General features: G+C 39.1%; 1 protein-coding gene and 1 long non-coding RNA gene across 2 annotated transcripts; one reads left to right on the top strand and one right to left on the bottom strand.

Annotated features, from left to right (window-relative positions):
* The first annotated feature begins 36,211 nt into the window (after window positions 1-36,211).
* Window positions 36,212-41,399, top strand: LOC149783090 (uncharacterized). Its single transcript, XM_089933066.1, has 3 exons — window positions 36,212-36,332; window positions 39,727-39,867; window positions 41,137-41,399. The coding sequence occupies exons 1-3, from the start codon at window positions 36,290-36,292 to the stop codon at window positions 41,265-41,267; spliced, it is 315 nt and encodes a 104-aa protein (XP_089789192.1). The 5' UTR covers window positions 36,212-36,289; the 3' UTR covers window positions 41,268-41,399.
* Window positions 41,400-53,331: 11,932 nt separating this feature from the next.
* On the bottom strand, window positions 53,332-61,791 carry LOC149783089 (uncharacterized). The gene is made up of 2 exons (XR_016413989.1): window positions 61,572-61,791; window positions 53,332-54,179 (listed from the first exon to the last, which is right to left on the bottom strand). It is a non-coding gene; the product is annotated as an uncharacterized LOC149783089 (long non-coding RNA).
* Window positions 61,792-72,089: the final 10,298 nt, after the last annotated feature.

The following is a 72,089-nucleotide window of genomic DNA, read 5'->3' as shown; positions in this document are numbered from 1 at the left end:
CAAGTGCAGTTTAAAGATTCGATGAGCTATTTGGCCATGCCTTTGAGTCGAATGCCTAAAACGTTTGGAATGACAGAAATGGCTAAAGGGTACTTTCCACACTTTTTCAATACGAAAGCCAATCAACACGCCGTTCTACCCCATTTGCCTGAGGCTCACTATTACGACCCCGACAACATGCGTACCGAACAACGAGAAGCTTTCTACGCTTGGTACCAGGCTCACGCCTCGGACCCTTTTGACTTTCAGGAAGAAATGTTAAAGTATTGTCGTTCCGGCGTGGACATTTTACGGCGTTGCTGTGGAAAATTTCGAGAACTGTTCATGGAACACGGAGGGGTCGATCCTTTGAAAGAAGCTTGCACCATTGCCAAAGCGTGTTCCTTAGTGTATCGACAACGATTCATGTCTGAAAACACCGTGGCTGTCATCAGTCCTCAAACAACCCACTATGTCAAACGTCAATACTCGGTCAAAGCCCTACGTTGGTTACATTACTTGTGCGACAAGGAAGACAAATGGATTCAGCATGCCCGCAACGAAGGGGGTGAAAAGACCATCGGAACGTATTCGGTCGATGGCTGGGACTTAGAAAACCCCAAGATCGTGTACGAGTTTAACGGTTGCTTATTTCACGGATGTCCCGTCTGTTACCCTGACCGTAGCACTAAAAATCAGTTTTTACAACGAACCATGGAAGACTTGTACCAGGACACTTGTCAGCGGCGCCTAAAGTTGGAACAGGAAGGATACCAAGTGGGGGAAATGTGGGAACACGAGTACGATCACCGCATGAAAACCGATCCTGAGTTTAAACGTGTCGTGGAAAGTTACAAGCTGATGGACCCCCTGAACCCGAGGGATAGTTTGTACGGAGGAAGGACCAATGCCACCTGTTTGCTGTACCAAGCCGACGAAGAGAAAGGAGAATAAATCAAATACTTGGACGTGTGTTAGCTGTATCCTTACGTGTGCAAATATTGTTACTTTCCTCCAGGGCACTCGCAATTGCTGACGGAACACATTGACCTGAAAAACATTCGACAATACGAAGGCTTGATCAAGTGCAAAGTTTTGCCTCCCACGAACCTATACCATCCCATCTTACCTCACCATTGCCAAGGCAAACTGATGTTTCCTTTGTGCCGTACTTGTGCCGAAACGTGCAACCAAGACCAACCTTGTCAGCACACGCAGGAAGAACGGGCCTTGACGGGAACCTAGGTCAGCGTAGAATTGTTTAAAGCTCTGGACATGGGATACCAACTGTTAGAAGTGTACGAAATTTGCCACTTTCCCAAGACACAACAATACCACAAGGGTGACCCCACGCAGAAAGGCATTTTCGCCGACTACGTGGATGCCTTTTTGAAACTGAAACAAGAAGCCAGTGGCTATCCGTCCTGGTGTCATACTCCCGAAAACCAAATAAAATTCAAAGAGAAATACTATGAACAAGAAGGCATCTCTTTAGACAACATCGAGAAAAACGAAGGCAGGTGATCATTTGCCAAAGTGATGTTAAATTGCTTGTGGGGTAAAATGGCACAACGACCGTGTTTACCCAAGACGGAATATTTGACAGAACCTTCCCGCTACTTCCAGATGATTCACGACAAAACCAAATACATGAAACACGTGGACGTCATTCGAGAGAATTTGATCTTGGTCAATTACGAAGAAGATCTGGACTTTGTACAAGACGACACCTTTGGAAATGTCATCATTGCGGCTTATGTGACAGCCCATGCTCGCATAAAATTGTACGAAGCTTTAGAACTGTTAGGGGAACGCGTCCTGTACTTTGACACGGACAGTTGCATTTACATCCATCACCCGAGTCGACAGCACCCTGACATCGAATGAGACCGTTTAGGAGCCTGGACAGACATCCCGACGACAAGATTCCAAGTTTCGTCAGTGGCGGTCCCAAAAATTACGGCTACGAATACCGGGACCCACAAGGAGAAGTGCACACGACGTGTAAAGTGAAAGGATTGACTCTGCATTATCGTACCAGTCGAGTGGTGAACTTTGGGGTATTGAAAGAAGCCTTGCAATCGGGAGAGGATGGACACTTTAAAGTGACCACTCAACCGAACAAGAATGTACGTTTACCCACTCACCACATCGTCAGTCGACCCTTGAAAAAAGTCTATCAAATCGTGTACCAGAAGAGAGTGAGACTTCCCAATCACTTTACGTTGCCGTACGGTCACATCGATATTGGTCTGTATATAAAAAGGAACCCTAGGCAAGATCGATAGTTCATTGGGACTATCAAGACCGAGCGAACAAGATGAATACTTTCAGAGAAACACAAAACAAGTTTAGACAGGCACAATTCAAGTGTGGGGCTTCTGAAGTGGAATGCAATTGTGAGCCTTGCGACTTTTCAACCTGTGTTAGTGACAGTACCAGAAGAACCCGTCACCCAGGACACGACTGTCGTGGACAGGCCTGAAAGACCCTTTCGGGAGGACACTTGTGTGACCTTACCCCCTATAGAACTGGTCAGAACTTTACCCAAAACATGTTGTACAGACACTTGTGTTTATTCCACGTTGATGGTTATCATGTGCCTTTTATCGTTGTACTTAAGTCTTTGGCTTTTATGTGTTTTTGTCTTTCGTATTCATGTTTAAAACATTCCATAAACGTGTTCTGAAAAAAAGTATATAAACTCTCGTCTTGTTTGTTTTCGTGTCACAAGTGACATTCCTGACACTATGGCTACCTCTGCTCCCTCTTCCTCCACTGTCAAAGTCATTGACGAACACTTAGATCGTGCCAGTTGGGAGGCTTTGTATCTTCGCCATCCCTTTAACATGCTCATTGCTGGACCTAGCGGTTCAGGCAAAACCGAATTCGTCAAACGTTTGATCGAACATAAACATCATTTGATCGATCGACCACCTCAACGGATCGTGTGGTGTTACAAAGAGTGGCAATGGGCGTACAGCCTCTTGCGAGAAAGTCAAGGCGATTCCATCGTGTTTGTGGAAGGCATTCCTAAAGAAGACGACGGCATCGTCTCTGACTCCCGTCAAACCCATTTGGTCATTTTTCACGACATGTTAGGAGAAGACGAAGAAGAAATCAAACTGTGGTTCACGCGCAAAGGGCATTACCGTAATGCCAGTGTCGTTTACATCACCCAAAATTTGTTTCAACAAAGTAAAGCCCATCGCACCATCAATCTCAATGCGCATTACGTGGTCTTGTTTAAAAGCCCTCGAGATAAATCGCAAGTGCAAGTCTTACCCAAACAGTTAGGAACGCCTTGGCTGACTCAGGCGTACGACGATGCCACACGCCTCTTTACTCGTCGATTTGAAACTTACGACCCCCGAGGATTTGCGATTTCGTACCCACTTGTTTCACCACTGGGGGAAAGACGGAGGGCCTGTCCTGTACACGTCTCCGTCCTCGACTTAATTTCACTCCACAAAAAAAATCTATAAAAACCTCAGACCCTTTTCGTCTGTCTCACACACATTTTGAACATGACGTCCCTTCAGTCGCATCTTCCCGTCAAATTGATTCGTGCCTTGTATGGCATCAGTCGAGAAAAAAATCCACAAACACGAGCTCATGTCTTAGAAGCTAGTCTCAAAGAAGTCTTACGATGGTTCACGGTGACGGCACGTCAGTTACTCCAAGGAATCATTCAGATTCCTCATCAAACCAAATGCTTTTTTGATCGAAACAAAGTTGCTTTGACCCAACTGGCCGATCCCCGCATCGACACTCAAACCAAAAAACAAATCATTTTGAAACCTGGAGGGAGCGGTGCTCTAGGAGGGGTCATCATTCGCTCTCACTTAAGATGGGATCCTAATGCCCCCAAACTTCTCCCCAAGAAAAAAGTCAAACGAAGCTCCAAGAAGAAGAAAAAGACCAGGTCCCCAAGGACAACTTCTCCAGTGGCGGGACCCTCCTCTTACCAGACACCACCCCGGAAAAAGAAAAGAAGCCCCCAGAAAAATAAAAGTCCACAGAAGAAAACTAGTCGCAAGAGAGGCACTTCGGCCAGGACGCAACTTTACCCTCGCAAACCACGACCTGCCACGGCGGTGACCGTGTCTCCGGCAGCCTCAAGTTCATCCACTTCTCCGTTGATGACACCAAGAACTGAAGAGTACTTGGAGACGTTGATCACACCAAGAACGTCTCCGTTGATGACCCCAAGAAGAACTTCCCCAGTGGCAAGACCCTCCAATTTAGTGGCAGTGGCTGCTGCTCACAAAGTACCTTCTCCCAAAATCAAAGTCCAAGAAAGATCGGGCATGTAACAAAGTTTATTGGATTTGTCCAAGCATGAACTGGCTCGATTTAGTCCGTTACGTACCCCTGCACGACGTGTCATGCCTGCCCTGATGGAACACCATCGTTGGCAAGAACAACGCACCCCTCAATTACCTCCCAATCCCCATTTGAGCGAGATGTCCCAGTTACAACACGAATTGCAGTCCTTGATGGATCGCCAAGATTTGTCCGAAACAGAAAAATCGCAAAAGTATGGTCAACTCTTGCAATGACTGCAACTCTTTCACCAGAAAGCTTTAGACGAAACAGCTCTACCCACTCTGAAAGATTTTAAGACCTTAATGAAAAGTCCAGCACCATCATCACTACCACCACCACCACCACCACTACTACCATCCCCGGGGGTCACCAGAGATGCTACCCCACGAAGACCTGAGGAAGAGGAGATGCGAGAAGTGTTTCAAACACCGTCAGCAGCTCCCATTTCAAGTAAGATTACAGCATCCTTGTTGACCCCGTCCCCCACACCCCAACGAGAAGAAAAGAAAGCTTGGGTTAAAAAGATGATGTCCACTCCTCCTTCGACAGAAGTGAAACAGAAAGAAGGGAAACCAGAAGTGAATAAAGAAAAGAAGACCAAAGCCATTCCATTGCCACCTCCACCACCACTACCTTCGACTTCTACTCCCTTAGCCCATCGGACACGTAAATCCGTTTCTAGACCACCCTTTCGACCCACCCAAAGTAGTATCACCGAAGAGTGGGTGACTTATTAACACACCAGAAAAAAATGGAAAAAGTTTTAGGCAGCATTTACTACGATCCCTCTTATCCTGCAGGTTACACAGGAGTTGAAAAATTGTATCGTACTGCCAAAATGCGACTGAAAAGTCTCCGTTTACCTCAAGTGCAACGATGGTTACAAGAACAAGCTACCTACACTTTACACAAACCCATTCGACGCAAGTTTGCCAGAAGTCGCACCCGAGTGGAAGGCATCGATCATCAATGGCAAGCCGATTTAGCCGATGTCTCTCATTTGGCCAGCTACAATAGTGGCTACAAATATTTGTTCTGTGTCATCGACGTCTTTTCCAAATTTGCCTGGGTCGTACCCTTGACTTCCAAATCGAGCAGCGAGTTAGTGCGACCCCTGCAACGAGTGTTGAAACAAAGTGGCCGTCACCCTCTTCGATGGCAAACGGACAAAGGCACCGAATTTCTGAACCAAGCTTTCCGAAAAGAATTAAAGAAACGTGACATTCATTTTTTTTACCACCGAGAATCCCGAAACCAAAACCAGCATCGTGGAACGTTTTCAACGCACTTTGAAAGAACGCATGTGGAAATATTTTACGCATCACCACACTTTGAAGTACATCGACATCTTACCGCACCTGGTGCAAGCGTACAACCAATCTTACCATCGAAGCATCGGACGTGCCCCGCAAGAAGTGACTCCCGAGAACGAAGTGTTGATGTTTGAGCGCCTGTTTGGTACATCCCCGACGAGGGCTGTCCCCAAGAAAAGTGGAATGTTGGCCGTAGAAGATTGGGTGCGCATTGGCAAAACCAAACGCACTTTCGACAAAGGTTACTTACCTAACTGGACGACCGAATTGTTTCGTGTCACTGGACGAGTGCATGGCCGTCATCCTGCCATCTATAAATTGGAAGACATGAACGGAGAAGTGCTCAAAGGAACGTTTTATTTGCCCGAGTTACAACGTGTCACCAAAAAAGAAGACGACGTGTACGACATCGAAAGCATTCTCGAACGCAGAACCCGTAAAGTGGGCAAACGACGTGTCAAAGAAGTCAAAGTACGTTGGAAAGGATATCCACCCAGTTTTGATTCTTGGATCGACGCTTCGCAAGTCATCGACTATAAAAAGAAGTGACCATCATGCCCTTGCACACAGACGCAGCTAGGGCGACCACTCCTTCACCCAGTTCTTCTGTGCAAGATTTACAAAAACAACCCTTGTGGGTGTGGTGCGGAGAACGTGTACCTAAAACGCAAATCGTCTTTTTCTGCCAAATCTTCGTGGTGTATTGTGTCATCGGGGCAGCCATTGCCAATTTTAGTTTGCAACAAGGAGACAAACAATTGTGGACCATTTTATTGAGCAGTTGCATCGGTTACCTGCTTCCCAATCCCTCCATGAAATTCTCTTCCAACGGGAACCACGGGAACCTTGTGTCCAGTGTCAGTGCCAGTCACCACTCCAACAACAACCAGAACCCCATTTTGGGCGGAGACACGCCTCTGACGTCCAGTAACCCCTCGGACAGCCACAGAACTCTGGAATTATGAGTCACCAAAACCAATTTTACTTAACCTTACCCAGTGACAGTTCCATGGAGGTGTTTCCCAACAACACGTTGTGCTGTTACACGGCCAAGTTACCTCAGACCATCCCCTTAGATCACGAAGCCCATTGGGAAGTGGCTTTAGTAGAAATCATTCACCCGACCCAAGTCCTCAATGTCCTTCCCAATCAAAATGTTTTTGATGTAGAAGTTCATGACGAACAATTGCAACAGTACTTGGATACCTATGGCAAATATGACAAGAAAACCCCTGGCGCAAAAAATCAAAAGTACACCACCTATCACTTGTTCATTCCTCCAGGCTATTATTTTAGTGGTCAACATTTGGTTAGCACCATAACCTCCAGATTTAATGTCGTGTTTCTGAAAGCTTTGGAGAGTGTCAAAAAAAGTGTCACCATGGAATACCACAAAGTAGCTCGTCGCTTTCTTGATGAAATTTGATGGGAGTAAAATCGTGTCCATTTTATGTTGTCCTGAATTGTTTGACATGTTGGGCGGAGACATGGACATGAGAATGGCCATGCTCAAGAAAAACAAATTACCAATCGTTTACGACAACGAGTCTTTTGGCAAGTTATTTCGTGCCCCGGTAGAACTGAACCAAGGACTGAATTTGATGTTCGTGTACTCCGATGTGGTGGAGTACAACGTGGTGGGACACACCTCTGTGCCGTTACTGCGTGTCATTCCTTTCAAAGTGGATTCTGCCATGGTCACTGACGAGGAAGGTGGAAACACTTATCACGTTCACCGCGAATTTGTCCATCCGCACTATTTGCCTGTCAGCAAGTCGTATTTGGACACGGTCAACATTGCTATAAAAGGAGATCTGGGACAAAATATTCCATTCACCAAAGGAAAAGTCACCGTGAAACTCCATTTTCGAAAACGGTTCTTTCACGACTCGTAAGTCATGTATCCAGTGTACCGAGGGGTTGCTCGACAGCGAGGACACGGTTTAGGAGATATGTTAAAATCGGCTTTTCGTTCGGTGGCCCCGGTGTTGAAACCGATGGTGACACGCGGATTGCACGCCTTGAAAGATGCGGCACTGACGCAAGGCAAATAATTTCTCCAAAATGTCATCATCGACAAACAAAACCCTAAAGAAGCCTTCATGAGGGCAGGCAAAAATGTCTTGCTGCAAACGGGTAAAGACCTTTTGGACCGACGCGAAACACCTATAAATGCCCTGCACGCTACCGAGTCAATCATTCAGCAAGGACAAGGCAGAAAGAGACAACGAAGAAAACACCCTTTCACCAGACTTCACACGTCTAAAGTGAGAAAGACAAAGAAAGGAAGAACCGTTCGAGACTTAGAAGTTTTCGATTATTGAGACACAGAACAAAATGATGCACCGAGAGTCTTGTGCTTGTTCCATGTCGGAACTGGATCTCTTTGCCATGCCCCCTACCATGATGACGATGCAAGAATCCCAATGGGTGGAATTTCATCCCGTCTCCTCTTTGACGGATTCCGCTCCCATCGAGTTTGAAATCAAAGGACAACCCGAAGATTACATCGATCTGAATAGCAGTTACCTGTATTTGAAAGTGAAAGTGATCAAAACGGACAAGACCAATCCAGGAGGCGATGCTAGAGTAGCTCCTGTCAACAATTTCATGCATTCCTTGTTCAGCGAAGAGGATTTGTACTTGAATAACAAACTGGTGAGCAGCAGCATGGATACTTACCCATATCGTGCCTACTTGGAAAATCTCTTGACGTACGGAAAAGAAGCCAAGAATACTCATCTGGATGCTTGCGTGGTATGGAAACCTGACACGGCAGGTGTAGGCACGTTTAGCGACACAGTCCTCACAGAAGATGACAATCCTCACAATGTGGGGTTTAACGACCGTCGTAAGAAAATTCTGCAAGGGCGAAGTTTAGAACTGATGGATCGTTTGCATTTGGACATGTGGTTACAAGAAAAGTATTTGCTGAACGGGGTGGATATCCGTCTGAGACTGAATCGTAGCAGTGCCGCTTTCCATTTGATGGCCCATGCCAACGAATACAAAACTATCATTCAAGAAGCCCGACTTTACGTGCGTCGTGTGGAAGTGTTACCTAAAGTGGGAAACGACGTCAGTCAGACGTTGAGCAGAACGACCTCCAAGTATCCGATACGACGCGTAGAAGTGAAAACGTTCACCATTCCCACTGGACAGCTATCTATGATCGAAGATCATCTGTTCCAAGGACAGTTACCCAAGCGTTTGATTGTTGGTATCGTCAGGAATTCAGCCTTCAACGGAACCCACGATCAAAATCCTTTTGAGTTTCAACATTACAATGTGTCCAAGATCGAAGTCAGTCGCGACGGCAAGACCTTGTGTACCCGGCCCTTTGAGCCCAACTTTGGTGTCGCAAAGAATTATTTGAGATCGTACTTGTCCCTGTACGAAGCCACGGGACAGTTAGGAACCAACACCAGTCACGGTATTTCGTACGACGATTATACAGGAGGCTATGCTTTGTGGGGTTTTGATTTCACTCCAGACCAAGGCAGCGACGAGGGACATTTCCACCCTATAAAATCGGGTCAGATTCGTGTGGAACTTCAGTTTGCAAATCCACCTCCAGATCACACAGTGAACGTCCTCCTGTATGCAGAATTCGACAATACCATAGAAATCAACAGTTTGAGAGAAGTCATTCTAGACTATTAGAAGCCAAGGAAGACTGTTATCCCTCTTTGCCTAGTGGAGAAACTTTAGACATGAAATGTGAGGAGACTGTGGAAGAAGTTATCATGATGAAGTCGAGATGGCCAGAACAAGAAGCCCATTTAGTCTCCTGTTTTGGCAAATATTTGGCCGAAAAAATAAATAACGGAATTGATCAAGAAAAATTGCTAAGTGATGTCAAAACGATCATCCCAGTCAAATTCAACACGATAAATGCCTGATGCTGAGTCAAGAAGAAAAATTGGACGAGTATCTGGACGAAGCTTGGAGTCTCATCTCGGACAAAGTCGTGTGGCATCAGTGGTATAAAGACTTGCGTGAACATTCTTGTCCACCATTAACCACTCAAGAGATCCATCGTATCGAAGCTCTCCTGAATCAGTGTGAGGAAACGAAACGAAGAAACGGTTATTTGTCAGACATTTTCAAGCAAAAAGTCAGGATCGAATTGATGACTTATTATTACCTGTGAAGAAGAAAAAAACATGGATACCTGGGAACTTTATTATCTTTTGAACCACAGTTCGTACACGGCTTCATGGAATCCTGTCGTCTGTGCTAAAGATGAACTCCCTCATCGTAAACCTCAAGACCATCAAGCTTATGTCATCAACACGGACGACAGTCATCTCCCAGGAACCCACTGGGTAGCAGTCTACTTTCCTCAAGAAGGATGTGTGGAATATTTTGATTCGTATGGATTGCCCCCTTTGGAAGACGATATCATCGACTTTATGAGAAGAAATGCTCAGACCACCCGATTCAATAATGTGAAATTACAAGGCACAGATTCATTGGTGTGTGGACAATATTGTGTGTATTTTCTGCATCACCGCAGCCTGGGCTATTCCTTAGAACATTTAGTAACTCATTTTGATCCTCGTTCATCTTCAAGAAACGATGTGAAAGTAGATCGATGGTTTTGTGACCATTATGCTTATCTTTTGTCTCAAGCTAGGAAACGTAGTGTCCATCAATGGCCTAATGACTTCCAACAGTGGAAATCGCAATTTCATTCACAACGTTGTCAGCCCTGTTTAAAGTAGAGTGTGAATTGAAAAAGAAATGTTTGTGATTTGAAAAAATTGTTTGAGATTTGAAAAAATTGTTTGATGTTATATTGTTGGATTATTGTTAAAAAATGTTAGAGTTGTTGGTTAGTGTTAAGTGATTTTGAATAAAAAATGTTGTGTTTTGAAAAAAAAATGCCTTTGTGGTTTGTTTGGCTATAAGAATGTTGATTTATGCTCTTTGACTTCTTACTATCCCTCTCATGACACTCATTGAACGTTGCGGCTCGAAGAAACCGTGGAGGAATGTATTCCTTCACTTCCGCGCTTTGACTTTAAGAACCGGGGTAGTTTCCAGTCAAACCATCCATTGTCGACTCATCCTCCTACGAAGATGTGCTCCAAACTAGCTAAGCTAAACGAAGCCTACGTGAATTTGCACACTGTCAGACACAGTCTGATACCGAAGCCAGAAGAGATAGAGAATGTGAGAATGCTAAAAGTCACTGAAGACCTGATAGAAGAGCTCTTCAGAGAAGAAGTGAACAGGGAGAAAGAAGAATGGACAGAGAAGTACAGACTTCAGAGACAGCAGCAACAGCAACAACAACAACAGCTGCAGCAGCAGCAGGAACCTGAACCTGAGAGGGGCTTTGTCGATTGTCGTATCGACACCAAAGAGTTCTTCTTCTCTTTCCGAAGAAGCAGACCTATCGTCAGAAAGTCTATCCTCAGAGGACGTCGCATTCTTAGAAACTAAAAGATTGCCATAGCAAACAAAAAACCCCCCCCAAAAAACCAGCCCTTTTCAGGGCTACCCCAATACTCTAGAAAAGAAATAACAATCGATTTGCCAATGCGTGTAGGTAGAGTAGTGTGAATATAAACACTGACTCTTTTTTCATAGTGTGAGTGTATGTATTTGTGTGTTTGTGTTTGTAACCGCTCACGTACGATTGTGTGGATAGTAGATTATGGATTTGTTTATTGTTTCTTTGCGTATGTGGAGAGTATAGTTTGGGTTTTGTAACCGCTCACGTACGATTGTGTGGATAGTAGATTGTGGATTTAGTTTTAATGATTTGCGTGTGTATATAGTAGATTTGGGGTTTGTTAAATGTTGCTTCACTTATGTGGATAGTATATTATATGAAATGAGAAAAGTAGGGGATGTTTTCCTTCACGTCCGCGCTTTCACTATAAGAACCCACAAGGTTTGATGTTCAAACCATTCTACAAAGAATAAAAAAAAAGATGGAAGTGCCCAACTGTTCAATGATTTAAGGCATGTTTATTTTTGGATGGTGGATGGTGAATATGGAGTTGAAAGGATTGAAAGAGATTGGAGGTTAAGAACCAGTGTGCACTATGTGAACAAACTAAAATTAGACAAGGAGATGATAGAAGGATTAATTGAAGAAGAAGTGAAGAGACTGAGAGGGCTAATAAATCCCCCTTATGTCAGAGTGGGAACATTAAAAGAGGCCCTGGAGAAGGTAGAAGAAGTAAGAAGGTTTTTGGAAGAGATAGAAAAAAGGTCAGAGTGGCCCTTTGTCAAAAGGAGTGTTGAAAGATTGAAAAAAGGGGAAGAAAAGATGAGAAAGGTGATAGATGAAGAAGTGGAGAAAATAAAGGACAGGTGGGCAAAATATAGAAAAGAAGAAGAAAATAGAAAGAAAAAGGAAGAACTAAAGAAACTGAACTCTAACTGGATAAAAATCCAACAGAAGTTCCGAGCCATGGGTCACCCGGACTGGATACCGGAAACAGAAAAGAAGAAGAAAGGAATGATGGAAAAAATAAGAGGATGGCTACAGAAGTGGAGGAAATAGAAGAAGAAGATGATGATGCGGCGGGGGGGGGGGGCGGGTGCTCTTTTGCACTCCCCAGGTTGATGATGGGGAGGGTGTGCAGAAATATGTTGAACCTGATCAAGGGTTGCTTATTTGGATAAGTAACCTTGGGGCTCGTCCTGTGTCTTACTCAAAGTAGATCTTCTATAAAATATATACCATTGTATATGCACTAAGACCTGTTTAAAATTACGGTGGACGGCTATGCCGTCTGGTGGCATACTCGTGCACGACTTTATTAGGCGGTATCAGCGACATTGACACAAAGTCGAGTGTAAAAAGCAATCCTAAATCTGATCTGGAATGATACAAGATAACCTAGTAATGGTTGTGTATAATCATTTGTCCATGAAAAAGCACAATTCGAAATGCTGCTCTTCTCCGAAGATGGAGGGTGATTGTTTATATGAAACTTGAAACAAATCGTTAATAAAGAGACTAGATTTCAATCAAACATTCTTGTGATAGCTGCTGCTAATTTACCAGTGAATTTATTGTAAAAAGTCTTTCTCAAATAAAAACTTACACGCCAATTTTCCAGCAGTGGTTGAATACATTAGAATTACAAATGGAAAATCGGCAGGGGTTGAATATAATAAAAAGGCAAAGGGAAAATCGGCTGAGGGTGAGTACATTACAAATACAAATGAAAAATCGGCAGGGGGTGAGTACATTAGAAATACAAATAGAAAATCGTCAGGATGTGAGTACATCAGTTTTACGAATGGTAAATCGACAGGGGTTGAATACATTAGATATATGAGTGGAAAATCGGCGTGGGTGGGAACACATTAGAAATACGAATTGAAAATCGGCAGAAGGTGAGTACATTAGAAATACGAATGGAAAATCGGCAGTGGGTGAGAAAATTAGAAATATGGATGGAAAATCGGTAGGGATTGAATACATCAGAAATACGAATGGAAAATCGGTAGAAGGTGAATGTATTAGAAATGCGTATGGAAAATCAACAGGTGGTAAATTTATTAGAAATACCTATGGAAAATCGGCAGGGGTTGAATACATTAGAAATACGAATGGGAAATCGGCAGGAGTTGAATACATTAGATATACCATTGGAAAATCGGCAGGGGTTGAAAATACGAAATACGAATGGAAAGTCAGCAGGGGTTCAATACATAAGAAATATCAATGGAAAATTGCCAGAAGTTGAATACATTAGAAATACGAATGGAAAATCGGCAGTAGGTGAATACATTAGAAATGAATGAAAACTTGGCAGGGGTTGAATACATTCGAAATACGAATGGACAGGGGTTGAATACATTCGAAATACGAATGGAAAATTGGCAAGGGTTGAATGCTTTAGAAATACGAATGGAAACGTGGCAGGGGTGGAATACATTATAAATACGAATGAAAAATTGGCATTTAGGTACTTTTTTGAGGTAGAGCTAGTGGAATAGCTAGTGAAATGTTCATTATATCACTAACATGAGGATATTGTTGGTATTATGTCCCACAAGGATATAAGAAAAAATAGTGAAGATAATTTCATTTTGCTTTTTCTGTCACTTACTGTTCTATTTCATCAAAACCTTTTAAATGTACTTATTTAAGGGGAAACACAATTTTAATACCCTACCGCCCCACTTTCTGACAAAGATCACTGCACGTTTGAATGTCGTGATATTTTTCAGTATGATAAGAAAAGTTCTACCGCATGTAGTCAAATTAGGAAATGAGATCTTGATAATGCTCAGAAAATTCTATAAATAGTTTAGTGTTTACGTTCGCAAACTTGTGGACTCAGTGATCTTTGCATACCGTGGGCTACCGGTTTATAACCAAATCTAACAACTGATATCAAGTTGGTTACTTATTACTTATTACCGAGCAATAAAGAACAAGTATCCATTGACTTGACCTTAAACTGTCAAACATGGCTTGAAATGATTTGTTTTTAAGAAGTTCAGTTACTGTAAAATTTGGATGTAGTCGATCGTCCACGTCATTATGTCGCTTTTATATTGTCGGTATTCTGAAATTCTGTTCTGTTTCCGATATCTCTTGAGGAATGTTGTCACTACCTTTCTCTTGGTAAAACATAGCCATACATACCAAACCTCAAAGAATGATAAATTTCAAAATGATTTGTGGGGAGGTCCAATAGTAGACTTAAAATTTGATACCCTTGTGGCATTTGTAATGGGTTCTATTTTATTAAGCCCCCTTTCTATAGAGACATTACCCCTTTCTATAGACACTTTACCCCTTTCTATAGAGACATTACCCCTTTCTATAGAGACTTTACCCCTTTCTATAGACACTTTACCCCTTTCTATAGACACTTTACCCCTTTCTATAGATACTTTACCTGTTGTTGGGGCAGAAGCTAACTAATTATCAAGGAAAAGTTAAAAATCAAAATCCTCTACGTAAGGGTTTAACTGGTGCAAATTGTTGATATAACCAGCTCATATCCACTTCCAATCCGCGACACCAGCACATAGTCTTTTATTATCACATGAATCAATGTGAAAGCATCAACACGCGACACCAGCACATAGTCTTTTATTATCACATAAATCAATGTGAAAGCATCAACACACGACACCAGCACATAGTCTTTTATTATCACATAAATCAATGTAAAAGCATCAACACGCGACACCAACACATAGTCTTTTATTATCACATAAATCAATGTGAAAGCATCACACGCGACACCATCACATAGTCTTTTATTATCACATGAATCAATGTGAAAGCATCAACACGCGACACCAGCACATAGTCTTTTATTATCACATAAATCAATGTGAAAGCATCAACACACGACACCAGCACATAGTCTTTTATTATCACATAAATCAATGTGAAAGCATCAACACGCGACACCAGCACATAGTCTTTTATTTCACATAAATCAATGTGAAAGCATCAACACGCGACACCAGCACATAGTCTTTTATTTCACATAAATCAATGTGAAAGCATCAACACGCGACACCAGGACATAGTCTTTTATTATCACATCAATCAATGTGAAAGCATCAACACGCGACACCATCACATAGTCTTTTATTATCACATCAATCAATGTGAAAGCATGGTAGTAAGGGGGGGGGGGGCACCCTACGTACAATGGGAATTAGCATTACAGAGACCCCTGGGTCACTCTACGTACAAGGGAAATTTAACATGGGAATAAATCGTGGGTCACTCTACGTACAAGGGGAATTGAATATGGCGAAAAATCGTGGGTCACTCTACGTATAAGGGGAATTTAACATGGGGAATAGAGTTTGGGCTTGTTTAGGGACAAGGGGAATTGAACATGGGATTTTTTTTTTAAAAAAAAGGGGTAGGCAATTGAAAGGCTATCTCTTTTCGAGAAATATGGCTGGCCCTGAAAAGGGCCTTTGGGTTTATGTTAATGTATTCATTAACATAAATGGCACCGCATTGGTCTTCTTCTTGTCCTTAGGCTGCGTCTCACTGTTGGCCCGTAAATTAGCACTCTTTTCAGGCATCCTTGTCTTTCAACGTAGATCCTACGTATCCACAGGCTGGTGTTTGTCCTGTGGACAATGGTCCACTTCGATCGGACATACATGAGCATGTCCGTCCTGAACATCATCGTTGACACAAGCGTTGAAGAGTGCACATCGGTCCACATGTTGAGGCGCCGAGAACAGGTGAATCAATGCAGTGAACTGCGCTTATTTATAGGTACAGGAAGGATTGAAACGGATTGAGTTCATTCACCAATCCTAACACGCGTTACAAAATTCAGTCAGCCCGCATCCAATCCGAAGAGAGCAGTCTGTGACGTCACGTAGTCTATATAGATTCGCTAGCGCTTGTGTGCAGTCAATCTATGCGACAGTGATTCAACATGACGGAAATTCAGAAAACGATCCATTGGGGTGCACCAACAGGGGAGACTGCCCAAGGGAACTCGGACTTACTTTCAGAAGAGGTGAATTGGGATTTTGTGGATTTTCTCTCCTCGCAAGAATTTGTTCCGGAACCTTCGTTACCTTCTTCATTACCGCAAGTGGAGAATTTTAGACAGAGACAGAAAGAAGAATTGGAGAAATTTATACAACGACAAAAGGAATCAAAACTCAAAGACACTTACCTTGTATCATTCATTTATTCTTTTCTCCATTTTTTTTACAATCCAATTCACAATTCATAACAGAACACTTTAATTAAAAGTTCATTGATTTCTTCTTTTCTCCTTGTTTAGTCTCTCTGTTTTCTGAATTTCTTCACCGTCTTTTCCTCTTCTTTCTCCTCATTTTCTTCCCTTCTTCTTTTCTTCTCCTGTTTCTTTGCCTCATTTAAATAGAATTGTCTTCTTTCTTCCTCTTCTTCCTCTGAAGAATCCCTCTCTTCCTCTGAAGAATCCCTCTCTTCTTCTGAAGAATTCCTCTTTTTCTGATTCCTCTTGTTTCTTTTTTGGGCAATCTGGAGACCAATGTCCTTTTTCTTTACAATAATAACAGGTATCTTTACTTTTGTCCTTTTTAGCCCCTGTTTTTTTTTTCTTTTTTGACGGTCTGGACACTCTGAAGACCAATGCCCTTTCTTCTGACAGATATAGCAAGTATCTTGACTTTTATCTCGAAAGGAAAGAGAGTAGTCCGTCGGCTGGTCCGAAGAGAATTTTCTAATGACCCCTCGCAAAGCTCTGACGAAACGTTCGATTTGGTTAGTCTCTTCCATCGTTGTGCTCGGCTTGAGAGTGAAATGAATAGTGAAAGGACAAGACACGCACCCTTTTATATACGCTGGTCTGCCATGACTATAAATTAGTTTATGGTGTTTACACTTGAGTCATTTGACGTTTTTTACTGAAGATGAAACGATCCCATTCATTCGAGAAGAAAGAAGAAGAAGAAGAAAGTAAGAGGCAGAAACGTGATCTATCGCCTCGTACCAGAGCTGAAATCCTAGCACAAATTCATGCCAGTGATTTTGAAGAGGACATGAGTGAACCAGAATTTGAAACCTCTAAACCAAGTTCGTCACCCTTAGTCAACCCTGAAAAATACTATTCCATTCGAGAGACGGAAAAGCGCTCCTCTAGAAAATTTAGAACCACGGCTTACACCTACACGGTGAAGTTTAAAGATTTCAAGGCCGACGTACCCTTGGAGAAAGCAGAAGGGTTTATCACCGAGATGTGGGATTCTTTGCTCACCGCACTCAAGCGACAATGTCAACCCAAAGAAGACGATCGCTTGACACTATCCATAGATCACGACGGTTTGAAATCCCCTGTTTGGATCGAGTTTAGCAGACCCGCAGAACTAACTCCTTCCAAAATCATGGACAAGATTCAACACGTACAACAATCTAATGGCCAGTTTGACATCACCGATGGTAAAGCCACACTGAAAATGGCTCACGTCTCTCTTCCTCAAGGGACAGGACGCAAAAAGATGTTATTGGTGGACGACCTTCGCAACACCAAAACAAGTCTCGTCCGAATTAACAACCCTCAAGACCAGATGTGTTTAGCCCGAGCCATCGTGGTGGGACGAACCTATGCCAACAAGAACGACACGGTAGAATGGAAAAGAACCTGGAACACTATTCAACGAAGCAGAACTCCTGTTGCAACAAGCCGGACTGTCCAAAGACACACCCTGTGGCATTCCTGAGATGCAAAAATTGCAAGATGTCCTAGCTCCACGATACACCTTGAAAGTGCACCCTCAAGAAATGCGCGGGTCTCTGTTGTTTCGAGGCCAAGACTTTAAGGACGGAAAATACATTCATGTCTGTTATCACGATGAACATTTCGATACCATTACCAGTATCACTGGATTCCTGGGATATGCTTATTATTGTGAGAAATGTGATTATGGTTATAACAATCGAGAGCAACACAAGCATTGTGGATGGAAATGCCCTGGATGTTTGGCCTCTCCACCCTGTCTGAGCGAAAAACCAGTGCCTTGTTCAACTTGTCAGCGGACGTTTGTCAGTCCTACCTGTTACCAACAACATCTGAAAACACAAGGTTCACGGAAGAAATGTGCATGTCAACTCCTGAGATTGTGCTCTACGTGTGAACAAGTCATACGTACCAATAAGGTCAAGGCACACGTATGTCGAGGAAAGAAAAAATGTCACATTTGTCACCACATCGTGGACTTGGAACACCAATGCTACATGCAAAAATACCAACCCCCACCAGAGAAAGAGGACGGTCACAAGAAGAAAGGCAATTTCATCTTTTTCGATTTCGAATGCATGCAAGAGACCGGCATTCACATTCCTAATTTTTGCGTGGCTCATTGAGCGTGCGAGAAGTGCATTCAAGAACCTATCTTCAGTCATTGCCCTCACTGCAGCAAGATTCCTGGAGGGCGTGAAAAAATCTTTCGGGGACCAAACACGTTAGCCGATTTTGCCCAATGGGTTTTAGACCCCATCGACAAGACGTGGAGCCAAGAGGACATCGAACGTTACGGAGGTTGTCATCGTCATGCCACGGTGATGGCTCACAATTTCTCCGGATACGATGGACAGTTTCTTTTGAGATACTATACGGAACAAGGCACCGAAACTCCTAAAGTGACTTTGAACGGAGCCAAAATCATTTTCATGCAAGTGGGACAAGTACAGTTTAAAGATTCGATGAGCTATTTGGCCATGCCTTTGAGTCGAATGCCTAAAACGTTTGGAATGACAGAAATGGCTAAAAGGGTACTTTCCACACTTTTCCAATACGGAAGCCAATCAACACGTCGTTCTACCCCATTTGCCTGAGGCTCACTATTACGACCCCGACAACATGCGTACCGAACAACGAGAAGCTTTCTACGTTTGGTACCAGGCTCACGCCTCGGACCCTTTCGACTTTCAGGAAGAAATGTTAAAGTATTGTCGTTCCGACGTGGACATTTTACGACGTTGCTGTGGAAAATTTCGAGAACTGTTCATGGAACACGGAGGGGTCGATCCTTTGAAAGAACCTTGCACCATTGCCAAAGCGTGTTCCTTAGTGTATCGACAACGATTCATGCCTGAATACACCGTGGCTGTCATCAGTCCTCAAACGACCCACTATGTCAAACGTCAATACTCGGTCAAAGCCCTACGTTGGTTACATTACTTGTGCGACAAGGAAGACAAATGGATTCAGCATGCCCGCAACGGAGGAGGCGAAAAGACCATCGGAACGTATTCGGTCGATGGCTGGGACTTAGAAAACCCCAAGATCGTGTACGAGTTTAATGGTTGCTTATTTCACGGATGTCCCGTCTGTTACCCTGACCGTGACACTAAAAATCAGTTTTTACAACGGACCATGGAAGACCTGTACCAGGCCACTTGTCAGCGGCGCCTAAAGTTGGAACAGGAAGGATACCAAGTGGTGGAAATGTGGGAACACGAGTACGATCACCGTATGAAAACCGCTCCCGAGTTTAAACGCCTCGTGGAAAGTTACCAGTTCATGGACCCGCTGAACCCGAGGGATAGTTTGTACGGAGGAAGGACCAATGCCACCTGTTTGCTGTACCAAGCCGACGAGGAGAAAGGAGAAGAAATCAAATACTTGGACGTGTGTTCGCTGTATCCCTACGTGTGCAAATATTGTCGCTTTCCTGTAGGGCACCCTCAATTGCTGACGGAACACATCGACCTGAAAAACATTCGACAATACGAAGGCTTGATCAAGTGTAAAGTTTTGCCTCCCACGAACCTATACCATCCCGTCTTACCTCACCATTGTCAAGGCAAACTGATGTTTCCCTTGTGCCGTACTTGTGCCGAAACGTGCAACCAAGACCAACCTTGTCAGCACAGCCAGAAAGAACGTGCCTTGACGGGAACCTGGGTCAGCGTAGAATTGTTCAAAGCTCTGGACATGGGATACGAACTGTTAGAAGTGTACGAAATTTGTCACTTTCCCAAGACACAACAATACCACAAGGGTGACCCTACTCAGAAAGGCTTTTTCGCCGACTACGTGGATGCCTTTTTGAAACTGAAGCAAGAAGCCAGCGGCTATCCGTCCTGGTGTCACACTCCCGAAGACCAAATACAATTCAAAGAGAAATACTATGCACAAGAAGGCATCACTTTAGACCACATCGAGAAAAACGAAGGCAGGCGATCGTTTGCCAAAGTGATGTTAAATTGCTTGTGGGGTAAAATGGCACAACGCCCGTGTTTACCCAAGACGGAATGTTTGACAGAACCTTCCCGCTACTTCCAGATGATTCACGACAAAACCAAATACATGAAACACGTGGACGTCGTTCGAGAGGATTTGATCTTGGTCAATTACGAAGAAGATCTGGACTTTGTACAAGACGACCCTTTTGGAAATGTCATCATTGCGGCTTACGTGACAGCTCATGCTCGCTTAAAATTGTACGAAGCTTTAGAACTGTTAGGGGAACGCGTCCTGTACTTTGACAGGGACAGTTGCATTTACATCCATCACCCGATTCAACATCACCCTGACATCGAAGGAGACCGTTTAGGAGCCTGGACATACGAGCATCCCGACGACAAGATTCTAAGTTTCGTCAGTGGCGGTCCCAAAAATTACGGCTACGAATACCGTGACAAACAAGGAGAAGTGCACACGACGTGCAAAGTGAAAGGACTGACTCTGAATCATCGTACCAGTCGAGTGGTCAACTTTGGGGTATTGAAAGAAGCCTTGCAATCGGGAGAGGATGCAAACTTTAAAGTGACCACTTACCAACCGAGCAAAATTGTACGTTTACCCACTCACCACATCGTCAGTCGGCCCTTGGAAAAAGTCTATCAAATCGTGTACCAGAAGCGAGTGCGACTTCCCAATCATTTCACCTTACCTTATGGACACGTCGGTATTGGTCTGTATATAAAAAAGGAACCTTAGGCAAGATCGATAGTTCATTGTGACTATCACGACCGAGCGAACAAGATGAATACTTTCAGAGAAACACAAAACAAGTTCTTTAGAAAGGCACAATTCAAGTGTGGGGCTTCGGAAGTGGAATGCGATTGTGAGCCTTGGGATGGATACGATGCTGTACCTTGTGACCTGAGCGATGGCGTAAAGCATCATGGGAACTTTAGTGTCACTACCCCTATCATGGAAAGTGATGCTGTGCGTGTCAAACCTGAGGGATGCGAAAGGGATGCCGCTCGTCCTCTTGGACATTTTACTGGGTTTCGTTTTAAAGGGGAATGTTCACCTTCACGTCTACCCCCTTACGGATGTCATCCAGCCCTGAGCAAACTCCTGTTCCTGTCACCCAATCCTCATCGAAACGAACTTGTGAAAGACGAATATTCGTTCCCTGTGCGTTTGTCGGAATACTGCGACTTTGAAAATCGTCTTCAATCGTTCAAAGGAAAATGGCCTAAGTATCTGGGAGGACCGACCCCCGAAGAATTAGCCAGAGCCGGATTTTTCTACTTGGGCGAAGGAGATAAAGTCAGGTCCTTCAGTTGCGGTGTGACACTTCACCACTGGGAACCGCAAGATTCGGCCTACGTAGAACATGCTCGATGGTCACCGAATTGTCATTACTTACCCTTAGTGGGACCGAGACATTGAAGTAACTTCTTACCATCATCTGTTCATGGATACTTTACAAGAGAACATTCGTGCTTTGCCTGTGCAGTTGAGAGAACGCATTTACCGAGAGCTGGTCAAAATACAAGTAAAACGTAAAGAACAATTGCATCCGTTACGTCACCGGTGTTTGAACCACTGGTACCTGAAGGCTATACATGGATTGATTCAAATGAAAGTGTTCCATCGGACAGACATTGATCAACGATCCTCTAGTTTTAAAAAGGATTGGTTTGGTATGGGCGATTCTACCTACATCATTGTAAACGTACTGCATCGAATTCCAGAGGAAGAGTTAACGAATTACCAACATCTTGAACACAATGTCAACTTAGTGAAAGAGGAAACTTCTGAACGAATTGTAATGTGCAAATTAGTGACTGAACGATTTAAATTCGACACTGAAGTAAAACCATGTATGTGCCAAGAGTACATTTCTTGTGTCAGACCAAAGAGGATTTAGTATGACCTATTCATGGATACTTTGCTAGAGAACATTCGTGCTTTGCCTGTGGAGTTGAGAGAACGCATTTACCGAGAGTTGATCAAAATACAAGTGAAACGCAAACTCAAAGTGATTCGTCCGTTTTTAAATTATGCTATGTTCCAAAGTACAAGAAGACTGATTATGAGTGGATATTACATTAGGCACAAAGTTAAACGAGGCTATTGGTCACCACCTAACGATTCCAAAAACAGTGTATATACTTATGGATACTTTACAAGAGAACATTTTCGGCTTGCCTGAGGAGTTGAGAGAAAGGATTTACCGAGGGCTGGTGAAAATACAAGTCAAACGTAAAGAACAATTGCATCCGTTACGTCACCAGATCTTTAACCACTGGTACCTTAATGGTATAAGAGGCCTGGTTCGTCAGAAACTTTTTCAGTGGTCAGACCTTGTTGAACACTTTCAGTTTATGAATGAGGATGGACCAGACGTTCGTAATTTTGGTTACTTCGAGATTCACTTACTGCAACGTATTGAGGAAGACGAGTTAAAGGATTACCAACATGTGTTACATGGAATCTGCTTAGAAAAAGACGAAACACCTAGACAAACTCGGACGTTTCAGTTACAGTATGTAACATTTAAATTCCCTACTGGAGAACGAACGTGTTTGGTTAGAAATTACCTTTATTGCTTCCGAAACAAAGACACTATAAAATCAAGTTGCCATGTCACGGATTATGTCACAGATCATTCAACAGATTCCGTGGAAGGAACTCAATGACCATATTCAAACCGTGGATCATTACCATCAATTATTACAAGAACTTTATCCATTCAATTTGGGACGACAAGTGGTTTGTGTCTTAGTGACTTGTTTTCTGGGATTTCGTTTACCAGCCGATTCTTTGTGGACTCTTTACGATCAGTACTTACCACCTCAATGGCCTTAAATGGTCACGAAAAACTCCTTTTGCTCAAAGCCTTGCGTTTTCATCTGGATACTTCTCGACCTCAACAGGAAAAAAGATTCGTCAACTTTTAGCTACCCAAGACGTGTATGACGATGTGTGTGTAGCTTGTGACTTACATCCCCATTGGACAGATGTCCGTGCCTGGAAAGAATGGGGTTTTGAGGCTTGGACCCAAGAAGTGGCCCAGTATGCACGAGAGTTGTTCAAGGAAAAAAGTTACTTTTCAACCCGTGTTAGTGACGGTGCCAGAAGAACCCGTCACCCAGGACGGGACTGTCGTGGACAGGCCTGAAAGACCCTTTCGGGAGGACACTTGTGTGACCTTACCCCCTACTATAGAACTGGTTAGAACATTACCCAAAACATGTTGTACAGACACTTGTGTTTATTCCACGTTCATAGTTATCATGTGCCTTTTATCCTTGTACTTAAGCCTTTGGCTTTTATGTATTTTTGTCTTTCGTATTCATGTTTGAAACATTCAATAAACGAGTTCTGAAAAAAGTATATAAACTCTTGTCTTGTTTGTTTTCGCGTCACAAGTGACATTTCTCACACCATGGCTACCTCTGCTGTCTCTGCTCCCTCTTCCTCTACTGTCAAAGTCATCGACGAACACTTAGATCGTGCCAGTTGGGAGGCTTTGTATCTTCGCCATCCCTTTAACATGCTCATTGCTGGACCTAGCGGTTCAGGCAAAACCGAATTCGTCAAACGTTTGATCGAACATAAACATCATTTGATCGATCGACCACCTCAACGGATCGTGTGGTGTTACAAAGAGTGGCAATCGGCGTACAACCTCTTGCGAGAAAGTCAAGGCGATTCCATCGTGTTTGTGGAAGGCATTCCTAAAGAAGACGACGGCATCGTCTCTGACTCCCGTCAAACCCATTTGGTCATTTTCGACGACATGTTAGGAGAAGACGAAGAAGAAATTAAATTGTGGTTCACGCGCAAAGGACATCACCGTAATGCCAGTGTCGTTTACATCACCCAAAATTTGTTTCAACAAAGTAAAGCCCATCGCACCATCAGTCTCAATGCGCATTACGTGGTCTTGTTTAAAAGCCCTCGAGATAAATCGCAAGTGCAAGTCTTAGCCAAACAGTTAGGAACGCCTTGGCTGACTCAGGCGTACGACGATGCCACTCAAACTCCACACGCCTATTTACTCGTCGATTTGAAACCTACGACTCCCGAGGATTTGCGATTTCGTACCCACTTGTTTCACCACTGGTGCCAAGACGGAGGGCCTGTCCTGTACACGTCTCCGTCCTCGACTTCATTTCACTCCCCATAAAAAAATCGATAAAAACCTCAGACCCTTTTCGTCTGTCTCACACACAGTGTGAACATGACGTCCCTTCAGTCGCATCTTCCCGTCAAATTGATTCGTGCCTTGTATGGCATCAGTCGAGAAAAAAATCCATAAATACGAGCCCGTGTCTTAGAAGCTAGTCTCAAAGAAGTCTTACGATGGTTCACGGTGACGGCACGTCAATTACTCCAAGGAATCATTCAGATTCCTCATCAAACCAAACGCTTTTTCGATCGAAACAAAGTCGCTTTGGTCCAACTGGCCGATCCCCGCATCGACACTCAAAACAAAAAACAAATCATTTTGAAACCTGGATGGAGCGGTACTCTTGGAGGGGTCATCATTCGCTCACTCTTAAGATGGGATCCTAATGCCCCCAAAGTTATACCCAAGACAAAAGTCCAACGAAGCCCCAAGAAGAAAAAGATAAAGACCAAGTCCCTAAAGAGAAGAACTTCTCCAGTGCCGGGACCCTCCTCTTACCAGACACCACCCCGGAAAAAGAAAAGAAGCCCCAAGAAAAAGAAAAGTCCACAGAAGAAAACTAGTCGCAAGAGAGGCATTGCGGCTAGGACGCAACCTTACACTCGTAAACCACGACCTGCCACGGCAGTGACTGCGTTTCCGGCATCCTCACGTTTATCCACTTCTCCGTTGATGTCACCAGGAACTGAAGAGTACTTGGAGACGTTAATCACACCAAGAACTTCTCCGTTGATGACCCCCAAAAGAACTTCCCCAGTGGCAGGACCCTCCAATTTAGTGGCAGTGGCTGCTGCTCACAAAGTACCTTCTCCCAAAATCAAAGTCCATGAAAGATCGGGCATGTTACAAAGTTTACTGGATTTGTCCAAGCAAGAACTGGCTCGATTTAGTCCGTTGCGTACCCCTGCACGACGTGTCATGCCTGTCCTCAAACTAATACGACGTAAAGACAATCAGTGGCGATGCGTTCCAGTATAAAAAAGGCCTGTGAACACGTAGGGTATCAGTGTTTTTTGGTGCTCCTGAAGACTCAAAGATGTCACCCTCCAGAAAACCCCAAGGAAAGAAAAGGAAAGGACTGCCACCACGTTTAGCCAAACATGGGGACATGTTATCTGTCCTGTCCAAAGCTTCTCCACCCCTACGAAAAAAACTCATTCAAACGACCTCCAAAGAGGTCATCGATACCGTGTGCGAATGTTGTTTGAACGTTTTGAAAGGCACGATTCCTTTGTCCAAACACCAGAAACAATGCTTAAGCAAGCATCGTCACGTTCTTCGCCAAATGGTTCGAAAGAAAATTCCCATTCGTCAAAAAAAGAAGATTTTGGTCCAACGTGGAGGCATTTTGCCTCTCTTGTTAGGCCCCATACTGAAAGGAGTCTTGGGAACCATGTTGGAAGGACTGGTGGGAGCAAGATAAAAAGGCCTTCGGAAGTCCCAACATCTCAGAATTGACCCCTGACAACCCCATGGAAGGACGAAAACTAGCTTTAGTGCCTTACAAACGATGGATGGAATACCATCGGTGGCAAGAACAACGCACCCCGCATTTACCTCCCAATCCCCATTTGAGCGAGGTGTCCCAGTTACAACACGAATTGCAGTCCTTGATGGATCGCCAAGATTTGTCCGAAACAGAAAAATCGCAAAAGTACGGTCAACTCTTGCAACGACTGCAACTCTTTCACCAGAAAGCTTTAGACGAAACAGCTCTACCCACTCTGAAAGATTTTAAGACCTTGATGAAAAGTCCAGCACCATCACCAGTACCAGTACCAGTACCAGTTCCACCACTACGAGTGACCAAGACAGAAAAAGGAAAAGAAGAAGAAGAAGAAGGGTTTCAAACTCCACCAGAAAAAGTACGCAAGTTAACAACACCACCTACCTCCAGAATTGGATGGATTAAAAAGATGATGGCCACCCCTTCTTCATCACAAGAGAAAAAGAAAGTGAAGACAGAAGTGAAGACAGAAGTGAAACAAGAACCGATATCCCCCGCTCAGACATCCTCCTCCTCCTTCTCTTCAACACCTATTGCCGGTCGCACACGCAACGCATTGCAATCCAAGAAAATACCCCAAGAGAAAAAGAGTAGCCTCTTCCAAGAGTGGGTGCCTTATTAACACACCAGCCAACACAAAAAATTAAAAAAAAATGGAAAAAGTCTTAAGCAGGAGTTCAAAAATTGTATCGTGCTGCCAAAAGTCGACTGAAAAGTCTCCGTTTACCTCAAGTGCAACGATGGTTACAAGAACAAGCTACCTACACTTTGCACAAACCCATTCGACGCAAGTTTGCCAGAAGTCGCACCCGAGTGGAAAGCATCCATCATCAATGGCAAGTCGATTTAGCCGATGTCTCTCATTTGGCCAGCTACAATCGTGGCTACAAATATTTGTTTTGTGTCATCGACGTCTTTTCCAAATTTGCCTGGGTCGTGCCCTTGACTTCCAAATCGAGCAGCGAGTTAGTGGGAGCCCTGCAACGGGTGCTGAAACAAAGCGGTCGTCACCCTCTTCGATGGCAAACGGACAAAGGCACCGAATTTCTGAACCAAGCTTTCCGAAAAGAATTAAAGAAACGTGACATTCATTTTTTTACCACCGAGAATCCCGAAACCAAAGCCAGCATCGTGGAACGTTTTCAACGCACTTTGAAAGAACGCATGTGGAAATATTTTACGCATCACCACACTCTGAAATACATCGACATCTAACCGCACCTGGTGCAAGCGTACAACCAATCTTACCATCGAAGCATCGGACGTGCCCCGCAAGAAGTGACTCCCGACAACGAAGTGCTGGTGTTTGAGCGCCTGTTTGGTACGTCCCCGACGAGGGCTGTCCCCAAGAAAAGTGGAGAGTTGGCCGTAGGAGATTGGGTGCGCATTGGCAAAACCAAACGCACTTTCGACAAAGGTTACTTACCTAACTGGACGACCGAATTGTTTCGCGTCACTGGACGAGTGCATGGCCGTCATCCTGCCGTCTATAAATTGGAAGACATGAACGGAGAAGTGCTCAAAGGAACGTTTTATTTGCCCGAGTTACAACGTGTCACCAAAAAAGAAGACGACGTGTACGACATCGAAAGCATTCTCGAACGCAGAACCCGTAAAGTGGGCAAACGACGTGTCAAAGAAGTCAAAGTACGTTGGAAAGGATATCCACCCAGTTTCGATTCTTAAATCGACGCTTCGCAAGTCATCGACTATAAAAAGAAGTGACCATCATGCTCTTTCACACATCAGACGCAGCTACGTCGACCACTCCTTCTTCACCCAGTTCTTCTGTGCAAGATTTACGAAAACAACCCTTGTGGGTGTGGTGTGGAGAACGTGTGCCTAAAACGCAAATCGTTTTTTTCTGCCAATTTTCCGTGGTGTATTGTGTCATCGGGGCAGCCATTGCCAATTTGAGTTTGCAATAAGGAGACAAACAATTGTGGACCATTTTATTGAGCAGTTGCATCGGTTACCTGCTTCCCAATCCCTCCCTGAAATTCTCCTCGAACGGGAGCCTTGTGTCCAGTGCCAGTGTCATTCACCACTCCAACCACAATCACAACCAGAACCCCATTTTGGGCGGAGACACGCCTCTGACGTCCAGTAATCTCCCCTCGGACAGCCACAGAACTCTGGAATTATGAGTCACGAAAACCAATTTTACTTAACCTTACCCAGTGACAGTTCCATGGAGGTGTTTCCCCACAACACGTTGTGCTGTTACACGGCCAAATTACCTCAAGCCATCCCCTTAGATCACGAAGCCCATTGGGAAGTGGCTTTGGTAGAAATGATTCACCCGACCCAAGTCCACAATGTCCTTTCCAATCAAAATTTTTTTGATGTGGAAGTTCATGACCCACAATTGCAACTGGAGTTGGATAAGAGAACCATGTCTGACAAGAAAACCTGTAATGAAAGCACTAAAAAGTGGACCTACCACTTGTTCATTCCCCCAGGCTATTATTTTAGTTGTCATCATTTGGTCAGCACCATAAGCTCCAAGTTTAATGGCGTGTTTGGGAAAGTTTTGTAGCTTACCTCAAAAAAAGTCACCATACAGTACCACAAAGCAGCTCGTCGCTTATTGATGAAATTTCCTGCGGGGTCCAAAATCATGTCTTTCTTATTTTGTCCTGAATTGTTTGACATGTTGGGCGGTGACATGGATCTGAGGAAGAAATTAGAACAAAAAACACCACCCCAATTATCAGTCATTTCTGACAACGATTCTTTTGCCAAGTTTTTTCGTTCCCCGGTAGAACTGAACCAAGGACTGAATTTGATCTTTGTGTACTCCGATGTGGTGGAGTACAACGTGGTGGGACACACCTCCGTGCCGTTACTGCGTGTCATTCCTTTCCAAGTGGATTCTGCCACGAACGCTGACGAGGAAGGTGGAAACACTTACCACGTCCACCGCGAATTTGTCCATCCTCACTATTTGCCGGTCAGCAAGTCGTATTTGGACACGGTCAACATTACTATAAAAGGAGATTTGGGACAAAATATTTCATTCACCAAAGGAAAAGTCACGGTGAAACTCCATTTTCGAAAACGGTTTTCTCACGACTCGTAAGTAAGTCATGTATCCAGTGTACCGAGGGGTTGCTCGACAGCGAGGACACGGTTTAGGAGACATGTTAAAATCGGCCTTTCGTTCGGTGGCCCCGGTGTTGAAACCGATGGTGACACGCGGATTGCACGCCTTGAAAGATGCGGCACTGACGCAAGGCAAAGAATTTCTCCAAAATGTCATCATCGACAAACAAAACCCTAAAGAAGCCTTCATGAGGGCTGGCAAAAATGTCTTGCTGCAAACGGGTAAAGACATTTTAGGCCGACGAGACACACCTATAAATGCCCTGCACGCTACCGAGTCAGGCATTCAGCAAGGACAAGGCAGAAAGAGACGACGAAGAAAATACCCTTTCACTAGACTTCAAGCGAGAAAGGCCAAGAAAAGAAGAAGAACCGTTCGAGACTTAGACGTTTTCGATTATTGAGAAAGAGAACAGAACAAAAAAAATGATGCACCAAGAGTCTTGCGCTTGTTCCAAGACGGAACTGGATCTGTTTGCCATGCCCCCCACGATGATGACGATGCAAGAATCTCAGTGGGTGGAATTTCACCCCGTCTCCTCACTGATAGATTCCGCTCCCATCGAGTTTGAAATCAAAGGACAACCCGAAGATTACATCGATCTGAATAGCAATTACTTGTATTTGAAAGTCCAAGTTCTAGATAAGGATGGTAATGGAGTAGATGACGCTGAGAATATAGCTCCCGTCAACAATTTCATGCATTCCTTGTTCAGCTCAGTGGATTTGTACTTGAATAATAAACTAGTCAGCAGCAGCATGGATACTTACCCTTACCGTGCCTACCTGGAAAATCTCTTGACGTACGGAATAGATGCCAAGAACACTCATCTCAATGCCTGCGTGCTGTGGGAACCTGACGAAGCGGGCAAGTTCGGAAAAACGGATGGAAGCAATGCCGGCTTTCAGGCAAGACAAGAGAAAATCTTAGACAAGAAGAGTTTAGAACTGATGGATCGTTTGCATTTGGACATGTGGTTGCAAGAGAAATATTTGCTGAACGGGGTCAATGTTCGCTTCAGATTGAATCGCAGCAGTGCCGCTTTCCATTTGCAGGCTGATTCTGAAAAGATTGGCATTCCTAAAAGCAAAATCGAGGAGGCCAAACTCTACGTACGACGCGTAGAAGTGTTACCCAAAGTGGGAAACGACATCAGTCAAACGTTGAGCAGAACGACCGCCAAGTATCCCATACGACGTGTGGAAGTGAAAACGTTCACCATTCCCAAGGGACAGCATTCCATGATCGAAGATCATCTGTTTCAAGGACAGTTACCCAAGCGTTTAATCCTTGGTATGGTCCTGAATTCAGCCTTCAACGGAGCCTTCGGTGAAAATCCTTTCAACTTTCAACACTTCAACGTGAAGAAAATCGAAGTCAGTCGTGATGGCAAGACCTTGTGTACCCGACCTTTCGAACCTGACTTTAGTGACAAGAAGATGAATTACTTGAGATCGTACTTGTCCCTGTACGAAGCTACCGGACAGTTAGGAACCAACACCAGTCACGGCATTACGTACGAGGATTACGCAGGAGGTTATGCTTTGTGGGCTTTCGATTTCACTCCAGACCAAGGCAGCGACGAGGGACATTTCCACCCTATAAAATCTGGCCAGATTCGTGTGGAAATTCAGTTTGCATAATCACTGAACAAGACAGTGAACGTCATCCTGTATGCAGAATTCGATAATACCATAGAAATCAACAGTTTGAGAGAAGTCATTCTAGATTATTAGAAGCCATGGAAGACTGTTATCCCTCTTTACCTAGTGGAGAAACTTTAAAGATGGAATGTGAGGAGACTGTGGAAAAAGAAGAAGACGTGATCATGATGAAATCGAGATGGCCAGAACAAGAAGCCCATTTAGTCTCCTGTTTTGCCAAACACTTGGTGGAAAAAATGACGGAATTGATCAAGAAAAATTGTTATGGATGTCAAAACGATCATCCCAGTCAAATTCAACACGATAAATGCCTAATGTTAAGTCAAGAAGAAAAATTGGACGAGTATCTGGACGAAGCTTGGAGTCTCATCTCGGACAAAGACGTGTTGCATCAGTGGTATAAAGACTTGCGTGAACATTCTTGTCCACCATTAACCACTCAAGAGATCCATCGTATCGAAGCTGTCCTGAATCAGAGTGAGGAAACAGAACGAATAACCGTTTATTCGTCAGACATTTTCAAGCAAAAAGTCAGGATCGAATTGACAACGTATTATTACCTGTAAAGGAGAAGAAAAAAACACACACAAATCAATGGATACCTGGGAACTTTATTACCTTTTGAACCACAGTTCGTATACGGCTTCTTGGAATCCTGTCGTCTGTGCTAAAGATGAACTCCCTCATCGCAAACCTAAAGACCATCAAGCTTACGTGATCAACACGGACGACAGTCATCTCCCAGGAACCCACTGGGTAGCCGTTTACTTTCCTCAAGAAGGATGTGTGGAATATTTCGATTCGTACGGATTGCCTCCTTTGGAAGACGATACCATTGACTTTATGAGAAGAAATGCTCAGACTACCCGATTTAATAACGTGAAATTACAAGGCACAGATTCCTTGGTGTGCGGACAGTACTGTGTGTATTTTCTGCATCATCGCAGCCTGGGCTATTCCTTAGAACATTTAGTGACTCATTTTGATCCTCGTTCTTCTGCTAGAAACGATGTGAAAGTAGATAGATGGTTCTGTGACCATTATGCTTATCTTTTGTCTCAAGCTAGGAAACGTAGTGTCCATCAATGGCCTAATGATTTCCAACAGTGGAAATCACAACATTGTCAGCCCTGTTTAAAGTAGAATGTCAATTGAGAACAAAATTGTTTGTGATTTGAAAAAATTGTTTGATGTTATATTGTTGGATTATTGTTAAAAAATGTTAGAGTTGTTTAGTGTTAAGTGATTTTTGAATAAAAAATGTTGTGTTTTGAAAAAAAATGCCTTTGTGGTTTGTTTAGCTATAAGAATGTTGGATTGATGCTCTTTGATTTCTTACTATCCCTCTCATGACACTCACTGAACGTTGCGGCTCAAAAATCGTGTGGGGGATGTTTTCCTTCACGTCCGCGCTTTGACTTTAAGAACCGGGGTTGTTTCCAGTCTAACCATCCATTGTCGACTCATCCTCCTAAGAAGATGTGCTCCAAACTAGCTAAGCTCAACGAAGCCTACGTGAATTTGCATAGGGTCAGACACAGTCTGATACCGAAGCCAGAAGAAATAGAGAATGTGAGAATGTTAAAAATCACTGAAGACCTGATAGAAGAGCTCTTCAGAGAAGAAATGAACAGGGAGAAAGAAGAAAGGACAGAGAAGTACAGACTTCAGAGACAGCAACAACAGCAGCAACAGCAGCAACAACAACAGCAGCAGCAACCTGAAGCTGACAGAGGCTTTGTCGATTGTCGTATCGACACCAAAGAGTTCTTCTTCTCTTTCCGAAGAAGCAGACCTATCGCCAGAAAGTCTATCCTCAGAGGACATCGCATTCTTAGAAACTAAAAAAGAATGCCATAGCAAACAAAAAAAACAGCCCTTTTCAGGGCTACCCAATACTCTAGAAAAGAAATAACTATAGATTTGCCAATGAGTGTGTAGGTAGAGTAGTGTGAATATAAACACTAACTCTTTCTTAAAAAATGTGAGGGTATGTGTTAGTGAGTTTGTGTTTGTAAGTGATCAAGTACGTTGGTAAGGATAGTAGATTAAAATGATGTCTTTTTTTTGGTGTTTGAGGTGTATATTTGAGGTTAGATTGGATTGCTTTGCGTATGTGGATAGTCTATTGAAGTGATTTATAAAAAATTTTAAAATAGTGATGGGTAGCATAAAAAAGTGAGTGAGTGTTTCTTTTAGGTCCGCGCGTTGTTGTTTTAGGTTATGATCTAGGTAAGATCAATTTTATGTTTTTAGGGGGATGTTTTCCATCACGTCCGCGCTTTCAGTATAAATTGAAACTCGCTCGGCAGTCTAGCTACCCTTGTTGATTGATCAACACAAGAATGAATAGTAGCAGAATAAGCAAACTTCTTGAACTCCAGATACATCTGGAATATGTCAGGCGCCTGGTAAATGAACTGGCTGCGGAGGCTATAATAGAAGAAGAAAGAATAAAGAAGGAAGAGGAGGAGAGAAGACAGAGGGAAGAGGAGGAAAAGAAAAGAGAAGATATGATGTCGTTCAATATTCCCGAGACAGAGGATTGGGGTGCTGAAGCGAATCATCCTCCCTCTTCGCTCCCCAGAAGAAAGGTGAAAGGAGACTGGGGAAGAAGATGCGTGTGCGGCGCCAGGCCAGGAAGGTGCAATCATTAGATAGTTGCATCTGGAGTTGAAAAAAACAGCCCTTTTAAGGGCTACCCAATACTCTAGAAAAGAAATAACTATTAATTTGCCAATGTGTGTAGGTAGAGTAGTGTGAATATAAACACTAACTCTTTTTAAAAAAATGTGAGGGTATGTGTTTGTGTGTTTGTGTGTTTGTGTTTGTGTGTTTGTGTTTGTAAGAGCTCAGGTATGTTTGTGTGAATAGTAGATTATGGGTTTCTTAGCGTATGTGAAGAGTATAGTTAGGGTTGTATTATATGAAATGAGAAAGTAGGGGATGTTTTCCTTCACGTCCGCGCTTTCAGTATAAGAACCCACCACGTTCGTCGTTCGCACCATTCTACGGAATAACGGAAAGAAAATGGTAGCTGTAACAGAATTGTTTAACCAGTTGAAAGACATTTGGTACTGGATGGTGGATGGAGCTTATGCAGTGGAAAGGATTGAACGTGAATGGAAGTATGAAGTAACCAGGGATTTTGTAAGAAGGCAAGTGACAAACCTAAAATCAGCCAGGGATCTGGTGGCAGAGATGATAGAAGAAGAAGTAAAAAGACTAAGAGGCTTTATAGATCCAGAATATGTAAAAATTGGTCACTTGAAAGAAGCCATGGATAATGTGCTATAAGTCAGGTGTTTTTTGGAAGAGGTAATGGAATGGACAGAGTGGTCCTTTGTCAAAAAAGGCTATGACCAGCTTAAGAAATCGGAACAACTTATGAGAAAAGTAATGGAGGAAGAAGTGAAAAAGATCAAAGACAAGTGGAATAAAGAACGAAAGGATAAGGAAAACTTAAAGGAAAAAGAGGCCTTTGACAAATTCAACAACAATTGGATCAAGATACAAGAGAAGTTCAGGGCTATGGGTCACCCAGACTGGTTACCTGAAAAAGAAAAAAGGAAGAACAAAGGAATTTGGGGAAAGATTAGGGGATGGATGAGGAAATGGAGTAAATAGAAGAAGAAGCAGAATAAACCCAAAGGCCCTTTTCAGGGCCAGCCATATTTCTCGAAAAGAGATAGCCTTTCAATTGCCTACCCCCTTTTTTTTTTTTTAAAAAAAAAAAAATCCCATGTTCAATTCCCTTTGTCCCTAAACAAGCCCAAACTCTATTCCCCATGTTACATTCCCCTTGTACGTAGAGTGACCCACGATTTTTCGCCATATTCAATTCCCCTTGTACGTAGAGTGACCCACGATTTATTCCCATGTTAAATTCCCCTTGTACGTAGAGTGACCCACGATTTTTCGCCATGTTAAATTTCCCTTGTACGTAGAGTGACCCAGGGGTCTCTGTAATGCTAATTCCCATTGTACGTAGGGTGCCCCCCCTTACTACTAAGCATCAACACGCGACACTAGCACATAGTCTTTTATTATCACATGAATCAATGTGAAAGCATCAACACGCGACACTAGCACATAGTCTTTTATTATCACATGAATCAATGTGAAAGTATCAACATGCGACACCATCATATAGTCTTTTATTTTACATAAATCAATGTGAAATCATCAACACCCGACACCAGCACATGGTCTTTTATTTCACATAAATCAATGTGAAAGCATCAACACCACTCGCACGCCGTAGATTGCTATTTTAATTTTTCACGTGATCACATTAGCATAGTCAGGCTCATTATAAACGACTAAAACCCTATGTATGTCGAAATTTGGCAGTCTTTAAATGCGATTTTCAGCCTTATTAGATTTGTTATGAGCTTAATTTAAAAACGTTTTGATATTTTAAAACAGAGAAAATGAAAGCAAAGTTATTTTTTTTAAAATTATGCAGGAGAGCCCCGTTAAAAACGAGTCCATTCAGCTTGTACAACCAAGCCACGTTTCCGATTTAATGTAATGACTAATGCACGATATCTTCAGAGCTGGACGTGCTGATTCAGTTTGATGTACGTGCTGATTTGCTTCTCTTTTCGGACTGCATCCAGTGACAGCAGAACACTGGAGCACGGACTTAAGTTTACATTCGGCCTGAGTCGGGACGAAACTATGTTGAATGCTTCGTCTATTATTTGATTTTTTATACAGTTGACGTCACAAATTTCAAACTAACTAAAGGTTCATAATTTGTCATTCATTCTATATTGTAATACATATCGATCTTTCAATGTTTCATTTCGATTGTTTAAAAGCATTCGTCTTTCTCGTTTGAAATGTTACCGACAAATAGAAATGATATTGTCCTATTGTTCTAGTCTTACATACATTTACCTTTTTCAGTAATATTGTTGTTAGAATTTTTTAATTTACCGTGTATTAGAGTTGCAAGAAGTCCAAATTACACGAAATCTGTATCTCGAAAAAGCGTTATAAAATTATGCTTTCACGTGAGCCTGATAATCTTTAATAATTACTGTCATCTACTCAAACACTCCTGTTTCCATAACTGAATTGTAAGTAACTTCGACATAATTTATGTTTTCAGCATACACTGTTATGTAAGGAAGATCGACGGTATCGCGGGAAGTGACATCAAGGGCAGTAATAATTGTCATGAGAACTGTCCATTCTCAATGCAAACTGATTTTCCGCTTGCTTGACAACTCTTTTTATTGTTCGCTTTAAATTCCTCACAAAGACAAGAGAATACATATAGAATATAAAAGTAAAGGAGAATGACATGGAAGTCAAAATGTGTCATTCAAAAGTGACCAAAGATCAGTAGCTATGTCAAAGGTTCAATCGTGACATCTAGCATTGGGCAGTTCCCATATTATCAGAATCGTTCAACAAACGTTATATCTCAAAAACGTGTCGAGCATTATTTGCAGGTCAACCATCCCATTTCCCGAGGTATAAATTTCTAACAAGCTGGGAGACAATCAGTAGTGAACAAGACTGAATTCTGCGAATCAAAATGAGGTCTGCGATGATTGTCGCTTCTCTGTCCGTACTAGCAGGTTTGAAAGTGTTTCGTCAGAATAACTTTCTTTAAAATGTTGAGTTATTTATAGTGAAAAGCAGTTTTTCCATATTTATATTTTATCGTAAACTGAATCGTGCAATATTTGTATGCGTAGGAAAAATTTCTTGAGCAACCAGTAGTTAAACATGCATTGAAGATTTGAGCAATTGTGGTGAAGACATGTTTTCTTCCATTCTAGCAGCTATTTTCTTTCTGTATAAGTGGAATGAAATGGGTAGTATTAGATTGCATACGTAGTGTTATTCATGAGCATGTGTTCTTTGTACATAAGTGTCTATATAGGAAGTTTGTACCATATACATGAATTCATACCTACCTACCTACTGATGTAAATGAATGCATCCACGCGTTATTTTGATAATTGCAATTAAAGGCTTAATATTTTCCCCACATCATGATTTCAAACATTCAATGACAGAACAGAAACACACTTGCAGATGTCATTATGCTGCTGAAATCCGATGAACTTCATGTAGAATAGGCACATATAAATCTAGTCCATTATCAGGACATTTCATAGAATCGACAAAAATACCAAAATCCATTCATTTCAGATCAAAAGAAAAGTTGTAGCAATGCGCATTCATTCACAATATAGCTCCAATTTCAATTCCAAAGTGCCATTTTCTTTCGAACGTTATGTCTAGCGCGCGACTAAGTTCAAATTTATTTGGGTGGAGTTATGTGTGCATTAATAATGTTGTTGCTGTGTAATTATGCATCTGCGCTTGTGTGTTTAGTTTGGAATACGGCATATATTCAGTTACTTTGTTTCTCGTTGTGTATTTTTTATATCTAATTAAGCCTTGGGTAGAATAAGAAAATAAGCATATAATAAAAAGGTTACTGCATTTATATGGGAAAATATGAACTCGTTTTGTCGGATGGATATGCTACACTCCTAAGGTCGTGCAGTATTCCATCCGAAAAACTCGTTTGTATTTTCCCATACAAATGCAGTAACCTATAATCATTAATCCTTTCCAAGCCAAATATTGGTTACCGAAACATCCACAACAAAGATCTATTCCTACTCAAAGTGTGAAGCACATATACCTAAAATTATCGCGTTAATTCCTTATGCTGAGAAATTAGGGAGGTCAAATTTACGGAACTTATGCATGATATTGTAAAGTCTCGTGAATACTACGTATTTGGAAGTGTTCTCCTAGAATTTGCTAATTACTCGGGTTGATAAATATTTTCACATGAGTGACTCGTATAAGCAATAAAATAGTCGATCAACAGTAATAAAGCTATATAACTATAAGCAAGAAGTAAATGCACATAAAACGTATGAAATAATAATAGTAATGATAATAATAATAATAATAATAATAATAATAACAGCCCTTTCACATCTACGGGAAAAAAGAAAGTTCTCTGGTGTTAGGAATTCATAATGGCCCAATAAGTTGAAAACGGACAGTGAAAACTAATTTTCTCATAACCTCGGCGCTTCTACTTTCATTGAGTCTTTGTCAAAGGTATGTACAAAATAGAGACGAAGATGACAAAAGATTAAATAAAAATATTGGAGATAAAACCTATACGACCCCTCGCATGATTATGGCTTTAGAAGAGGTACTATTTAAAAATCGTGGATAACCCGGTACCCCGCATTATCTGTTTTATATAATCAAATGGCAACCTATTTTTTTCTGGACTGCAAACGGAGTTCTTTTTTTTGGTCAATATGTCAGGTTTACTATGATAATGCTATAGTGTCCAAATTATGATTTACTCTCACGTGCATAAATTATTTTTAATGCCAAAAGCCATGGACAAAATATATATAGTAGAATGGAGATATAACTCCACTTGATTTGATTAGGTGTTTCTCGTTCGAACACACTTTTACGCGGCTTCATTCTCTTATGCAATCTGCACTGTACACATGGACTTCACCATGGTTCTTTCTGAAGAATATTTCATCTCAGCTGTTTTGGGGGTACCTTTAATTTATGCCTATTAGCAAACAATATTTGGAAATGCAGAAGGTGTTTATAATGAAAATTCAACCTTTACATTTCATATTTTTCTAAAAATAAATAATTTCGCTTGAAGGTTTTGTTATGTAAGCTTAAGAATACCTATCGTCACAGTGATATCGAAAAATACATGCTAAATTAATGACTTTTAACATGTAAATGTTTTTCATTTATGAAAGTGTCATCATACCTTTTTCGGGGGGGGGGGATAATACAAAGAAAGGAGCAAATATGCACTACTATAGGTAGATTTTGACAACTCTAATCGTAACAACATCATCAAGAACGACTTATACCATATCACAACTTAAACAACAAGAAATAATAATAACACTGATGATAGCATCGAAATAATCGTGTGTCATCATCATGGACAATCCCACGTGAGGCCCTGGTAATAATGTTTTACCGTTAAGGTCAAAGTCATTGATATGTAGAGTATATTTTTCTAAAGTAAGTTACATACAAACAACATGTTAATTAAAAAGGACTGTAGTTATGTATCCCCCCACCCCACAAACCTCCATAGCCATCATTATCGTTGGCATAATCATCATTATAATTTTAATCATAATAATAATCGTTTAAATCACACTCGTATTATTAGGGTCATCATCATCTTTTTGTCGTCGTCGTCGTTGGTAGTGGACGTTTTTCGCTTGTGATATGTTGGTGTAGTCGTAAATCAATTTGGTGTAGTTGGTGTCTGTTGTCGATTAAGTTTGTTTTCATCAGCTCAGTTTTTAACACAAGTGACACAAATATTAAAATTTGGATATAATAATAATTGTAATTCCTATGTTCCTGATTATTATTGGGATATAATTCTCAACAAGTCTTATGCTATTGCCTATAATTGATACATAATTAATGCATGTCGTTGTACTAAACTCGTTAATAGCATTTACGACTATAGGTTAGTATTAGGATTATGCATTATACTTACGTTCACTTGTTTGTTTGCTTGTTTTTGTTAATTTGAACTCTTGGTTTTTGTTGGTTTAGTTTAAATTGGATAAGAATTTCATTTTAATTGTTGCAATACAGTGAAATGTTGTGGAAAGCATATATTAAGCAAAGCTGCTGAACATTTCAAAGAAAGATATTGAACTATATCTTTTTCATCTTTGGTATTGGTCAAATAATTATTCTTATTGATGATGGTCCTAAAATTTGGTATCTAAATAAAAAAAGGGACAAAATAAAGCACACGGTTGCCAGTAGGTCTCAAATAATGACCTGCCTCGCAAATCCCTCAACTCCACTCAGTTATAAATGTTTACACCTACAGTATGTTATATATTTACAGTTTTACGGGACAGTCGGTTCTATACACTTTCTGCCCATTTTATGTCTGGTGACTTTTAATTATTTCAGTGTGTGTACTTGGTCAGGATTCTTCGACTCCAGCACCGTCCCTTTGTTGGACCAACTTCCGATGCCATAATGGTTTCTCATGCAGCGCTGACCAGGACCCAGCCTGCATTAACCACCATTGCACGTGCTTAACTACTCATGGTAAGAATCTCTTTAATATTGATGAGGATTAGCAAACTAGGATTTATAAAATATATACATTTTCTTTTTCTTGAGTTTCTTTTCTTTCCCGCAATTTCGCTTAGTACATTGTCTCCGAAAACTAATTACCGATGCAGAACATGGATACATGTTCAGTGACGAGTCAGAAAAAGGTATCTTTTATGTAATTATGCTTCAGATTGATGTTTTCTTTTACGACAATGCTGTGAAGTTTACGACAATTCTAAAAATGTTAGATATAAATAGAATCAGAAATAAAAAGGATATAAATAATTAGAAGATATATTACGGATTCGCTATTATGACCCTTCTCACATTTATAGAATGCTAAATTAAAAATATAAAAATTTAATTTCTTTTTTAATTATTTTTGTTTAAAAATAATGAATAAATAAATTAATTGCTCAATCAATCTACCAATAAGTAAATGAAAAAGTTCTATAAAAATATGTTATCGTGTTTGGGGTTCTATTGGTTGGATATCAAATGTTGGATATCATACTTATACTGGATATCATATGTTGGGTATCATACTTATACTGGATATCAAATGTTGGATATCATGCTTAGACTGGATATCATATATTGGGTATCATACTTGTACTAGATATCATATGTTGGGTATCATACTTAGACTGGATATCATATATTGGGTATCATACTTGTACTATATATCATATGTTGGGTATCATACTTGTACTAGATATCAGATGTTGGATATCATGCTTAGACTGGATATCATATATTGGGTATCATGCTTATACTGGATATCAAATGTTGTATGTCATGCTTAGACTGGATATCATATATTGGGTATCATGCTTATAATGGATATCAAATATTGGTTATCGTGCTTAGACTGGATATCAGATATTGGGTATCATACGTAGACTGGATATCAAATGTTGGATATCATGCTTAGACTTGATATCATATATTGGATATCATATTTATACTGGATATCAAATGTTGGATATCATGCTTAAGCTGGATATCAAATGTTGAGTATCATACTTGTACTTGTTTGGACGTGGGCTACTGTGTAATCAGCGTAAACCCAGATCATGGATACGCACTTAACTCCAGCTGTTTGTTGTATTTATGATTTCAACGAATAGATGGAATTCAGTATGCTGGCTTTAAATTCGATGTCAGATCTAGGTCTGCAATGTTTGTATTTGAATGAATAATGTTCGTTGGTATGGTCACTTCGTGCAATTCTAATAATGTTGCATTCTTCTTCCTCAGCGTGCACACGTACAACAGAGTGCCGTGATATCGGAGCCTGTCAGGCTAATTTGCGTCACCATGAGGTATGTCATGACGGCAAGTGCCACTGTGCCGATATCACTGATGTCGTAGGTGGAGTCGTCGGATAAATAAAGATCACTCCAAGAAAGAATGCTCCAGTTAAACCGAAAACACACACTGAGAAAACACCATTATCAACATATTTGTCGTAATCTTTGCAATTATAAAAGAATATAGAATAAATATTTTAAATATTCTAACGTAGTTCAAATGCCGAATTTTCAAGCAACAAAACTTTTCTTTTGTTGAATAAAAGTGAAAAAGAAAACGTAAATTGAAAAGCAACTGATCCTGATTATATGAAGTAATTTCGGGGCACAGAACAAACATGTTACAAGTCAAAAAGTGCGTCAAAATGACAAACGGAATGTGTGTTCATCAATTAAATACATGGCACATTACACGCATAATTGTGGCGATAAAAACATTCAAACATTTTACATTATTTTTTTCAAAACTGCGCTGATATCAAGCATTGATCTGGCCGTTTATTTTTTATCTTTATTAGTTGTTGATAACTTACATTTTTCATTCAAAGATCTCCCTGGAGTATTTTCATCCCTAAAAAGTATTGTTAAAAGAAATACCCATGAATTCTTCATCAATCTGTTTACACACATATGTAAAGAATCGTAGCTATGTTGTAAATACAGTCTTAAAACATTTCCACGTATGTCTCCATGCTTCCATAATGGCTGGAAATGATCTCGCTGGGAGTTATATTGACAGTATGCCGACAACTCTACTATTGAATTTACACAGTGCATGCAGAAGAACATAACTCATTTGAATCTCAAAAAAATAGTAAAAGCAATAAGACAAGTAAAAAGAAAGAACACAAAACAGGCGTACTGTATTTTATTTGCAAACAGTATGTGCAGAAAAAAGTAAAAGTTCAATTTCTCCAAGTTCCATATAAAATTCACTTCTCCTTGGCACTAAATGAATTATCAATAAGCGTCAATAGTCTCACTACATACAGATTTCATATAACTGTGCATTGCATCAAAGTCAGTGGACTAAAATGGTATGGATTTTTTTTATATATTATGTTATTCTTTCACACACTCATCATTTCTTTACAATTAGTACACCATGCACCACTCACAGGTACTAAACTGTGAATTCCATCCATTCCAACGTACAAGCCTGCATGCATCCATCGTAGGTACATACATACATACACACATACATACATACATACATACATACATACATACATACCTGCATCCATATATACAGAACCTTATACAGACAGGGACATTCATTATCAGAACCGTATATAGACATGAAAATTAACTATCAGAACCTTAAACAGCCAAAAATTAACTATCAGAACCTTATACAGATAGGAACATTAATAATCAGAACCTTATATAGACAGGAACATTAATTATCAGAACTTTAAACAGACAGGAACATTAATTATCAGAACTTTATAAGGACAGGAACATTAATTATCAGAACATTATAAGGACAGGAACATTAATTATCAGAACTTTATATACACTTGAACATTAATTATCAGAACATTATAAGGACAGGAACATTAATTATCAGAACATTATAAGGACAGGAACATTAATTATCAGAACTTTATATAGACTTGAACATTAATTATCAGAACATTATAAGGACAGGAACATTAATTATCAGAACATTATAAGGACAGGAACATTAATTATCAGAACTTTATATGGACTTGAACATTAATTATCAGAACATTATAAGGACAGGAACATTAATTATCAGAACATTATAAGGACAGGAACATTAATTATCAGAACATTATAAGGACAGGAACATTAATTATCAGAACATTATAAGGACAGGAACATTAATTATCAGAACATTATAAGGACAGGAACATTAATTATCAGAACTTTATATAGACTTGAACATTAATTATCAGAACATTATAAGGACAGGAACATTAATTATCAGAACATTATAAGGACAGGAACATTAATTATCAGAACATTATAAGGACAGGAACATTAATTATCAGAACTTTATATAGACTTGAACATTAATTATCAGAACATTATAAGGACAGGAACATTAATAATCAGAACATTATAAGGACAGGAACATTAATTATCAGAACATTATAAGGACAGGAACATTAATTATCAGAACATTATATAGACTTGAACATTAATTATTAGAACATTATAAGGACAGGAACATTAATTATCAGAACATTATAAGGACAGGAACATTAATTATCAGAACATTATAAGGACAGGAACATTAATTATCAGAACATTATAAGGACAGGAACATTAATTATCAGAACATTATAAGGACAGGAACATTAATTATCAGAACTTTATATAGACTTGAACATTAATTATCAGAACATTATAAGGACAGGAACATTAATTATCAGAACATTATAAGGACAGGAACATTAATTATCAGAACTTTATATGGACTTGAACATTAATTATCAGAACATTATAAGGACAGGAACATTAATTATCAGAACATTATAAGGACAGGAACATTAATTATCAGAACATTATAAGGACAGGAACATTAATTATCAGAACTTTATATAGACTTGAACATTAATTATCAGAACATTATAAGGACAGGAACATAAATTTTCAGAACTTTATATAGACTTGAACATTAATTATCAGAACATTATAAGGACAGGAACATTAATTATCAGAACATTATAAGGACAGGAACATTAATTATCAGAGCCTTATATAGACTTGAACATTAATTATCAGAACATTATAAGGACAGGAACATTAATTATCAGAACATTATAAGGACAGAAACATTAACTATCAGAACCTTATATACACTTGAACATTAATTATCAGAACATTATAAGGACAGAAACATTAAATATCAGAACTTTATATAGACTTGAACATTAATTATCAGAACATTATAAGGACAGAAACATTAATTATCAGAACATTATAAGGACAGGAACATTAATTATCAGAACATTATAAGGACAGGAACATTAATTATCAGAACATTATAAGGACAGGAACATTAATTATCAGAACATTATATAGACTTGAACATTAATTATCAGAACATTATAAGGACAGGAACATTAATTATCAGAACATTATAAGGACAGGAACATTAATTATCAGAACCTTATATAGACTTGAACATTAATTATCAGAACATTATAAGGACAGGAACATTAATTATCAGAACATTATAAGGACAGAAACATTAATTATCAGAACCTTATATAGACTTGAACATTAATTATCAGAACATTATAAGGACAGGAACATTAATTATCAGAACATTATAAGGACAGGAACATTAATTATCAGAACATTATAAGGACAGGAACATTAATTATCAGAACTTTATATGGACTTGAACATTAATTATCAGAACATTACAAGGACAGGAACATTAATTATCATAAAATTATAAGGACAGGAACATTAATTATCAGAACCTTATATACACTTGAACATTAATTATCAGAACCTTATATAGACAGGAACATTAATTATCAGAATTTACACAGACAGAAGCATTAATTATCAGAACCTTATATAGACAGGAACATTAATTATCAAAACCTTATACAGACAGAAGCATTAATTATCAGAACCTTATATATACAGAAGCATTAATTATCAGAACCTTATATAGACAGGAACATTAATTATCAGAATTTACACAGACAGAAGCATTAATTATCAGAACCTTATATAGACAGGAACATTAATTATCAAAACCTTATACAGACTTGAACATTAATTATCAGAACCTTATATAGATTTGAACATTAATTATCAGAACCTTGTAAAGAAAGGAACATTAATTATCAGAACCTTATGCAGACAGGAACATTAATTATCAGAACGTTATACAGACAGAAACATTAATTATCAGAACCTTATACAGAAAGGAACATTAATTATCAGAACCTTATATAGACTTGAACATTAATTGTCAGAACCTTATTTAGATTTGAACATTAATTAACAAAACCTTATAAAGATAGGAGCATTAATTATCAGAACCTTATATAGACTTGAACATTAATTATCAGAACCTTATATAGACAGGAACATTAATTATCAAAACCTTATACAGACTTGAACATTAATTATCAGAACCTTATATAGATTTGAACATTAATTATCAGAACCTTATAAAGAAAGGAACATTAATTATCAGAACCTTATACAGACAGAAACATTAATTATCAGAACCTTATACAGAAAGGAACATTAATTATCAGAACCTTATGTAGACTTGAACATTAATTGTCAGAACCTTATTTAGATTTGAACATTAATTAACAAAACCATATAAAGATAGGAGCATTAATTATCAGAACCTTATATAGACTTGAACATTAATTATCAGAACCTTATATAGACAGGAACATTAATTACCAGAACGTTATGCAGACAGGAACATTAATTATCAAAACCTTGTAAAGAAAGGAACATTAATTATCAGAACCTTATATAGACAGGAACATTAATTATCAAAACCTTATACAGACTTGAACATTAATTATCAGAACCTCATATTTGTTTTGAACATTAATTATCAGAACCTTGTAAAGAAAGGAACATTAATTATCAGAACCTTATGCAGACAGGAACATTAATTATCAGAACGTTATACAGACAGAAACATTAATTATCAGAACCTTATACAGAAAGGAACATTAATTATCAGAAACTTATACAGACAGGAACATAAATTGTCAGAACCTTGTAAAGAAAGGAACATTAATTATCAGAAGCTTATACAGACAGGAACATTAATTATCAGAACCTTATATAGACTTGAACATTAATTGTCAGAACCTTATTTAGATTTGAACATTAATTAACAAAACCTTATAAAGATAGGAGCATGAATTATCAGAACCTTATATAGACTTGAACATTAATTATCAGAACCTTATACAGACAGGAACATTAATTGTCAGAACCTTGTAAAGAAAGGAACATTAATTATCAGAACGTTATACAGACAGAAACATTAATTATCAGAACCTTATACAGAAAGGAACATTAATTATCAGAAGCTTATACAGACAGGAACATAAATTGTCAGAACCTTGTAAAGAAAGGAACATTAGTTATCAGAACCTTATACAGACAGGAACATTAATTATCAGAACGTTACACAGACAGGAACATTAATTACCAGAACGTTATGCAGACAGGAACGTTAATTATCAGAACCTTATAAAGACAGGAACATTAATTATCAGAACGGTACACAGACAGGAACATTAATTACCAGAACCTTATACAGACAGGAACATTAATTACCAGAACCTTATACAGACAGGAACATTAATTACCAGAACGTTATGCAGACAGGAACATTAATTATCAGAACCTTATAAAGACAGGAACATTAATTATCAGAACGTTACACAGACAGGAACATTAATTACCAGAACGTTATGCAGACAGGAACGTTAATTATCAGAACCTTATAAAGACAGGAACATTAATTATCAGAACGTTATACAGACAGGAACATTAATTACCAGAACCTTATACAGAAAGGAACATTAATTATCAGAACCTTATATAGACTTGAACATTAATTATCAGAACCTTATATAGACTTGAACATTAATTATCAGAACCTTATACAGACAGGAACATTAATTATCAGAACTTTACACAGACAGGAACATTAATTACCAGAACCTTATACAGACAGGAACATTAATTATCAGAACCTTATACAGACAGGAACATTAATTATCAGAACCTTATACAGACAGGAACATTAATTATCAGAACTTTACACAGACAGGAACATTAATTACCAGAACCTTATACAGACAGGAACATTAATTATCAGAACCTTATATAGATTTGAACATTAATTATCAGAAGCTTATAAAGACAGGAACATTAATTATCAGAACCTTATATAGACAGGAACATTAATTATCAGAACCTTATATAGACTTGAACATTAATTATCAGAACCTTATATAGACTTGAATATTAATTATCAGAACCTTATAAAGATAGGAACATTAATTATCAGAACCTTATATAGACTTGAACATTAATTTTCATAACCTTATAGAGACAGAAACATTAATTATCACAACCTTATATAGACAGAACCTTATATAGACAGAACCATTAATTATCAGAGCCTTATAGAGACAGGAACATTAATTATCAGAACCTTATATAGACTTGAAGATCAATTATCAGAACCTTATAAAGGTAGGAACAATAATTAGCAGAACCTTTTATAGACAGAAACATTAATTATCAGAACCTTCTACAGACAAAAACATTAATTATCAGAACCTTATATAGACAGAAACATTAATTATCAGAACCTTCTACACACAGAAATATTAATTATCAGAACCTTATATAGACGGAACATTAATTATCAGAACCGTATACAGACAGGAACATTAATTATCAGAACGTTGCACAGACAGGAACATTAATTACCAGAACCTTATACAGACAGGAACATTAATTATGAGAACCTTATAAAGACAGGAACATTAACTATCAGAACATTATAAGGACAGGGACATTAATTATCAGCACCTAACATAGACTTGAACATTAATTATCAGAACCTTATATAGACTTGAACATTAATTATCAGAACCTTATATAGACTTGAACATTAATTATCAAAACATTATATAGACTTGAACATTCATTATCAGAACATTATAAAGACTTGAACATTAATTTTCAAAACCTAACATTGACTTTAACTATTATAATTATCAGAACCTTATACATACAGAAGCATTAATTATCAGAACTTTAGATAGACAGGAACATTAATTATCAGAACCGTATAAAGACCGGAACATGAATTATCAGAACATTAGAAAGGCTTGAACATTAATTATCAGAACCTTATATAAACTTGACGATTAATTATCAGAACCTAATATAGCCTTGAGCATTAATTATCAGAACCTTCTACAGACAGATACATTAATTATCAGAATCTTATAAAGATAGGAATATTAATTATCAGAACCTATAATGACAGGAACATTAATTATCAGAACCTTATAAAGATAGGAACAATAATTAGCAGTACCTTCTACATACAGAAACATTAATTATCAGAACCTTATATAGATAGAAACATTAATTATCAGAACCTTCTACATACAGAAACAATAATTATCAGAACCTTATATAGACAGGAACATTAATTATCAGAACCTTATAAAGACAGGAACATTAATTATGAGAACCTTATAAAGATAGGAACGTTAATTATCAGAACGTTATAATTACAGAAACATTAATTATCAGAACCTTATATAAACAGGAACATTAAGTATCAGAACATTATACAGACAGGAACATTAATTATCAGAACCTAATATGGACTTGAACATTAATTATCAGAACCTTATATAGACTTGAACATTACTTATCAGAACCTTGTACAGACAGAAACATTAATTATCGGAAGCTTATATAGACACGAACATTAATTATCAGAACCTAATATAGACTTGAACATTAATTATCAGAACCTTATACAGACAGAAACATTACTTATCAGAACTTTATATAAAAACCTTAGACATGATACTATGAACAGTATTTGGATGTAAATTCATCTCCAATATTTTCTGAGTTCAAAAGACTATGAGTTTTGTCCCTTAGAAAACTTCAATTACAATTTTCTTACGTACAACGATGAACAAGAGTTGGTTATTTAAATGTGTCTTATGCAAATGCCCATTATCTTAAACTAAAGCCCGCAATCATGAATAAAAGTTAAAGAGACAATATAGGTTTGCAGAACACTTCTGCTCATAATAAAAAATAAAGATTTAAACATTCAAGTTTTTATTGACTCAAATGCACATTTGATACCATAATAACTACAATTACATTGAAACATTTCTTATGAATGATACAAGATTTACATAAAGCAGTGTAGTAGTTCTGTATACGTGAAAGGTCATCTGAAATCAGTTATCTTTTCCCTTGAAGTGCCTAATGTCAATGTTGCATTTCTCCAGCATCAAACGCAATCTCAATAATCTCTGATATTTCTTTTTCAGTTCGTTAATTAATGTAAGGGGAGGGGTGTGTGATTACTGAATACAACAATCGGAGAAGGATCTGAACTAACATACATTCCAAAGTGAGGACAAGCCAATATTAAAGCCCAACATTACTTCTCGATTTGTTTAATGATTTCGTTGCTGCTTATTTAATTTCGCTTTAAAACAATTGATCCACACCAGTTTTGGTTTCTTGAATCAACACCAATATTTGCATCACTTGTATCAACATATATTTTGAATGATAGACTGAAACTTGAAGCTGAAAAAATTAATGTACTTCTAGGTATGGTTTTTAGTTTATCGAAAGCTTCCTGATATTTGTTTGATCACTGAATCTTGGACTTCTTATGCAACGATTGGTCAGGGATTCAGATATGATGGAAATTTTCCAAAAATGTCAGATAATATCCAGCTATACCAAAATATCGCATCAATTCCTTCTTACTGATAAACACAGGGAGTTCAGAATCACCGTAAGTTGTCGGCTGGCGTCGACTTGTACAGCAACCTTCTGTTCCCTCTTTTCTTCGCTGTTCGTTCAGGTGTGGATTCTTTAATCCGCCATGGATCCGTATTATCTTAATGTAGAATTCTTCTATTCCACGTTAGGACGTTCCAACGTTCTGACTTAGAAGCTCTAACGTGCTGACGTGGAAGTTATTTTCCTGATTTATACATTAAGAGCGCTAAATATCTATTCGATCTAGCCTTCCGAATGAATATCTCTCTCTCTCTCGTTAACTTCAGAGTTTGCCATATAGTATTTTAAAAACGACACTAACTGCTAATAGGATTTGAGATCACAACCAGATGTATTTGCCTAGAAACACAACCTGACTGTAGTAAAGGGGAACTAAATTATTTCTCCAAAGGATCTGTCACCACTGATTGATCTACATGTATAGCATAGTCTATTCTTGCTTGATAATCAGATACGTTTTAATCACTATATCTACTAAATGTTAGCATCTAACATGCGGCTGACAATAAATAGTCACATAGTTTCCATTGTTGCAGGAAGGCTAATACAACCGATTCAGAGGTTAAGAGATTCACATTTTAATTATACAAGTTAATTAAACAGATTTGCTTCTTGTCTTAAGTACATTATTTATTAACTAACTAATCAATAAACATCATAAAATATACTTGTAATAATTTTATAGTACGCATGATTCATATAACATAAAATCAAACACATTCAATTATCTTGTGCTTTGTAGATTCGCTTCCTTTCCACTTTCGCAGAGCCATTCCTTTATTCTTTTGTTCCGTATTACTAAATAATTTAGAACTGGAGATTTTTACGTCGAAGTAATTCTTACTATCCTTGGAGACAGAACTCTTAGCCTGTTGCATTACTTAGACGGACTAATGCTGCGGTTTAGGATGTTTAAAAAACAAGAAAGTTGTCTGAGAATCCCACATCCAATTTTACTTTACAGAGATAGAAATTCTGCATTCTCTTAATAAAGCAATCTCTGCAAAGTTTCAACTTATGACAAATATTCAGCAAGTACAAGCGCTGTTTCTGCAACTTTTCAACCCGTGACCACTCATATAAAGCAAACTGTTTATATGCCTCTTAACCAGTTTGCCCGACACGGTTATCAAACGGCTAATTAAGAATCAATTATGCGTACATCATGCACATTTATGTACCGTATTCTTACACATGTCATAGATTTATATCCATGCCAAATCTGATACATTTACTCAATATTGCTCTTCCACCTGAACATTACAGACATCTGCAAAATTCATACTGTTACACATAGGAACAACAATATGATAACTCAATGGTTACTCGTCACCAGCTGGTATGTAAGATGGCCTACATTTTAACATAACAACCCCGTTTTCCCACATATAGCGACTGTGACTAGTGAGGCTTCAGTTTCGCAAATATCCCTGTGAAACAAAAATGAGATCTCAGGATTTGGTTTAAGTTTGACAATAAATTATTTTATTTTGCTACCCTAATTAGAATAGATAAAAAGAGTTAGGAATAGACCATCCCTATGATGAATTCCTCAATCAATTATTGAGTGATCAATAATGGGAGCAAAAGGGGACTTCATCACAAGACTTGCCAATAAATGTGTCAGCTAAAGAATGTGAAGAGGACCATCTGCTCCACGAAAAAGAACACTTTCACTAGAAGAAGACTTCACGGATAAAAGTGAAGTATATGATATTAATAGACTCTGAGAAGCTCCTGTGTTCATTAACATTTTAACAGATGTAAGTTGTGAAGGAGTACCAATAAGTGATAAAGAACCTTTCGACTTGAATGGTTCATAATTATCCATATGAAACTCTTACTGGGGCTTGTCTGACTCAACCAATGTATTGCTTTCAAGACAAAACCGTGACCTTGTTCTTTTTGAAATAAGATCATCTGTCCTTATACTGTAGTTTATTTTTTCAACCTGTAGCAATCAGAAATAATGTGCCAATTTTTCTTAGGATGAGTGCACGTAGAAAGTTTGATTCCTAAGAGTTGTTCCAGATTGAGATTCGGAAGTACTCGTATAAGCCGGAGATGCTGTTTGCCTAAAAACTGCTGAGAGGAAAATGTATTGACAAACTAAACGTTCTGAGCCAAAGAAATGTTCATCAGCTGTTTGAGCAGAATTTTCTAAAGTTTACACTTTCTACTTATCAAGTTAGGTCTTGACATGAATATGGACTCATTTCCTGAAAGAAACTATTTTATTTTGGTTCTTGCTTATTTAATGAGGCCTTTACTTTAGAAATATCAAATGTACTTAATGTTTATCGTCATTTTTCAAAAAGTGAAGAATCATTTGAAACTCAGAAAAGCTTGTGCTACATGGATCACCCATTTGTTTAAGCAGATCAAAACTAGACTCGGTTAAATCGCGAAACGATTACTCTCCAAATCGTAAACGAATGAACAGAACGTTTGAATGAGATTGTAGTAGGTAATGAAACACGGATTTAGAATTTTTAACCTGACATAAGAGAAAATATTAAATTTAGCATTAAAAAACGAGTAAAACCACATTTAGATCGATAGTTTTAACTCTCATTATTATAATTTGTTTGTTGCTTGCCGTTTCAATATATTTATTTACGTTAACACTTTAACATATCACTTTTTGTGAATCGATTGGTCTAACGTTTCTGTGGAAACGTTATAAACAGTCTGTCAAATCCATTTTATATCGCGTCAACTACTCCGATAGACCTAACCGAAGTAAACATTTTTACAACACACAGGAATTTCCAGCGAAGATCCATCGTTGAAGAATGGTGTCGTGCGCATCAATGATCTGTTTGTTTGGAACAACTTAATCTTTGTCAATGCTCGTCAAAGCTCGAAATTATAAAGCTTGCTTTATACATTTCATATTAAATTATTCTGTTTATGCAATCTTGCAAAATATCTAGAGATAGAGACAGACTGAGGTGAAGCAAATCTGTATGCCAAGTAACACAACACGCAGGAAACTCATCGAAGGAGGTCAGAAGGGTGTTCTCTTGCATAGGCTGGATGCAATTCTGTGTTCTAATATATTACTGGAGTGATGTTGTGGTGTAGGAATTGTGAACCACGATGTAGTTTTAGGCAATACATGTCAGCTATACCTATTACGAAAATAACTACTTTTACTGGAAAACAAAATATAAGCACAACACGTAAATAAAGTGATTTTATGCCGTAGTCGCTTCGACTGCAAGTAAAACATAAAATGAATTTTCTGAAAAACGCAGATCACGTCAAGCATAAAAAGGCATTACTATTTTTGACCAATTCCAAGAGGACGACTATAGTGACGAAGATGATGGTATTAAGGCAATCAAATAGGATGAGAGGGAAGATGTGACGATAATGAGTACTGATTGTTATTAAGAACATTAATAAGACATCGTTTAGTTAATTTTAATGAGAGATAGAGAGAGAGATTTAATGAAGAGAATGATGAATACAAGGAGGCAGACCTCAAGATATATAGATGTAGGATGTATTGCATCTTATAAACCGAGCTTCTTTCAGATAGAGAGAAATACAAAAACTAAAACAAACCAACTCATTTCTTCCATTCGCATATAATCACAATAAATCAGCGTAGTTTGACAAAATGCCCGTCGTTATTATCCATCAATTTTACATACAACATTCAAGTGAAACTTTTTGCATTAAATGTTTCTTGAGACAAATGCCTCTTTTACCACAATACTATAGTAGGATTCCTTAGAGTGAGATAGGTATTGCTTCTCGCGTTCGTGACTAATTAAATGTCTAGCATTATGGTCAGTTAATGTCAAATCTATAAAATCTAAATTTACTATATACAAAACCAAATGTTTTATAATAGTTCAACGCACAATTGGTTCATGTTTGTTTGTTAAAAAAAAGGGATATTTACTAGTAAAAATACTATACTCAGTGAGTTTAAAGTGTTGTAATTCTGTCTTAAAATGATTACATGAATATGGGTTGGGTTTCCAATTGTCCATACCTATTGGCGGTAATTAGATATTCGAAAGAATTCATCATACTATATTTTGACTATTTTTGTACATATTAATGAAAGAGGGCTTTCATTCTATAAATAAACAAGTGTATTTACTACATCAAGTTTCTTATTGCATCACTGTTAAAAATATATTCTTCGAACCTGTGTGTGATTTATGTACTTGGAACCTCGTCAAGGCCGAAGGCATTCAGAGAGGAATTGCATCTGCATTCCAACGTGCCTGGAATTTGATAGCAAGCGCCACCCGAATCGCTACATTTGCCTCTTATATCTCCCCTGTCTATACAACGGCTGAACCGGTAGAAGCACTGCAATCCATGTGTTACGTTCAAAATGATGTATAGCGTCACGAACATGAGACATACAGCCATGAAAATCGACCTCATCTTGAGTAGAATCTGAAATAGATGTTTTGAATTGAGTTTTATCTTTCTTCAACGCCATCGTATAAAACCGTGCTAAAAATCACCTAGTCTGATAATCGCCTCACTAATGTGGCTAGAAGTTTAAACGCCCTAAATTTTCATTTTATATTCTTTCAATTTTAGTACCAAGATTGTACTGGTTAAGTCCCTTCTCACAGTGTCATCTGTTTTATATTTAGCTTTCTTATGTTCTGCTAACCAAGACATAATGTTACATATAAATCATGTACAGAAATAGCTAGCGATTGCAGTTGAAAGGCTTGCTTTGAAAGTCAGACATATCCATAATTAACTCTGGTATCCACTTCACTTTCAAACTGGTACAGCTGTCATATCCATAATCACCTTTGTCATCCACTTCACTCTCAGACAGGTATACATACTGATGGTAATGTACCTTATCACCGTGAAACCTGACTGATTCTAATAATAGCGCAAGATCGAAAATGTCTCTTAAAGAAAGGGACATGTTAAATAAAAGAAGATATTAAAGATAATTGTTAAAATGACATTATCATGAAGTGAAGAAGGATGCAAAAACTAAACATGGTCAATTTACTTTCCGTGAATGACCTGATGACCTTACTGCCGAAGGTTTATTATTGTTTTGTTGATGCCTGTGCCGGAAATCGTCACTGTCCTAATCCAAAGGGGATTCAATTTGTATCGTCTTCAAATTGGTATCAATAACTTGATCAGATAAGTACCCACAATAATGTATGTGAGTTTGATGTTTGACGTTGGAAGCTGTCACTCTCAGGGAAACCAAGCTCTCGGCACTCAATACCGATTCATCTGGATATTATTAGCGTACAAAAATAAATGTCGTGTAATGTACACATATTTGAAAACTGTCTTGGAATGCATAACGAAGACATTGACGTGGTGGTATTCAGCGTGCTAGCTGTTTCCGGTGTACAGAAAGAGTCGATCCTATCTGACGGCTCACTAGATATTGAAAAAACAAGGACAGCATCAGCTACACCATCCTGTGTGCATACATTTCAGCCTCGGCACTGCTATCAAATCGGGAAAGTTGTTCTTTTTAACAGTAGGTCGTTTTACTTTTTACTTAACGTCGTCACAATTCTCGGTATCAGACTGCAAAACATACGAGTTTTGTGTGTCGGAATGCCATTTTACTTCATAGTACCTTGATGACATATTGTGGGATGACGTTTTTTTTTTTTTACTTTAACTACTCGATCGAGCTCAGTCTTTTGTTATTCTGGGCACATGTCTTCGAAGTTTGGTCAGGAACTGAATATTTGCCTTTACTTTGATATAGTTTATTTTCAAACTTTTCCTGCCGTAAAATAGAGAGCTTCTGCCTTCTCCAATTTTCCACAGATGATCTCAGTATGGTGAGTCGCGTACATGCATGTAGTCGTTCTCTAAGTACGGTGAGCCGCGTGCATGCATCTAGTTTTTCTTTCAGTACGGTGGGCTGCGTGCATGCCTGTAGTCCTTCTCTCAGTACGGTGAACCGCGTGCATTGATGTAGTCTTTCTCTCAGTACGGTAAGCCGTGTGTATGCATGTAGTCTTTCTCTCAGTACGGTGAACTGCGTGCATGCATTTAGTATGTATCTCAGTACGGTGAGCCGTGTGCATGCCTGCAGTCTTTTTCTCAGTACAGTTAGCTGCGTGCATGCATGTAGTCTTTGTCTCAGTACAGTGAGCCGCGTGCATGCATGTAGTCTTTTTCTCAGTACAGTCAGCCGTGTGCATTCCTGCAGTATTGTTTCTCAGTACAGTGAGCCGTGTGCATCATGTAGTCTTTCTATCAGTACAGTGAGCCGTGTGCATGCATGCTATGTAGTGCTGGCCAGCCCACTGGTTGCTGGGCTTTGCACTCGACAGTTTCTAAAATTAAATTTATATATGTTCTAGTAAACTATTAAATATCATATTATATTATTCATCAATATTACATGTCTTAAATAACCAAAGATAATTCTAGCAGAATTTTAAAAATATATTGTGTCTTCTGGTATCCACTCTCATGCGCTTTTGCACCGCTCCTTCCTACCATAACTTTCTATCCCACATTACTTTTGTTTTCAGCCACTAAAACAAACTCAAGCATCCCAAGAATATACCTACATCATTCAAATTTATACCTACATCATTCAAATTTAAGAACTCAGAAGCAAACAACGTGAATATCAAATTAAATTGAGTCATTGTTCAACAGCGCGAACGTTCCGAACAATGTTACAACCTCAGATACAATTTCCCCAATTTAAATTTTATTCTAAAGATTTAAAGTTGAAAGTCATCTCTAATATTGCACAGATCTCCTGTGAATTTGGTATATTGCAAAGGGTTTAATTATATCGACAGCAATATTAATTTTAAAGACTTATGAACATACAGGTATGAAGCAGGTGTAGATGGCGATCGACATATCTTGCAAACTTCTGAGAGAATTACAAACGTAATGTGAAGTTGTTTACATTTGCAACATGTACAGTGGAGAGAATGTTGGTTGGTATGCCTGTATGTTACTCTCATGTATTTTGGCCGATATTTCTTTGAATATTGTACTTGTGGAAATTGTTCGAAGTCAATGGACACACTAGCCGAAATGGCTGTTCCTTTGTGCTCTAAAAAATCCGCATGAATTGGTGTGAGGTACACTGTCTTTAGTATTTACTCAAATAGGGAAACAGATTTTGCCAGACAAGACAATACCACCTTTAGTATTTACTCAAACAGGGAAACAGATTTTGCCAGACAAGACAATACCACCTTTAGTATTTACTCAAACAGGGAAACAGATTTTGCCAGACAAGACAATACCACCTTCTGAAAGTGAAGTGAATGCACTACCAAATAAGTATCGACTTACCTTTGAAATCCTGGAAGTGAAAATGACTAATCGGATCCAGTCGTGTTTGATCGTTGTGTTAGGATGGAATTTGTCATACTCAGAATTAATTCAGAAATAAAATACTCTTTAAATAATAGAGTGTATTATTTTGGTATTTTAGATTAAAATCAGTAAAATATGTTTCTGCTAAATGATTGTGGTATTAGTCTGAAATATTGAATTTTAGATTCTTTAGCTATCGTGAATTTATGCGATATTTAATTATCTTTATTTTATTCTAGAAATCAGACGCTATATAAATGTATGATCTGGGAAAGTGAAGGAATATCGTAGTTTTATGCGTATCTCTTATGTCCGTATTTGAAGTGTATCTAGACTGATATTTGAATGTAATTTTTTTCTGTTGAGTATTTCAAAAAAAATAGTCCGTTTCGTCAAAAATCAAAAATAAGCTTGTCTCATTACAGCGATCTCTGTATCGTTCTCACATCGCTATTCCACAAGATGTTGCCGTATCTATATCGTTATAAGTGACACCTTCTTTAAGAGAGCCTGAACTCTCTCTCTCTCTCACTCTCTCTCTCTCTCTCTCTCTCTCTCCTTCTGGCCATGGAATTTAGCATTGCTAAGAGTTTATGAGAACTCTATCGTAAAAGTTGTACAAAGAACGTTTAAAAATACCTAAGCTATACAATTTATATTTTAAATAGCCAGAATAACAAGTGAGCAAATCTAGGGTAATTCCTTTTCTTCAAGAATCAAACTCTATGCAACATACGAACCTCTAGAGCTTGACCATTCTCGTAAGTGAAAATGGCGATGGTAATTATGACTTCTAATGACAAAGGTGACCTCGATGAGGCAGGAAATTCTGATTTGATTTCGGAAAAGAAAGTACCTAGCATGCTTATAATTATAATTGTTCCTTTAGTTACTGGAATACATTTCCTCTTTAAAGAGATCCAAACAGATATGTTATTGACATCCAAAGAAACAATAAACATTGGTCATTACTGTCAGAGAAGAAATGAACAGATTGCGACTAAAAGAACAATTATAGGCAAAGTTAATTCCTATATGTGGGAACATTAAATAAAGATCAACATTTCATGTAAGAAAGGGCACAAACGAACCTCCACTTTCTCTGAAAGTATATGTAATGTAAACATCAATGAACAATCCTCATCAGGCTGCAATTATTGATTGTATTACCGACATGGTTGAGTTAATAGCTGTCTTGAGGTACCTTATTGAGTGTGTTACTGACATGGTTGAGTTAATTCCTCTCTTTAGGTATCTCATGGATTGTATTACCGACATGGCTGAGTTAAATGCTGTCTTCAGGTACCTTATTGATTGTGTTACTGACATGGTTGAGTTAATTGCTATCTTTAGGTACCTTATTGATTGTGTTAGTGACATGGTTGAATCGATTGCTGTCTTCACTTACCTTATGGATTGTGTTACTGACATGGTTGAGTCTATTGCGGTCTTCACGTACCTTATGGTTTGTGTTGCTGACATGATTTAGTTAATTGCTGTCTTCAGGTACCTTATGGATTGTGTTAGTGACATGGCTGAGTTAAGTGCTGCCTTTAGGTACCTTATTCATTCTGTTACTGATATGGTTGAATTAACTTCTGTTTTCAGGTACCTTATTGACTGTGTTACTGACATGGTTGAGTTAACTGCTGTCTTTATGTACCTCATGGATTGTGTTACTGACATGGATGAGTTAACTGATGTCTTTATGTACCTCATGGATTGTGTTACTGACATGGATGAGTTAACCGCAGTCTTTAGGTACCTCATGAATTGTATTACTGACATGCGTGAGTTAAATGCTGTCTTTAGATACCTCATGGATTGTATTACTGACATGGTTGAGTTAACCGCTGTCTTTAGGTACCTCTTGCATTTAATTACTGACATAGTTGAGGTAACTGCTGTATTTAGGTACCTCATGGCTTGTATTACTGACATGGTTGAGTTAATTACTGTCTTAGGGTACCTCATGGATCATATTACTGACATGGTTGAGTTAACTGCTGTCTTCAGATACCTTATTGATTCTGTTAATGACATGGTTGAGTTAACTGCTGTATTTAGGTACCTTATGGATTGTGTTAGTGACATGGTTGAGTTAACTGCTGTCTTTAGGTACCTCATCGGTTTTGTTAGTGACATGGTTGAGTTAACTGCTGTCTTTAGGTACCTTATGGATTGTATTACTGACATGGTTAACTGCTGTTTTTAGGTACCTCGTGAGTTTTATTACTGACATGGTTGAGTTAACCCCTGTCTTTAGGTGTCTCATGGAATGTATTACTGACATAATTGAGTTAACCGCTGTCTTTAGGTACCTCATGGATTGAATTACTGACTTGGTTGAGTTTACCGCTGTCTTTAGGTACCTCATGGATATACTTACTGACATGGTTGAGGTAACTGCTGTATTTAGGTACCTCATGGATTTATTACTGACATAGTTGAGTTAATTACTGTCTTTGGGTACCTCATGGATTCTATTACTGACATGGTTGAGTTAACTGCTGTCTTCAGGTACCTTTTTGATTGTGTTAGTGACATGGTTGAGTTAACTGCTGTCTTTGGGTACCTTATGGATTGTATTACTGACATGGTTGAGTTAACTGCTGTCTTCAGGTACCTTACTGATTGTGTTAGTGACATGGTTGAGTTAACTGCTGTCTTTAGGTACTTCATCGGTTTTGCTAGTGACATGGTTGAGTTACCCGCTGTTTTTAGGTACCTCATGGATTGTATTACTGACATGGTTGAGGTAAGTGCTGTCTTTAGGTACATCATGGCCTGAATTACTGACATGGTTGAGTTAACTGCTGTCTTTGGGTACCTCATGGTTTGTATTACTGACATGGTTGAATTAACTGCTATCTTCATGTACCTTATTGATCGTGTTACTGGCATGATTGAGTCAACGGCTGTCTTTAGGTAACTCACGGATTGTGTTAGTGACATGGTTAAGTTAGATACTGTCTTTATGTACCTCATGGATTGTATTACTGACATGGTTAACTGTTGTCTTTAGGTGCATTATGGTTTGTATTACTGACATGGTTGAGTTAACCGCTGTATTTAGGTACCTCATGGATTTTATTACTGACATGATTGATTTAACTGCTGTTTTTAGGTACCTCATGGATTGTATTTATGACATGGTTGAGTTAACCGCTGTCTTTAATTACCACATGAATTGTATTACTGACATGGTTGAGGTATCTGCTATCTTTTGGTACCTCATTGATTGTGTTAGTGACACGGTTGAGTTAACTGCTGTCTTTAGTCTATATGTACTTCATGGGTTGTATTACTGACATGGTTGAGTTAATTGCTGTGTTGGGGTACCTCATGGGTTGTATTACTGACATGTTGAGATAATTGCTGTCTTTGTGTACCTCATGGGTTGTATTACTGACATGGTTGAGTTAATTGCTGTCTTTAGGTACCTCATGGATTGTATTACTGACACGGTTGAGTTAACTGCTGTCGGTAGGTACCTCACGGATAATATTAGTGACACGGTTGAGCTAATTGTTGTCTTTAGGTACCTTATGGATTGTACTAATGATATGGTTGAGTCAGTTGCTGTCTATGGGTACCTTATGGATTGTATTACTGATATGGTTGAGTTAATTGCTGTCTTTAGCTACCTCATGGATTGTATTACTGACACGGATGAGTTAATTGCTGTCGGTAGGTACCTCATGGATTGTGTTACTGACACGGCTGAGTTAATTGCTGTTGGTAGGTGCCTTATGGATTGTATTAATTACACGGTTAAGTTAATTGCTCTCTTTAGGTATCTTATTGATTGTATTACTGATATCGTTGAGGCAATTGCTGTCTTTAGGTAAATATTGTGTTCATTGCTGATAAAATGATGTTTCAGAAGAAGAAGATGATGATGATAATGATAATGATGATGATGATGGTCGCGGCGATTATGATCATGCTGAATCTAGTTGTTGTAGTGGTGGCTGATGTGGTGGTGGTAGTTGCCGCGGGGCTGGAATTGATTTGCCGATAGGTTTCTCATATTCTAAGATGAAATATTTAATTTCCGACTCATAAAGAAACATAACTGGTATTTTCTATTGTATTTTCTTAAACTGTGTATATTTCTTTTCCAATTTAATTTATCTGGGCGCGGCGTGTGTAAAAACAAATCTTAAACAAACGTTCCATTAGACAGTTTCCTGATCTGATTCTAATTAACCATCTGAATGTCACCTAACTCATATATATTCATATCTTTACCACTGCCAACATTTCAGTTCATTTTATTCATTGAATTGTTCATGAAGCACTGCATTAGTTAAGTTACAACGATATGGAGAGAGAGAGAGAGAGAGAGAGAGAGAGAGAGAGAGAGAGGGAGAGAGAGAGGGGGGGAGAGGGAGAGAGAGAGAGGAAGAGAGAGGGAGAGAGAGGGGGGGAGAGGGAGAGAGAGAGAGGGAGAGAGAGAGAGAGGGAGAGAGATAGAGAGATTACCGGAGAAGTAGTTATCAGACGAAATGTCGGTAATGTAAACTCTGCACTGGACTACTATTCCAAAGCTTGTGACATAACCAATTCTTGTTTTGCGTCTGGTGCACTTGGATTAGATAAGACCGTCACATGTATATCAAACTTGCCACCTGGTTGTTCCCAGTATTTCCTCCCGTCGGCAATAGAGACGCCTATGTAATGTGTGTGTGTGTGTGTGTGTGTGTGTGTGTGTTGTAGGACATATAAATTATTATATGCCATTTTCTACGGTTACATATACAAGCTGATTTGAACTTTGACTTTCACACAATTTTTGTGAGGCCCTGGTTATAATGTTTTTCAAGCATCATTTGATTACTTGTTTACCAGCTCAAATTACATAGGTCATTGATCGGTTAGTTGGAAATAGCGTTAATGTGTGATCGTCACCATAGTCGTGATTTGTGAAGGTTAAAGGCATTGGTAAATAGAGTCTGTTATGTTACCTTCATTCATGCATATATTTCAAAAATAATTTGTATGCAAAACATATTTTAAGTTGAAAAGGACTGTATGTACCACCCATAGGCACCACCATAGCCATCATCATCATTGGCACAATCATGATTTTAATCGGCATCATTATTATAAAACATACTATTAGCAGTAGTAGTAGTAGTCGTCGTTGGTGGTGGCAGTTGTTCGCTTGTGATATGTTGGTGTAGTTGTAGATGAATCTTGTGTAGTTGGTGTCTATTGTCGCTTAATTTTGTTTGTTTCCGTCTGCTCAGTTTTTAACACAAGTGACGCAGATGTTAAAATTAACCCATTGTTATGTTGTGTATCATATTTTTTTCTCTTGCGGACTGTCGGCCATTTTGATCTGGCGTATGATATTTCTGTTTCTTTTTTGCTGCATTGTCTATCGTCTCCCGTATTCTGTTTCGTGTATGTTTATTATTTGACCGTGTCACAATCCCGAGTTGTCATTGTTGAGGCATTGAGGACACTCTGAACCACCGCCCTATGTCTATATGGTATACAATCTGGAATAGTATCCCTGCGCTCAACGCTCGGCATACACGTATGCATAGCAAGGGTCTAAAAAATTAGTTTCAACACTTGGTGCACTTATTGTTTATATTGTGATGACTTGTGAAGGTCAATTTGATATATGTGTCAATTGTGATTTGAACTAAGTTTTGTTGTCTGTATAAAAAAAATATTTAACATCTGATTTTATGAAAAATATAAGTGCCCGAGGTACTGAAGCATTTTCTTTGTCAAATATTCAGTACGGAAGTGCGTAGTGTTTAGTCGTTGTCAAATCATCAGTACGGAGGTGCGTAGTGTTTAGTCGTTGTCAAATCATCAGTACGGAGGTGCGTAGTGTTTAGTCGTTGTCAAATCATCAGTACGGAGGTGCGTATTGTTTAGTCGTTGTAAAATCATCAGTACGGTGGTACGTAATGATTAGTCGTCAAATTATTCAGTTTCGATCGATTTTGAGCAACTCCTGAGCTTATGAAGGCTGGTCTTGAGGTATCGAGTGCAAGTCCCCAGTTACAGTGCAAGTCCCCAGTTACAGTGCAAGTCCCCAGTTACAGTGCTAATCCCCAAGTTATCGGACTGATACATATAATATATGCGATTAGACCAATCAGACGAAGCCAATATCATGACGGACATTGATATTAGATCAAATTATGTTGACCGTTCCATTCACTAATCAAATTACAACTTTCATATTTACAAAACTTATAAGCGTCATACAAAAACAACATTTAATGTCATACACATTAGTGCTAAAGGAGAACGTCAAAATTAATAAGTTAAAAAGCGGCGTCAACCACTAAGACGTCTTTGCCTGACGTAAAGTGTGTCTATTGTGTGCAAATTGACAGCCACAACTTTGCGTTGGACTTAACCTTAAGTTTTCATATTTTGGAAGACGGTTTCTTTACTGTGTCATGTATATGCACAATTCATACTGATTCCTTACCGTGTAATGGAAATGCACGGCTAATAGTGATTCCTAACTGTATCATGAATAAGCATAACAGATAGTGATTCCTAACTGTATCATGAATAAGCATAACGGATAGTGATTCCTAACTGTGTCATGAATAAGCATAACGGATAGTGATTCCTAACTGTATCATGAATAAGCATAACGGATAGTGATTCCTAACTGTATCATGAATAAGCATAATGGATAGTGATTCCTAACTGTATCATGAATAAGCAAAACGGATAGTGATTTGTAACTGTTTCAAGGATATAAATAACTAACAGTTTTTCCTAACTGTGCCACGGATTTTAATATCTAATAGGTATTAGTAAGTGTGTCGTGTATAACTGATAAATATGTATCATGGGAAAGCACAGATAATAGTGGTTCATAACGTTATCATGGACATGCATATCTGATAGTAACTCCCATATGTATCATGGATGTGTTTAACTAATAGCGACTCCAAACCGTATCATAGTTATTCATAAGTAATAGTGAATCTTAACACTCTTATATATGCATAACTAAAAATGATTTCTAACCGTGTCATTAATATGCATAACTAAAAATGATTTCTAACCGTGTCATTAATATGCATAACTAAAACTGATTTCTAACCGTGTCATTAATATGCATAACTAAAAATGATTAATAAACGTGTCATTAATATGCATAACTAAAAATGATTTCTAACCGTGTCATTAATATGCATAACAAAAAATGATTAACAAACGTGTCATGGATATGCATAACTATTAATGATTCCTAACCGTGTCATAGATATGCATAACTAATAGCGACTCCAAACCGTATCATAGTTATTCATAAGTAATAGTGAATCTTAACACTCTTATATATGCATAACTAAAAATGATTTCTAACCGTGTCATTAATATGCATAACTAAAAATGATTTCTAACCGTGTCATTAATATGCATAACTAAAAATGATTTCTAACCGTGTCATTAATATGCATAACTAAAAATGATTAATAAATGTGTCATAGATATGCATAACTAATATTGATTCCTAACCGTGTCATAGATATGCATAACTAAAAATGATTCATAACCGTGTCATAGATATGCATAACTAAAAATGATTCCTGTATGTATCATGGATATGCATAACTAAAAATGATTCCTAACCGTGTCATAGATATGCATAACTAAAAACGATTCCTAACCGTGTCATAGATATGCATAACTAATATTGATTCCTGTATGTATCATGGATATGCATAACTAAAAATGATTCCTGTATGTATCATGGATATGCATAACTAAAAATGATTCCTAACCGTGCCATGGACATGCATAACTAAAAATGATTCCTAACCGTGTCATAGATATGCATAACTAATATTGATTCCTAACCGTGTCATAGATATGCATAACTAATATTGATTCCTAACCGTGTCATGGATATGCATAACTAAAAATGATTCCTAACCGTGTCATAGATATGCATAACTAATATTGATTCCTAACCGTGTCATGGATATGCATAACTAAAAATGATTCCTAACCGTGTCATGGATATGCATAACTAAAAATGATTCCTAACCGTGTCATGGATATGCATAACTAATAATGATTCCTGTATGTATCATGGATATGCATAACTAAAAATGATTCCTAACCGTGTCATTGGTATGCATAACTAATAATGAATCCGAAACCGTGCCATGGATATGCATAACTAAAAATGATTCCTAACCGTGTCATGGATATGCATAACCAAAAACATTCCTAACCGTGTCATTGGTATGCATAACTAATATTGATTCGTGTATGTATCATGGATATGCATAACTAAAAATTATTCCTTACCGTGTCATGGATATGCATGATTAATATCGATTCCAGTGTTATGGATATGTATAACTATGGTGATTCCTATATGTATCATTGATATGCACATTAATTTGTGAATTACTGCGTCATGGATATGCATAACAGATAGTTATATTAACTGTGTCATGGATATGCATAACTATAGTGATTCCTATATCTATCTTTGATATGCACATTAATTTGTGATTCCTTACTGTGTCATGGATATGCATAACTGATAGTTATATTGACTGTGTCATGGATATGCATAATTAATAGTTATATTGACTGTGTCATGGATATGCATAACTGATAGTTGTATTGACTGTGTCATGGATATGCATAACTGATAGTTATATTGACTGTGTCATTTATATGCATAACTGATAGTTATATTGACTGTGTCATGGATATGCATAACTGATAGTTATATTGCCTGTGTCATGGATATGCATAACTGATAGTTATATTGACTGTGTCATTTATATTGACTGTGTCATGGATATGCATAACTGATAGTTATATTGACTGTGTCATTTATATGCATAACTGATAGTTATATTGACTGTGTCATTTATATGCATAACTGATAGTTATATTGACTGTGTCATGGATATGCATAACTAATAGTTATATTGACTGTGTCATGGATATGCATAACTGAGAGTTATATTGACTGTGTCATTTGTATGCATAACTGATAGTTATATTGACTGTGTCATGGACATGCATAACTGATAGTCATATTGACTGTGTCATGGATATGCATAACTGATAGTTATATTGACTGTGTCATGGATATGTATAACTGATAGTTATATTGACTGTGTCATGGACATGCATAACTGATAGTCATATTGACTGTGTCATTTATATGCATAACTGATAGTTATATTGACTGTGTCATGGATATGTATAACTGATAGTTATATTGACTGTGTCATGGATATGCATAACTGATAGTTATATTGACTGTGTCATGGATAATAATAACTGAAAATGATTCATATCTATATCACTGGTTTGCAATAAACGTGATTCCTGATTGTGTCATCAGAAGCATAGCTATTAGTGATTCCTAATTTTTTCATCAGTACGCATAGGTATTAGTGATTCTAAATTGTGTCATCAGTACGCATATTTATTAGAATTCCTAATTGTATCAACAGAACACACAGATATTAGTGATTCCAAAATGTTTAATCAAAACGCATAGCTGTTAGTGATTCCGAATTGTGTCATCAGAACGCATATCTATTAGTGATTCCTAACTGTGTCATAAGTACGCATAACTATTAGTGATTACAAATTGTGTCATCAGAACGCATAGCTATTAGTGATTCCTAACTGTGTCATCAGAAAGCATAGTTATTAGTGATTTCAAATTGTGTCATCAGAACGCATAGCTGCATAGCTATTAGTGATTCTAAAATGTGTCATCAGAACCCATAGTAGTAATGTGGGATACCGTAGCCTCAATGGGAATTAACATTACAGACACCCCTGGGAACGTATAGCCCCAATGGAAATTTAACATGGAGAAAAATCGTGGGAACGTATAGCCTCAAGGGAAATTAACATGGAGAAAAATCGTGGGACGATATAGCCTCAAGGGAAATTAACATGGAGAAAAATCATGGGACGATATAGCCTCAAGGGAAATTAACACGGAGAAAAATCGTGGGACGATATAGCCTCAAGGGAAATTGAACATGGGATTTATTTTTTTTTTTTTAAAAAATAAAAAATAAAAAATAAAAAGGGGTAGGCAATTGAAAGTCATTCTCTTTTCGAGAAATGTGGGTGGCCCTGAAAAGGGCCTTTGGGTTTATGTTAATATGCCCTTAACATAAAGGGCATCTGCAGCATCTTCTTGTCCTCAAGCTGCGTCTTACTCGAGGGCCATAAATCAGTGTCCTCTTGAGGCAACCTTGTCTTTCTACGTACACTCTTCTTATCCACAGACTGGTGTCTGACTTGTCGACAACGGTCCACTTGGACCGGACATACATGAGCATGTCTGTCCTAAACATCATGGAAGACACAAGGGTGGATGACTCAACTGTGGTCTACATCTTGAAGCGACGAGAACAGGTGAATCAATGCAGTTAACTGCGCTTATTTATAGGTAGAGGAAGGATTGAAACGGATTGAGTTCATTCACCAATCCGAACTCGCGTTACAAAATTCAGTCAGCCCGCATCCAATCCGAAGAGAGCAGTTTGTGACGTCACGTGGTCTATATAGATTCGCTAGCGCCTGTGTGCAGTCAATCTATGCGACAGTGATTCAACATGACGGAAACTCAGAAAACGATTCATTGGAGTGCACCAGCAGTGGAGACCACCCAAGGGAACCCGGACTTACTTTCAGAAGAGGTACATTGGGATTTTGTGGATTTTCTTACCTCGTAAGAATTTGTTCCGGAACCTTCGTTACCTTCTTCATTACCGCAAGTGGAGAATTTTAGACAGAGACAGAAAGATGAATTGGAGAAATTTATACAACGACAAAAGGAAGCGGAACAAGCTTTTCTCCCACAGCAACAGCAGCAAGAAGAAGAAGAAGAGGTAAGAAAAAAACAACAACAAGAACAAGTAGCGGCAAAGAAACAAGAGAGTGAAAATCAAACGGTCACGGTACTGTTGGACATTTTAGCGGAGTTAAGAAGTCTGAAACAAATGTATCAGACTTTTTTATTATGACCGAAGAGAATACGACCTTCCCGAGCTAAACCTTGTAACTAAGCCTACCGTACCACCCTTAGTGATTTCAACCAAATCATCATCATCATCAACAGTACGCAGTCCAGAAGTAGGCCTTGGCCGTGGCAAAGGCTTAAGGCAGTTAAAGTTGATTGCTTAAACTCACCCCTACACCAACAAAGGCCCTTTTCAGGGCCACCCACGTCTCTCGAAAAGAAATACAATTTCAATTGCCAATAACTCAAAAAAAAAACCCATTTTACCCCTATAGTACGTTTATATGAGTGCGTGAGTGTACGTTCTTATCTTAAAATCAAAACTCAAAGACACTTACCTAATATAATTAATTTATTCTTTTATCCATAGTTACAATCCAATTCACAATTCACAACAGATCACTTTAAAAAGTCCATAGACTTCTTCTGTCTCCTTGTTTAGTCTCTCTGTTTTTTGAATTTCTTCACCGTCACAGGCTTTTCCTCTTCTTCCTCCTCACTTTCTTCCTCCTCACTTTCTTCCCTTCTTCTTTTCTTCTCCTGTTTCTTTTTCTTCACCTGTCTGCTTTCTTCCTCTGAAGAATCACTCTCTTCTTCGAAGAATCCCTCTTTTCTTCTGACTCCTCTTGTTTCTTTTTTGGGCAATCTGGAGACCAATGTCCTTTTTCTTGACAATAATAACAGGTATCTTGACTTTTGTCTTTTTTAGCCCCTGTTTTGCTTTTTTGACGGTCTGGACACTCTGAAGACCAATGCCCTTTCTTCTGACAGATATAGCAAGTATCTTGACTTTTATCTCGAAAGGAAGGAGAGTAGTCCGTGGGTTGGTCTGAAGAGAATTTTGCAATGACCCCTCGCAAAGCTCTGATGAAACGTTCGATTTGGCTAGTCTCTTCCATCGTTGTGCTCGGTTAGAGAGTGAAATGAATAGTGAAAGGACAAGACACACACCCTTTTATATACGCTGGTCTGCCATGACTATAAATTAGTCTATGGTGTTTAAACTTGAGTCATTTGACGTTTTTTACTCAAGATGAAACGATCCTATTCATTCGAGAAGAAAGAAGAAGAAAGTAAGATTCAGAAACGTGATCTATCGCCTCGTACCAGAGCTGAAGTCTTGGCACAAATTCATGCCAGTGATTTTGAAGAGGACATGAGTGAACCAGAATCCCAACCCTCTAAACCAAGTTCGCCACCCTTAGTCAACCCTGAAAAATACTATTCCATTCGAGAGACTGAAAAGCGCTCCTCTAGAAAATTTAGAACCACGGCATACAAATAAACGGTGAAGTTTAAAGATTTCAAGGCTGAAGTACCGTTAGAGAAAGCAGAATTGTTCATCACTGGGTGTGGGATTCTTTGCTCACCACACTCAAGCAACAATGTCAACCCAAAGAAGACGATCGCTTGAGACTTTCCATACAACACGACGGTTTGAAATCCCCTGTTTGGATCGAGTTTAGCACCCCTGCAGAATTGACCGCTTCCAAAGTCATGGACAAGATTCAGCACGTGCAACAATCTAATGACCAGTTTGACATCACCGATGGAAAAGTCACACTGGACATGACCCACGTCTCTCCTCCTCAAGGGACTGGACGCAAAAAGATGTTATTGGTGAACGAGCTTCGCAGCAATAAGCGTAGCCTCGTCCAAATTCACAATTCTCAAGACCAGATGTGTTTAGCCCGAGCCATCGTGGTGGGACGAACCTATGCCAACAAGAACGACACGGTAGAATGGAAAAGAGCCTGGAAAACTATTCGACAATCGGACCAAGCCAAACAACGAAACGAAGCAGAACTCCTGTTGCAACAAGCCGACTTGCCCAAAGACACACCCTGTGGCATTCCTGAAATGCAAAAATTGCAAGATGTCCTAGCTCCACGATACACCTTGAAAGTGTACCCTCAAGAAATGCGTGGGCCTCTGTTGTTTCGAGGCCAAGATTTTAAGGACGGAAAATACATTCATGTCTATTATCACAATGACCATTTCGATACCATTACCAGTATCACTGCATTCCAGGGATACGGTTATTACTGTGAGAAATGTGACTATGGTTATAATAATCGAGAGCAACACAAGCATTGTGGATTGAAATGCTCAGGATGTTTGGCCTCTCCACCCTGTCTGAGCGAAGGACCAGTGCCTTGTTCAACTTGTCTGCGCACGTTTGTCAGCCCTACCTGTTACCAACAACATCTGAAGACGCAAGGTTCACAGTAGAAATGTGCTTGTCAACTGCTGAGATTGTGCCCTACGTGTCGAAAAGGCCTACGTACCAATAATACCAAGGCACACGTATGTTCAGGAAAGAAAAAATGTCACATTTGTCACCACATCGTGGACTTGGAACACCAATGCTACGTGCAAAAATACCAACCCCAACCAGAGAAAGAGGACGGTCACAAGAAGAAAGGCAATTTCATCTTTTTCGATTTCGAATGCATGCAAGAGACCGGCATTCACATTCCTAATTTCTGCGTGGCTCATCGAGCGTGCGAGAAGTGCATTCAGGAACCTATCTTCAGTCATTGCCCTCACTGCAGCAAGATTCCCGGAGGGCGTGAAAAAATCTTTCGGGGACCGAACACGTTAGCCGATTTTGCCCAATGGGTCTTAGACCCCATCGACAAGACGTGGAGCCAAGAGGACATCGAACGTTACGGAGATTGTCATCGTCATGCCACGGTGATGGCTCACAATTTCTCCGGATACGATGGACAGTTTTTTTTGAGGTACTATACGGAACAAGGCACCGAGCGACCTAAAGTGATTTTGAACGGAGCCAAAATCATTTCCATGCAAGTGGGACAAGTACAGTTTAAAGATCCGATTACTTAGCCATGCCTTTGAGTCGAATGCCTAAAACATTTGGAATGACATAAATGGCTAAAGGGTACTTTCCACACTTTTTCAATACGGAAGCCAATGAACATGCCGTTCTACCCCATTTACCTGAGGCTCACTATTACGACCCCGACAACATGCGTACCGAACAACGAGAAGATTTCTACTCTTGGTACCAGGCTCATGCCTCGGACCCTTTCGACTTTCAGGAAGAAATGTTAAAGTATTGTCGTTCCGACGTGGACATTTTACGACGTTGCTGTGGAAAATTTCGAGAACTGTTCATGGAACACGGAGGGGTCGATCCTTTGAAAGAAGCTTGCACCATTGCCAAAGCTTGTTCCTTAGTGTATCGACAACGATTCATGCCTGAAAACACCGTGGCTGTCATCAGTCTTTAAACGACCCACTTTGTCAAAAGTCAATACTCGGTCAAAGCCCTACGTTGGTTACATTACTTGTGCGACAAGGAAGACAAGTGGATTCAGCATGTCCGCAACGGAGGGGGTGAAAAGACCATCGGAACGTATTCGGTCGATGGCTGGGACTTAGAAAACCCCAAGATCGTGTACGAGTTTAACGGTTGCTTATTTCACGGATGTCCCGTCTGTTACCCTGACCGTGGCACTAAAAATCAGTTTTTGCAACGAACCATGGAAGACTTGTACCAGGACACTTGTCAGCGACGCCTAAAGTTAGAACAGCAAGGATACCAAGTGGTGGAAATGTGGGAACACGAGTACGATCACCGTATGAAAACCGATCCCGAGTTTAAACGCCTCGTGGAAAGTTACCAGTTCATGGACCCACTGAACCCGAGGGATAGTTTGTACGGAGGAAGGACCAACGCCACCTGTTTGCTGTACCAAGCCGACGAAGAGAAAGGAGAAGAAATCAAATACTTGGACGTGTGTTCGCTGTATCCTTACGTGTGCAAATATTGTCGCTTTCCTACAGGGCACCCACAATTGTTCACGGAACACATCGACCTGAAAAACATTCGACAATACGAAGGTCTGATCAAGTGCAAAGTTTTGCCTCCCACGAACCTATACCATCCCGTCTTACCTCACCATTGTCAAGGCAAACTGATGTTTCCCTTGTGCCGTACTTGTGCCGAAACGTGCAACCAAGAT

This window comes from Sinohyriopsis cumingii, chromosome 14 (assembly GCF_028554795.1).
Source record: "Sinohyriopsis cumingii isolate HCF-2022 chromosome 14, ASM2855479v2, whole genome shotgun sequence".
NCBI lineage: Eukaryota > Metazoa > Mollusca > Bivalvia > Unionida > Unionidae > Sinohyriopsis > Sinohyriopsis cumingii.
The sequence above is the reverse complement of the archived record's forward strand: the minus strand, read 5'-3'. Positions and strand labels throughout refer to the sequence as shown.

Excerpts from the sequence above, each read along its gene's own strand:
- LOC149783090 (XM_089933066.1), top strand. The coding sequence starts at position 36,290 with ATGAGGTCTGCGATGATTGTCGCTTCTCTGTCCGTACTAGCAG. Across the intron at positions 36,333-39,726 it reads TTCTCTGTCCGTACTAGCAG|TGTGTGTACTTGGTCAGGAT; the intron begins GTTTGAAAGTGT and ends TAATTATTTCAG. Across the intron at positions 39,868-41,136 it reads CACGTGCTTAACTACTCATG|CGTGCACACGTACAACAGAG; the intron begins GTAAGAATCTCT and ends CTTCTTCCTCAG.